We start from the raw sequence: 72,089 nt of genomic DNA, 5'->3' as shown, positions 1-72,089 counted from the left end.
AGTTTTTTTCCAGTCCTACTTTTACAATTTTAAATTGCTGCTGTATTGTGATACCTGCACGAAATTTCAAACCCTCTCCTGCTCATGCATCCTGGTCCAATATCCATCAGGGTCTTTTCATCAATGTCAGTCAAGATTGATAATTGTATATTCTCTGGGACAAGGACAATTTTATCTTTGTAAATGTCTGTGCAATGCAGCTTGCACCTAAACCACTTATAAATAATGAATGTTGATCATTATAGTCACCTACTTGTGTTTTCTTCACAGGCTAAAAAAAAAGCTTTATGAAGAAAGCTTTTTAACTGCAATAAAACACTACTTGTCATGCAGTATATCTTTTCTATATGTAAAGATGAACAATTGTTACTTTAAGCTGCTTTTACAAAGAAGATTTATTACTTACTTCCCAAGTGATGTGACAATTATTGAAATCTTAATAGTGGAATTCCCAGTTTGTAATTATCAAGCCTTCTGTTAGAGCAGACAATAGTAGTAAGGCTTAAATCTCTTTTTGCAATGTAATTCCTGGAGGAAAAATATGATCTCAGGTGAGAACAATAATTTCTGAAGAGCAATTAGTCTAGATGCATAAATAATAAAATTAAATATCATAACCTAGTGTATAACTGTATGTGTGTAAATATATATATACCTGACTGCATTGCCTTTTATATATATGTGCATACATAAAGCATATATACTTAAAGAATGATTACATATATTCTAAATATATTTAGAGAGAAAGAGATAGAGAATATCCAAAATTTTATTAACTAAATATTAAAGTTGCAGAGACCTCAAAGACTCAAAAGCCAGGGAAAACTTGATTTAGTTTATTTTCCTTGTGTGCATACATTATTACACCATGCTTTCTTATGTAATCACATGCTATTTTACCTTGGTTTTGTATGGAAACAAAGGTTATAAAATCACTGTACCAGGGCATGGTATACTCTCCTAAAAACTTCCAAATCCAGTCGGCAGTTTCAACCAATTTTCAGGAATAGAGGTTTCAAAAGCTGTTCTGTTCTGCTGGATTTCCTAAAGAATGGGTGGTAGAGGATAGGAAAGACTGGATTATAAACACTCGTAACATTGTCCTGGATGAGTTTTCATTCCCTTGGCTGTCACTGCTCAGATACATTCAGGAAGTGGTAAATAATGCAAGGGAAATAGATTATTTTAGCCTAATACTTCAGATGTTTGACTAGACAAAAGTGAGTCTCCTTTGTTGCCATCCAGATGTTTTGCTGGAGGATGGTTGGAAAGGGAAGAGAAGGGAAAATAGGTTACTTCAGCTTCATAATCCAGTTTTATACATACGGAAATAAAAGCAAATGTTGCTATAATTCAGTTAAAAGTCAAATGAGACAAAGGCAGAAGAAACCAGGCTTCATCAATTTTGGTGCTTGGAAGAAGATTTGTTTCCAGGGGAAATCCTACAGTAGAAAATCCCTTATTCAGTGACTGGGCTTAATACTAATTAATTTTCTTTTTCAGTGTGTGGCCTAGTGAAATACTTTGAGCTCTTATCTTCCTTCCTCCAATGTAAGCAGAATTATTTATGCCTTTGGGGCATTTTTATGATGGCCTCATTCTAGTAACTTAGGTCTTTACATTCATTCACGGACATAGCTTTTTAACATCTCAGCAAGTTGATTTATTTTTATTATGCATATCTTGCACATCTGGAACTGAGGTGGAGAGATTAAGCCCATCAGTCATTAATTCAAGGCAGGGCTGAAATGAGCCTCCCTGGCATTTAGAGCATGTTTTTCTCCTTGGAGCTTTTCTCCATCTGCTCTTTACAACCTCCCCAGGCAGCCTGAAGTCCCCACCTCAGCTCGGCAGCAGCCCTTGCTGTCACCAGGGAAATATTTAAAGGCTGAGGCAAGGGAGGAACTGTTCGAGGGCAGCCAAGGGGCACAGTGAGGAGTGGAGGAAGGAATGGGGAGCAGGCAAGAGCATCTCTTTAGCCCTGTACACTCTGCATTCCCTTTGCAGCTCTCTCAGGTCATGGCTGCTGCTACTGAACGGTTCTCAACCTATTGCCTGTGCAATAGCAGTGATGAAGCAAGCAAGGCTCTTCCCAAATATGCTAGACTGCCACTCATTAGGAGCATTCTTACTGCTTGCCTCCAGTTTCCAAATCCTAATTTCCTGGTATGAACATTTTAAAAATGTCCCCTAAAATTTGGAAGAGCTGAAAAAGGAGGAGGATAATTTATTCATTGTTTTGGAGCCTTGCGTGTACTTTCTGCCAAAGCCTTTCTCATTCTCTCTTTCTAAATGTTGCCCCAAAAAATTTTGTTGTAATATCAGATTAAGAGAAATGTCTGATTCTTTGAGGAAATGATATTTGCTTAAGTAGGTGAAACAGCCTCTACCGACACTGCAGTGTTTATCACTTTTTCATTTCCCACAGGAAAAGAAAATGTCACAAGCCATTTTGTAACAGAATTGATTTCCCATTTGTTTAATGTTGACTCTCTGCCCCTTACAAAAAAATAAACTTCACTGCTTTCCTGCCTTCCACTGTGACATACTCTTATTCCCTCCAAACTTGACCTGTACTAAGTACACACAGAAATCAGTCTATGAATATATCTGAAAAAAGTGTTGAAATAGCTAACTTTGGACCTTTACCTTGACATATAGTCCTAGTGGCAACAAGGCTTTGGTTGTTTTTGCCTAAGTGCTGCAAATGAGATAAGCTTTGTAGTCTGAAATCTGAAGTTTACTCTAATTAGCTACACTTAATTAAAAGAGGATCTTTTCTCTATGAAGAGTTTATACCAGAGCACCTGTTTAATGCATTCACCACATCTCAGTCCCAAATTCTACAAGGGCCCTTAAACATATACCACATGAGCTAATACCTCAGTTACAGTCCTGACCATGGACGCTTCTCATCCCTTGTTAATGCTGTATTTTCCCACAATACCATTCCTTTCCACAGAACCCTGGGCCTTGCTAAGATCAAGAATGGAAATAATTTGTTGAAGTGGACATAGAGCAAACAGTGCTTTTTCATTGTTTTTATTTAATTTTAAATACAATTTTACTCCAGAACAGCCTTTTTATTATACTTATTAAACAGCTCTCCCCTTTAGATAGGGTTTACAAATGTCAAGGTTGCTCAGCCACATGAAAGAGAGCTCCAGCCTTCAGGGCTCTTCCTGCAGGCTGGCCTTACCCTCGCATAGCCCTCAGCTTATCATCTACATCCTGGAGAGTAAACCCAAAAGCTAGTCAAACACACTGTGTTATATGCAGCTTTTCATTTAGTTTTGTTGACTACTTAGAAAACAGGGCTAAGAGGAGACAAATCCTCAGTGGCAGCTTTTGGTACGGTTGCTCTGTGAGGACAGGGCCTCCTTGGCTCACCTGAGCATCCTGTGGGATGAGGCCTCCAAGCCAGGGAGCCAGCCCATCTGAAGGCTGGAGAGCTTTGTTCTTGCTTTCAGGAGTTAAACCACTCTTCTGTTTCTGTGTGGGCAAGATTTGGAAGAAGGAAAAGCAATACAGCAGAGAGTTGAAAAAAAGATCTATATTGGGAAGAACCTGTGCAAAGAGGCAGGCATTTTGTTACTCTGACCTATGTGAGAGGCTCCTCACTTCAGACACCTTTTCTAGGTCGATATGAGATGTTTCTAACAGATACATAAGTACAAGTTCTACCCTTGTATTATTGAGGAACACTATAGTATTATGTTCCCATACTTGGGGCTTTTTCACAGAAAAAACTTGAATTAAAACTAGCCATAATAGAGCACTGGCTTACAATGCAAGCCGGGTCTCTGTATATGTCAAAAGATATGGGACAATTTCAAAGGCTTTTAGATGCCTCCTTCCCATCCCCTGATTGTTAGATGGGGAAATTCCTTTAAAAATCTTCATCTTGTTTGCACAAGTCTACAGTCTTCTGCAAACTGTAGTTACCAGGTGGCACACGCAATGAGAAGAAATAACTGATTATCAAATCATATTGCTACTTCCTGGAGAACACATATAGTAATACTCAGTTTTAAGAAGCTGAATACAAAACTCAAGAGAGCACTTGTATATCCTTTTTTCTCATTTTGCCAAAAATTAGAAAAGCTTCCAGTGTTTTTAGTTGCTTTGCTCTTTTTCTAAATGCCTTTATGCTCATAAATATCTTTACAGAGGAAAACTTGGACTAAACTGTAGATTGACAGGACTTTTTTGTTTTTTTATCTTCTATATCTAGTGGGTATACTGAACTGATTTTCTTCTTTGTTTGTTGTTGAAATGTATTTAAAAGCTCTCAGTTTTGCTGACATTTCAATTTGAACCTCCTCTCTTTCCCAGTTATACACTCCAGTAATGTTGCAATTTTTTGTTTTGATACTTTCAGAATATTTGGGGCTTTTGCTCCAAAAACCCCCACAAAACCCAGTTTTATGTAGATGCTCTGCATAAAAGGCTTAACATTAGGATAGAACCTGGTTTATGTTATTAGGATAGTTCCTGTTTTATGAAATCATAATATTTTGATCCATGTCCATTTTTCTTCCCTTCTCTATTGCTCTCCAGCTTATGTTTACTTCACAGCACAGCTGCTTCATTTGCAGTTTTCCCTGCTGTTTAAAAAAAATATATATATTAGCTTTATATATATATAGCCACTCAATTATCCCTTTTATCCCTGCTACTTGCCCTCCTCTTTACTCTGTTCTTAGTCACTTAACCTTTTTAATGTCAGTTCCCAGAGACTACACCCTCAAATATAATGAATGTTTCTCATGAGTTACACCCATGCTGAAATTGAGGTTAGAACTGTAATGTTCTTCAGTCACAGTTTTTTTGAGGAATAAATATAGCCCTTGCTTTAACAAAATATTCAGACCACAGGAGATACCTGGAGAGTAAAAATTTTAAAAGCGTATATTTTACTGACTCAATGAACAACAGTAGAAAACATATCATACCTCTTACAGACAGTACAATTAATTGAAGCCCAGCTATGAATGGAATTGGCAAGATTCTGATATCAGACACAGATAACAATCAAAAGTAAACATGGCTCCAATGCAATTTCTTCAAAATTATATTCTGTATTTGAGAGTGGGATTTACTTTACAATATTTAAAGGTCCTTTTTCCAAATGTCCAGCAGCAAATGTGCCCAACATCCACAAACCAATTACATTCTCTTTTAACTTGTTAAACAGGGTTCTATGTTCTTTGTAGTTCGCCAGTTGCAGATAATATTTTGTGTTTATTTGAATTCTGGACTGCTCAACAAAATTATTTATCCTGAGAGCTAACCACAGTCAGTGAGAGTATTTTTGTGGGTCTGGATCAAGTCAGAGAAGTTCCAGCTGACCATGGTAGTATACACGTGGGTATTGCTGATCCCCATTTTAATAACAGGCTCAGATTCTGTGCTTATGCTGGTCAATTTTGCCACAAAGTTAGCAAACTCTATACTACATTTTTTACTCTATTGCCAGCTGTTTGCTGTCTGTTGTATAATGCTGCAGAATGTACTGATGCTTAAAATAAAATACCCCTTCTCAGCACTTCATGCCATTTCTAATTTTTCAGCCATGTAGGAATAGATAAAATATTTATAGCAAGCATCTTTTATTTTTTGTTTTAGTTCATGGAATAATTAGAAAATTTAATTACTTTTTTTCAGTAAGATGAGACTTTTTGCTGTCAGAGTGATCATGAATATGGATATGTATACACACATACTAACACACACACAAAAGCATATTAGAGATGGACACCATATGCCATTCAGTCATGAGTTCTTATCAAAGAGCTGCCCCAGAACAGGATTCAAAATGCCAGACTGGATGGAGAGCTCCATGAGCTAAGGAAAACTACCATTCTCAGTGTTTTTGGTTAAGTCCTACTTATCAGGTGTTTAAGGAGCTTTTCTGGTATTCAGGAGTGCCCAATCTCCTTAGAAAATGAAGCACAACCAGAAACAGGTTTTTGCCTGATAATTCAGCACACCAAGCATTAACTTAGGATGTGGGAAGGTTAGTTTCAGATCTCTCCTTTCAAAATTCTGGGAGGGTTTGGATCAATATTAGCCTGTTTTTTGAGTAGATACTCGTATTATCAAAGTTCCAGTATGTGTTGCAATGTAGAAAAACTTTCACTTTCTATGGAAGTCCTAAATCATCTTCAGGGTTTTGAAAAACAAGATGGGACAACTGAATGGAAGAAGCAGAATGGTCTAGTGTTTCTGAAACATGGGTTTCAGTCCTTGATATAACAACACTCCATTTAATTAGCTAAATACTGGAGAATGGACCAAAACCAAGGCAATACCTGGCAAGTTCCCTAACTACACATATAGTTCTTCAGTGGGTTTTTTGTTTTTGTTTTTGCTTTTTCAAATTAAATCTGAATCAATTCAATTCATGATGTTTGCCTTTCTGACCATTAGAATATTAACATGTAGCTGAGTAAAGTCTCTGTTTTCACAGGGTAGCTTCATACAAATCTCTTGTAGCTACACTTGAAGCTCCCTTAATAGGCTACAGGGTTCATGGGCTTGCTTCCCACCAAAACATGCTCAAATATTCTCCTGTTTGAAACATTTCCAACAGGAGGGATGAAGGACCCACCTGAAATCAGCTGACAGCTCGAAACATGTGGACTATTCACCTGAGCTGCCATATCAGACCTTCTCTAGGAGCAAAAGAGGAAGTCCCACACATCCCAATGAAGGGGGAGGTGAGGCTATGGAATAGAAGGGAGGAGAGCACACCTCTTCTTCCCATCTGTTGTCTGTGTGTTGTGTGGGCTCATCAAGTAAATAGTCTCTGGGGATAGCTATGAATCTGGGCATGTTACAACTTCAAAGACCGAGGGAGAAGCAATAAGCATGTATGATACAAAAAGCTGTTCCAATAACCTAGGAATTTTGCTGGAATTTTTAGATGCCTCCTGACTTAGGTGGCAGCTGAAGGGGCATTTTAAGGATCTGCATTTTGGACAGCAGTCCTAACAGAAGCAATAAAGCCAGGTTCAGATGCTTACATCCTTTTGGATATAAAACAAAATGGCTTGCTCAGAGTCCATCGATACAATAGGGACAAAAAAAAACCCCAAACAAAAAAAACAAAACAAACACCCACCCTAGCTCTCCTGAATATCAGATGAATCATTTAATCATTACATCAGTCTCTTGACCTGTGCAAAAGGCACTAGGCAGTGAAATCCTGTGTGTTTACAGACTGAATGATAAAAAACGTAGAAGAGTAAAATAACTAAAGAATCCATACTTCCAGAGTACTGATAACAAGTATTTCTGAAGAGGTTTTTTTTTTTTTTTTTTTGCATCATTAGGATCCATGCTTTCAAGCTTTTCTAAAGACAAATGACTGGCTCTTGTGAGTTTTGCTGAAAATAATGGTAGCTTTTGTTTAAAACAAAAGCCCAGACCTTCATATAATCACAAGAATCTTGAAGAGGAACATTTCAGGAAGTTTTAAAACTTGAAGATTTTACTGTAGTTCAGATCCAAAACAAAGGCAGTTTACACAAGCTGCTGTGCTTGGCAGGCAATCTGGAAAATCCAAAAGGCTTCTGGGAACACTGTTTGCCGTACATTTCATCTTTGTCTTTGGCAGCAAGCTCCAGTAAGCTTGAGTGACAGAACCAAATAAAGTAACTTTGGAATGCCAGAAACCACACAGAAGATGCATACATGTCTCCTAATTTGCCTTAGAACTTGTGACTGTCACAGAAGTAGAAAATATGAGAAAAATCGCAATAAAAGGAGAAAGGTCTACTCTCATGTCTGATTCTTTAAGCCATATAGAGCTCAGTTCAGTCAGCAGGACTTCTCAGGGGAACAAGCACCTTAAGCAGGTAAAAGAGCTTGAAGGCTTGCAGTTGAAAAGAGGATGTGGCACACAGACATAGCCTCAATAAAATCATTGCTTAGTCTGATATAAGACAGTAAAAGCAGAGATGAAATTGTTCTGAAAAATGCTCTTCGTATTGAGTGATTATGGGATTTCATTTTAAGAGGAGGTGAGGTGTTCTGAATGATTTTTTTCCCTTTCTGTAACTCATGACAGATATTAAGCTGGTCTGGCTGATCGTTCCTCCAAAGATTCAGCAAGGAGATGAGTAGCACTCTGCTCCATGACTTGCAAGCAGCATTACCACATTATTAATGTGTTTTTGTTGTCCATCCCCTCCCTCCCATGGAAGTAGTATCTGCAGAGCTTGTCTTCCTATCCAGTATTCCACCCTGAAGACAAGACAAAAAGGACTTTCAGACAGACTTGATCTGATCAGAGCATGATCTGGTCAGATTTAGCATTTTGAATGTCTTTGTCTTCACAAAACATATGACACAGAAGTGTAAGTCAGCTGATTTTTGTGGAGTTTCTAGGCTGTTAAGTAGAATAAGATGGAGGCTCTCTATTTATTTATTATTTTTATTATTCTGATGTGGAGGGTCATGACAGGGTTAAACTGGTGGAAAGTTGCAAGTATCAAGCAACAGGAGCCTCAGACAAATGTACCCAAGGACACTGGTGCAGCTGGGAATGATACATCCTGAGAAAGTACAGATAAACTAGCAGAAGCCAGTGGGAACCAAGGTTAAAGGCAAGACAGCTTTTCTAAACAAGTAGCAAGGTACAAGGCATGATCACTGCATGCGTGATCGGTGCAATGATTGGCTCCCTGTGACATAATCTGCATGRTGATTGGCTTAGCAAAGTGTGTCTGTGAAACCACTGAAGCAGCTAACTTAAAATATGCTCAGAAATAAACAATAAAGGTCTCAGGACGCAAACCCTCCTGAGTCCGTGCCATTCATCCGCCACATTCTGAGACTAACACCCACCCCAAAAAAGCAACCCACACTGCTTGATAAGAAAACCCAATAGAAAGTATACAATTGAAGAAAAAAGTGATCTTCACTTTCATATATTTTTACTCTTGTAGTTTAAACACAACATTCTGTACTGTAAAGTAATTCTCTGCACTGTGCTTTCAAAAGTCCTTGTCCCTCCTTTGTTTTTGCAATTTCATAGTTACATTGAGCCCCAGGTGCTATATTCAATGAAAATTAAGGCACCTCATCATGAAGACTTTCTAATAATCTAAATCCACTGTAACTGGTGATTTCAATTAAAATATCATCACATTTCAGGTGAAGTTGGAAAATAGAGAAAGAAGAGATTAAAGGTAATGGGAATGAAAAATAGTGGACAAACATTAAAAAGCATGAAATCTTAAAGCTGAGATTGGAAACAGCCTTTCCAGTATAAGCCTCCATATAAGGTGGAGGAAGTGTAAATACTAAGGTTTGGATGTGGTGTACTGGCTATACCCTAGCAGCCAGCTCAAGCTAATGCAGGATTAGATCCTGAAAAACAGAATAGCTGTAAGACACCTACATCTGCTGGTGACTGCAATGGAATCCAGATGTGCTTGGCATCTCCTGGGGACTCGTCCACACTACAGCAAACAAGATTAAGCAATGTTGATGTTATTTCCCACACAAACCATTCCTGTAACAGCACATTACTGTCTGGTAGTATGATACCTAGGCTGAACTGTGAGAAATTTGAGTAGGAGAATGGAGTTTAGGTAAGGTTAGAAATAATAAAAAAAGACAAAATTATTTTGGTGACAGGAGCTGATATTTTGGAGAATGCTAGAGGTTTTTTTTTTCTTTTTCTTTGGGGGAGGGGGCGCAAGGGGCAAAGTGTTCCAACAATATGGGCTGAGTCTGGAAACTGAAAGCAAATTTGAAATATGGACTACTCTTACAGGGAGAAATACTTGTAATATACCTAGCAGTGAAATAATGCGAGCTCATGAAAGAATAAGCCTGGCAGCTGCATAGAAGAAATAAATCACCTTGTGTGTGTGTGTGGGGGGGGGGGGGCCCAAAGTCCAGAGCACTTCTAAAGGAAGAGCATAAAATAAGGAATTTTTTTAAAAAAATAAGAAAACATGAGCTGGATAGTATAGCCTGGCATGGCCCTGGATGCTGTGACACTTCTGCCTCTGCAGAAACTGTTGCATATGCATGCAAAGTGAGCTGACTGATTGCATCACCTGTTGCTTCCCATTTGGTCTTCACTGCCTTCTGAGCTATGTGAACAAATATTCTGACAAGAACTTAACTATCTCTGATCACAGTCTATGTTAATGGTCAACATCAGTGTGATGAAAAAAGTACTTTCTACTACAAATACAAAACTAATTGTATCAGATAGCTGCCCCAGGCTGATAGAATGGTAGAAATGCAGAGAGTTAGTGGCAGTAAGAAAGTGGGGAAGGATGGTGCAGACATCCTACAACTGGTCAGTGAGGACTTTGATCACTGACTGTGATCATTGCAGAGAAAGGCCAGGAGGTATACATAGCTCATTCTCAAAGAGACTGTAAGATGAGGCTACATGTCATATTCACTGCCAAGACCCAGAGTTCCCTAGAATTGTGCTTGAAGTTAAGTTCATTATCATTGGAGAGTTTACATTCTTTTATATCTTAAGTGGGTATTTTTTTAAACACTCTCAGTTTAAAAAGAACTGGGGATATGCACTGAAAAAAGCAGTGTATTATAAGGGCCAGTGAAACCAAGCAGCAAATTTGGGAGGAGCTCCTTGTAAGCATCTCCAGATATGTCTCTTCTCTTCACTGAAATGCCCCTAGCCTCAGGAAGACTTGAGGAATGTTTGGCTGCTGACATGCCTTCCCTTTTGATCATCATTGATATGTATTTCCTCATATCTTGTTATGCATCCATGTTTGTCATCATGATTGTTTCTATCTTGTTTTAAATGGATATCCCCAGGGCCTGGAGCAAATATATGTTGTTTGAATAACTGATTTTGCACAGTGGTCTAGGTCCTTCATTACTGCTGTATGTTACGTGAACTTCTGTAAGCTCCTGTATGCTACATGAACAGTAATTCATGAGTTGATTATGGTCTGCTGACTTAGCACAGCCAAATGGAAGGAAAAAAACTGCTTGTTCCAAGACAGTTCTGTATCACTTGTGACATGCTCCAGATCATCATGAAGCACACAGATTTTTGATCAGCTCAGTTAAGAATGCTGCATGGAAGTGTGGGCTGGAAGATTGTTCTTCATTTTCAATGTGTCCCTTTCTTAAGCTTTAAATATAGAAGAAAGAAAATCCACATTAGTTTGATTTCTTTCCATGCACCATAGATCAGTTCAGACAATCTATATTGAAAGATTGTTTTGATTGCAAGGTAGTTCTAGAAAGACAACAACAGCTAAAACAAAAATAAACAGTGATAAGATTTTAGTCTGACTGTGCTTGCTGCACAGGCTTTCCTTGGGATCTTGGAACTATTAAACAGCTTTCAAAAGTGAAGCTGTACTTCAGTTTCTATTAAACATTTTTTCTTTCTAGGGTTCTTCAAATTCAAGACCCAGAATCTGCAAATAGTTAAGCACCTACTTGTCTCATGTGAGTAGTCCTTTTGATATCATTTGAAATATATACATGCGTGCAATGGAGCAAAGACACATCTGTAAGATGATGTCTCAGGAACACAGAGGAACAGTTTATCTGGTTAAGTTAGCCAGCTGACCTACCTAGGCTGCCCAAAATTGCCTCAGGCTCTGAATTACCCTTTGACAGATGTTACTATTTGCCATTAGCTATAGAATAGGCATATAAAATATCATGTATACTAAGCCAGCCAAATAATGTGTCTAAACTTAAGCAATGCAAACACCTTTAGCTGCAGGACTGTCTGAAATATACTCAGATATAATACGGCAAATTGTTGCTTTTGGACTTTTTCCTCTCTGGCAGAAACTCTTGTTGGTTAAAAATTATTGTACATGTAAGTATTAATTTAGAGGAGAGAGCAAAACTGCTTAGAGACTAGCTGAACTGTATTAGGTCCTCTGTAAGTACATTGGAATTCTGCTATATTTAAATAAGCCTACTTGGAGAATTACTGCATTACCTGAAAATTCCTTGAAAAAAAATATCCATTCAACTTCATCCTCTTTGGGACACCCTATTAACTATGTTCAGCCTGTGGAAGAATATGCTAAACTTTAAAATACCAATAGCAAAAATATTTCATCAAGTGAGAGACATTCCTCATGGATGCTTAACTGGGGATTTAAAAATCTGCATTTATATTGAGATTCGAAAATATATAACCCAAGAGGTTATGGGTACCTTTTTCAGACATACTGTATAGGAAGAGCTTGATGCTTTTATTTAACTTTTATTTGTCATAACTTGCTAGTTATCAGGCAGCTGAGTTGGAGATTTAGCTAAAAGGAGAAAAATGAGGTTTGGAAAAATAACTGAAAAGTGATTAGGAATTTGATTTCTTGCCAGCTTGAACGACTGAAGAATTCGAAAGTTAACTTTAAAGGCAGTGATTAGATTCACCATTACTCTGCACCTTTTGTCATCTTTTGCACTGAACAAGAGCAGATATAACCCTTTACCATTCCAAGATTTTACACTCATCTCTCTTGGGATAAATAAGTACAGAGTGCAACACAATAGTGAACTGAACCATAGAAATGTAACTATCTTATCTGATGAATACCACAAATTGACACTGTCCTCATGCCCCAATAGCACAAGCAGAAGATCTGGCTCGCTGGGAATTTCTTTTGCATTTTCCTGAATTGTCATCAATAGCACTGATTTTATTGCAGTAAATTGTCTTCCTTGCAATGAAAAAACAACTATGTACTTGGACCTCCAAAGCAAATCACATTCCCAAGTGCTTCCTACCATCACAGATGCAATAAAAATAACAGTTTAATTAAGGAGGAAAGCCAGACTTCCCTGTTCTGCTAAAGCTTTCACCTGTATAGTGAAGAGGAGTCAAAAAATTACCAGTGATAGCCTTAATCTATGACATGTCAGATATTTTTTCCAGCTAGTGGCTTGAGCTATCTTATATAAAGCTCTCAAATCACAAAGGTGGGAGTCAACCCAGAGAGCCAGGTAATCATTTATGACTGGTTCAACTGGAGATGACCCTTCAATGACTCCACAGCAACATAAAAAAATTCAATAGCTCAATTCTTAGTAAAACTTCAGTGTTTCCACTCCATGACATAAAAAGTGTGCACCTATATGAATAAACAAGGTTATAAAAAAAGAAGGGGTAGCTCTTACTTCTGGAAGACAGCTTTTTAGGGCACACTGCAGGTTTTCAGAATTGGCAGCAGTAGTTTTTGCCCCCTTCTTTCCTCAGCTTCTGCAATAGCTGTGCAAAGTGACAGCCATAGTTGGCTCAATCCTTACAAAGTACTAACATACATCTTAGCTCCCACAAACATAGGCAGCCCCTTCTTCCCCAGACACTTAAATCTTTCTATAACAGCTTCCAGGTTTCTCCCACTTTTTGACTCAGACCGCTAACATATACTCTTTATCTTAAAGTGAGAGAAGATTAGGAAAGAGAGGGAAGAGTTGGGCAGGCTTAGAAAGTCTGAGAACATTATGCAGTTGGCAAAATATCTGGCAAAGTCAGAATAACTCCAACCCTCTAGAAGAGGTATCTAGGAAAGGTAGTATTGGTTGACATCTCCAAAGATGTCAGGAAGCAACAGTTCTTAGAAGACCCAGAAAAAGAATCAAGATGACTTGGGTCTTGATAATCATGGATTTATTAGACCTGTTTAGATAAACAGGCAAATAAGTCACAATCCTTTGAGCTTATTCATTCACATGCTTTCCTTTAAAATTTTAAAAGGATGAAGTGATAGTTAGCTCTAGAATCCAGAGGCTTCTACTGTTTTAACTGGACACTGGAGTAAGAGAAAAGCAGAAGTAAAGGCATTGGTTTCCCTTGTGAGGATTTGGTTGCTTGAGCTACAATATTTATCACATCAGATAAGGTACCTGTGAGTGGATGCTTGCAAAAAGGGATTCTGAACTGTTCTGCTTCTCCACCTGTGCTGCATCCCATTGCTCTGTAGCTAACACAGAGTTGCCTTCCTATGTTCTGGGAGAGCCTGATGATAGAAAACTTTTACTTGAAATGGAGGGAGGCACATTTTTATTCACATCAGATGCAAGTGGCAAGTACATTATAAATCACTATGATCTGTATTTGTAATTTTAGAGCACTTTTGGCAATCCATTATTACTAATCCTTGGCAATTAGAATGTACTTTCAAAGCCATCTAGGGAGATTTACAGAGAAGTCAATATACAGGGTTTATTTTGAAACATGGAAGAGTGATACTATACATTTATATTACACAGGTGTCATCATGTTCCTGCCAACCATAGAAAGTATAAAAATAAGAAAAGCGGATGTTAGGAAATTCTGTCATCTAAGTTAAGGAACTATGGTGATAAACCCCTCCCTTCTTGTTGCCTTGAAATAGTATTATAACTAGGTAGGTTGTCTAGAGGTTCAGCAATACATCTGAGGGACATCTCATTGGGGTAAGAAGCTTGTGCAAGGCTTGCACCAGATTCATTTTTTCTGTAGGGGGAGAAAACACTCTGCTGTAGCCCAGTTTACCACTTAGCCCCACACTTATAAAATGAAAAGAAGACACAGCTTCCCCTCTGAGAATTTCACCAGATAAATCACACAAGCAGAACAAGTAATATGATCTTCAGGATCTAGACTTTCACTTTAGTCAGTAAAGGGATCCTTACCTGAGTACTCTGAAGTATATTCTAGAAGATCCTAGCTCTCCCCATCCACTATGGGGGGCAGGGGGCAAAACTGTGCCCTAATTTAAACAATTAAACTTAAGTGCCTAAAGAGAGACATCTGTGAACCTCTCCTTAAATATATTGTGTCTATCACACCAGCAGCTTATTATTTGTTTATTAGAAGAGGATGATTCAAGTCATAAATAGGAGCAAAAAGAAAGTAGCCTAAAAATCAAGGACAGAGAATGCAGAAAGGAAAATGGTATAAATGGTGGTGAAGAAGAAGGAATGTTCATAGCCCAAGCAGAAAAAACAATATTGGCATGTCTTGGGTTTTTAAGCCTATTAGAGAATACTTCATTGTTCTCAGACTATTGCTATGGGCAAAAGCAGATCATCCTGTCCCTGTAATGTACACTGTGGCTAAACTGGAGTGAGGCACTAAGAGTCATGTAACTGCAGCAGTGTGGATCAATAGCCCAACTATTTGCCTTCCTGTTCAGACAGCTTTTGCAATTCAGCCTGAGCTCCCTCCTGCTGTGGTTCATTTCTTCTTGGTATGTATTAGACCTGGGTATGTCTCTGAGAATTATGTTTTGCCTTTAACTGCAGCATTGGCAGAATAATCATGTTCAGTTAATGACTGTCCTCACCCTTGCCTGGAAAAGCTTGAAAAAGAAAAGACTTTTGAAGTGCTTTCTCTTGGACCAAATTTTAAAAATACATCACTCTGGTTAACCCAAATATTTTACTTCTAAGTCTTGTTTTCCCTTCCTATTTATCTAATTTATCTCATTTTGAAGAAGCCTTTACTATTTCAAAATGAAAAGAGTTTTCTTTAGGAAAAGAAATATCTTCATAATAAACAGATTCCCTTCCCTTTTTTTGAGCAGAACTATTTGCTGCCTTCAGCACAGATTTTCATATGATTTACTTCCCCTTATTCTATTTTCATACTTCTTCCGAATCATTTGACTCCAGTAAGTGTAAATATACTTCTCGTTAGCTGTGTCTTGTCCCTGGATGAATGAAAGCCCCCATTTCTGTGGGTCTTCAAGCAGAATTTAGGTCTTAATCTGTTTTCTTTTGGTAACAGGATCTTGAAGACTGCTGAGCAGGACATGTTTGTTTCCAAGAGGCTGGAGTGGGTGAGTAAGCCAGATGATTGCATATAAATCTGAATCTGTGCAGTGATCTGAAAAAATGTTAACACTATTTTTTACAAGTAATGTATAAACTTTGCAGTACCCCATCATTTAAAAAAAAAAAAAATCAGCTTTTCCTGTGATTGCAGAAAGAGTATACTGAACAGCAAGGAACTCTTCTGGGCCCTGTTATGGAGAGGAAAAACAAAACAAAACACAGAAGCTCTTCCCCTGTTCTCCACAAAAGAAGATGAAAAACATTGAAAAATAATTCCTTCCCAGATGTATATGAAATGTAACAAATCCCAGAGCCTGAACATATTTTGACTTGCTGTGTATGTATGGCAATTTAATATTGTGTAGTTAAGTAAAGGTTCAAATCCATTTGATGTTTAATTTAAACATATGCTGCCTTCAGAGGAACAATTTCACACATTTTACGAGTATTATCATCTCTTTATGGTTTGTACTACAACAGAAAAAAGAAGAAAGGCAAAGATAGGGAGCATTTAAAATGGGTAATTTAATTTAGGAATCAAGTATACTGGTGGTTAATATCTTAAGACATCTTTATATTTTAAAAAGGAGATTGAAGCTATCATGTGTTCCGTTTACTTTAAAGGCAGTGGTAAAAGGGGCAACTGGGCTTGGTAATCTCAGAAATATATCACAACATTAAGTAACCAAGAAAGGGAAGACTTAGAAAGAAAACCCAGTCTGTAGATCTGAAATAAGATTCCACAAGGAAAACACAATGAAGAGATTCATCAGATAGTAAGGGATGGACACTGTTTTCAGTGTCTCTGTTTCAAAGCTAATTTTGTCAGAATGAAACTTCAAAGACAGGACCTTAAATTTAGTTGAAAAAGCAGGATGTTACACTTAACTAAAATATACGTCACGGCAAGTTTTCCCAAAGCATTCGTCTTTGGCCTGATGGTCCCGCTGACATCATTGAACTATGTATGACGATTTCAATACAGAAAATTAAAAGTCACTGTCGAAAGATCACATTTTTCAAAAGCTTATCTGATGATTTGTGGTATATGACACATCCTCTGAGAAAAGGGATGTTCAGAGGATGGCCCGTTGATGACTTTGGTTCAACTGGGAGACTAGCCAGATTTTGACAAATATTCATCTCCAAATATACTTTTGAAATTTTAGCTTAGCTCCTTTGATTGTAGCTCAAAAGACAGTTATTTCCAGCATTTCCTGTTTGTTCTCATGCTCTTCCATGTATGTAGCTGTACGTGTGTGTGTGTGTTACAGCACAATATTTAAGAAGAATTGGGAAGGAAAAAGAAAGGTGATAAACTGCTGAAGTATCTTTCCTGTGAATCTTATGAGTCAGAGAAAATACAGTTCACGCCACCAGCACATTATCAGCAGGAGATGAGAAGGTCTTTCCTCCTAAGATCATCTGCAATATAAACAACAACAAAGCACTGGGAACGGTTATGTTGTTAACATGTCCAGGCATTAGATAGTGAGCAGAATTTTTAAACCTTCTGAATCTCTATTTTCAACCCTAAAAAAAAAAAAAATTGTCTAAGGTAGGTTCCTGCCACTGTGGCTCACAGCTCTACAGCTGTGGCCTACTCTACTGACCTCTGCAACCAAGTCTATCAGTCTCAACTAATTACTTAGAAATGAAGTTCAGCCACCTCCTCTGATCAATTCCCTGCAGCAGCCACACTCCATTCAAATTACTGCATGTGCAAGGAGAAGAAAAATGTAACAATTTTATACCAAAAAACAGAGGCTGGAAAATTGCTTTGGAATGCTGAAAATGATTTCTCAGAGATTGTGTTTGCAGTAAACATCATTCATATTTAGTAATGTAGTAACATTAGGACCTAAGGAGGTTGGAAGTGTAACTCAGGAAGTTTTCTTGAATCTAGTTTATGTATTTTTGAATAACTCCCACTTTCACCCCCATCACTGATTAACATTTTAAAGCCAGAGTAATGACATTGCATGCTCCCTACGCATGTGCAGTTTGGTATAATTTGTCAGTTTGAACCAAGACTTCTCAGATATATTATATTGGACTCAATTTAAACAGCAGAGACTTTTTCAGCAGCACATATCAATAAAAAAAATACAGAATCATTAAAGTCAGTAAGATGGCTTGCAAGTCATCTCACCCTGGGCTGAAAATCTATCAAATCTTGTGGGTTAGACAGCCATGGGCTGCACTGTTGCTTGGATAGGAGCCTCCAAGGAGTGTCTGTCACTCACTCAATAACTTGAACCTTTCAGTAGTCACTGAATCAATATCCCACTCCAGTGTGAGGGATTCTGAGGTGCACGAGACACTGTTTTCAGCTAACAAAACAAACTGTGGTCCTGCTTGTCTGCAGCTGGAGGATCTGTGAAGCTTTCATAAAAGCTACTCTGGAAAAATTCTCAAAGATATAAGTTCATGAATAAATTTTCCACTTTCATCCTCCAAAGTATGCTACTCCTCCTTAGCTTTCAAAGCTAGGCACTGTTTAATTTCTGCTTTTTTCTTTGAACCTGTCGTCTTTCCCTCACCTTTTATTCCACCTCATATAATCTATAATCAAGCAGCCCTTGCTGTCTTTCATATTCTCTCAGATCTATGCATTCCACCACATCTTGGGATACACCTTCTCCCCTTCCCTCCTCCTCCCCTCCCTCCCCGCCCCCCCTGTTCATTTAAATAAAAGAAATGAAAAACTGGGTTTTTCAAAGGAAAATGGCAGGCTTACACAAACAATTTGGACAAAGATAAAGGCTTGGTGAATGAGTTCAGAGAGGCCCTTTACATGCCATGGAGAAGGACGTTAAAGGGAGAAAGGGAAAAACTATACACAAGGACTGGCCTCAACAGAATAGATTGTCTGTTGCCCATTTAGTTTGCACAGACAGTGCTGATAGTTGGTCATGTGGATACTCCCACTGTCTTCAACTGGACTGTTTGTACAAGAAATAGCCCATTGCCTAAGTAAGGATGTTCTAGAGAGGCTCTGAGACTGTGCAGCTATCCAGCTCAGGTGTTAGTTAACCTTGTAATAATTCTGTCTTGCACTACATTTTTTAAAAGACATTTCATTCTGTACCGAATGTTACTTTTTGTGTTACTGGCTATTATGCTGCCTGCAGAATGCCTCTTCTTTCCCTGCTCTAACACTATTCAATAGTGCTGATGTGCTTTAATAAACTACTGCTTTGTTCTCTACTGGCTACACTTTGGTAATGTATGAGATGATCTCCTTCATTGTAAAACATTTTGTGAGGAAAGCTACTCTACGTTTATAGTCTTGTTGACACTCACGCTATCCACAAAGCTCTCCACAAAGAAGATACTTTGTGCCTAGTTTTACGGCATGTTTGTTCATGTGTCTTTCAGTCCCCCCAACAGTTTCTGAAGCTATTGGGTTCCAGTTATGATTCAGATATCTCAAAGATTAAATTTCTAGAAGCTGTGTGAGCATTGGTCGCAAGTTAGGAGAGAAATAGCACAGCTAGGAGATAGAACAGCTGGCCAGTCACTATGCACATCTTGATTTGCCAAGCATTAAACACAAAGCTCCTACACAGGCGGGGATTAGTACTGACTATAGAAGAAAGGTAGGCTTGGGAACGTGGGAGTGTTGTAAAAGGTGTGGGTTGGTGGAGATAAGACATACATTTACAGTTTTATCAGTCCCGCTGCTCATGAAATGCTGTCCATTCATGCTTAATATTTGAATGTATTTCAGCTGGTGTAATAAAGATTAGTGCTTTTCATGTATAGATGTATAGAAAAGGTGGTATTCTTAGCTCCATTTCAATGAAAGAAAACACTGATATAGCTAAGTCAACTGATTTGTCAAGAGCCCACAGGAATGCTGATTCCTACTGTTGTGATTTATCTATAGGGTCACCCCTGCAGTTAAAATTTCAGGGATCTTCCCTTTCTGAGGCATAATCCTGGGGGAAAAAAATGAACAAAACTGTGGAGAGAAGTGGCAATACTCTTTTTCTCACCAACATCACAGAGCAGCATTGGAACAACAGAAAAAGGCCCATCTCATTATGTATGTCCCTTTTGATATTCACAAGCAATACTGATTTTATCACATGAATGTGATTCATGTAGAAATGTGTCTTATTAATGTTTATACTTGACAAGCTTTGACACATTAGTAGACAGTGTTGATCATCATTTCTGTATTGCTCGGCTGGCTGCTCTGAAACAGCCAGCTAACATACATCTTGATACGCATGCCCCATATTGGTAGACAAATGAACACTTGCTACAGTCAAGTGTAAACAAAATCTCTTTACTATGTTTTAGATAAACATAGTAAAAACACTGAGCCATTTACATTTATCATCACAAACTTGTCATCTGTGGATGATGAGAGAGGGAACTGTATGCAGAAGCAGGTTCACTGTATACAGACCTCCTTATTTTTATGGAGCTACAAATACATTAACATTTCCTGATGGCTTAAAAAAGCAAAGCAAAATATAGTCCCACTTTTGCTGGTGCAGGTCCAGTTAGCCAATGCGTTGGGAAAAGTGAGTTCTTCCTATCTACTTCAGGTTAAAGGGAAGAATAAAGGTATAATGCCCCCTGATTTCTAAGAGGCCATCCCCAAAGTCTGAGTTGGAAATGCAGATTTGTAAAGAGGGGTATAAAACTTTCTTAAACCTCTGCCATTCCCTTTTATTTTTGCTTTCTGGAAATATTTCAGAAAAAGCATTTTCTGGCTAGCAGCTTCATGAAAACAATTAATGTTAAGCACACAAGATCTAGGCTATGTAGAATAAGGATTCTGAAGCAGAATTGAACAAGGATTCCTCCCAGAACCCTGGAACTAAAAATCGGACTCAAGTCTTGAGGACATGCAAAGGAAAAAATGTAGTTCTGACCTTTATATGGATCGACATATTTCATACTGTGAATGCTAAATAGTCATAACAGAGGGCTGATGAACAACATAGGCATAGAGAGTCATCTGCAGAAATTGTTCAGTTTGACATTCAAATAGGAAACACATTTGAGCAAATTGAATGTAGCACAAACAAAAAGAATGGCTGAATTCATGCTGGACTATGACATTGTTTTCAACAGGGAGTATTTATTCACTTGAAAATCTTGAATAGATAATTCGGTGGGAATATTTGTGATAGGTTGTGAGGGAAGGGTATGTAGCTAGCCTGAAATTGCTGCTTACCTTTTATGCATGTTGAGGTGCTAAGATTTTTTTTTTTTTTATCATTTGAGATTTTTTTGTAAATTCCCATATTGCTCTTTGTCTCCTGACCACATATCCTGGGTTGTGGAATCAGCAGCTGAATGGTCAAGAGTGAAAAATTATCCAATCCCACATAAACCAAAGCATGTGATGAGCTAGGTGCTTCTTGCATTTTTTGTTTGTGAGGTAGCAGGAAGATGAGGGGAATTGAACTACAGATGTTTCACTCTAGCTCAGCGGAACGCTCGGAGTGGTCTTTTGGTGTCCTGGCATTGCAGATCACACTACAAATTATAATGGAAACTGTTAAGAGAAGGCCAGGTATAAACCTGCAGAATGACTCAGTAGATTAATGGTGAGGTGTCACAGATATCTGACTCCTGCGGATGTTAGTTCAGTTCTGGACACTGATGGTCAGGAAAACATCTCTATTTTGTTAGTGTCAAAAAAAAAAAGTCACTGTTCTAGGGAGAACAGATAAAATTTTCTTTAAAAGTTCCTTTTAGCTCGGTAGTATTTGCAGAAGGCTTGGAGAATATTTGCTTGCTAAGTCCTGTGGCAATGAATTCTTTTCCTTTCTGTTATGTTCCTGAACTTCTGGTGCAAGCAATTTCCTATTGATAGGAAGAGCAGTTTCAGTGAAGAGCAAAGATACCAGGTGGCTAACTGGAGGTTTCTCAATAAAGAAATAGAGACCTATTATGGAAACAATTGAACCATTTATTTAAACTCTTTATACATAAAACCAAGATGTCAGGTAATTTCCAAAGGCTGTATCCATCACTGAGGATTTAATGTTAGGCATCAGCCTTGTCTGTGCAGTTAAATATTTTGAATATGATGATTTGCAAATTTTATAGGAGTTTTGGATCCAGTTTTCTCATTCATATATGTCCTTGATAAAAACATAAAGTCATGTCTGCTTTTTTAATATACTTTCTCCTTTCTGTGGTTATTCTACTGGTTTCTTAGTTCACAGAGATAACCCTTTTGAAGGAGATGTTCTATCAGAAAGAAAATATCCAAAGTTTAGGCACAGTCTTAGGTTTCATTAGGTTTTTGATTAATATTAATAAATGTGAATGCTGATATTTCTTCTCTCCCACCTTTTATCTATCTTGTCCCTTTGTTTCTAAATTCTTCAAGGCAATGACTTAATATATATGTTTGGATAATAACTAGAAAAGTCAGGCTATGATCTCAGCTGGTTCTACCTTAACTCCTTTATTAAATATTGATGCCAATTTTTGATATTGCTCACAGAAAACAACTGTCCTGTCATTAAAAGGAGCTCGATTTGGGCAGTAGCTATTCATACTGTGCTGGAGATTTAGCCCTCTGGATTCAGGTCACAAGCCTGAAACATGATAGTCATGGAGCTCCTTTGTGGTTGGTGGAACTGACATGGACAAATTCCACATAAATCCGATAGATCATTACTGTACAGCCTATATCCTTGACTTCTGAAAATATATGTTCGCCCAGGCAACTCAGTTTTCAGTGAGGTCAGACCACATCACATCCAGTACTATGCTATACCCAGGGACTCAGATTAAGGTCTACCTGCAGATGCACTTTCAGGATTGGGATCTTTACATGGAAATAAAAGTAATAAAACAATAATTAATAATTGATTTTTTGGATTGTATTTTAATGAGGCTTTGTGATATTAAAAATGTATGCCTCTTGCTCTATTTAAAGACCTATGGTTAATGATTGTTTATTAAAAAAAAAAAAGTTAATACTGACATGCTAAAGGAATTATACTTGTCATGTAAGGGCCTGACTACAAAACCTTGAAATATAGCCAGGTAATACTGTTTTTAAGGTACATCTAAGCCAGGTTTCTGACTTTATTCTTTATCTTCCCATTTCCTCCTGTTTCACATGTTTTCCAAAACCTCTTAAGCCTTTAGTGTCAGATGTTTTAAGAGTGGGCTGGGCTGGATTTTCAAAGAAACAGAGCTGCAATTCCCTCCATTGAGTTTCTAGCTCTTATTACCTGTTTTCAGCTTTCCATCCCACATAATGAACAAGAGGAGCTAAAAGGTTTCATTCTGTGTCTCCTAGCCAGATCTGAAACAGAGAGTGATTTCCCTGACAACTTTGCAAGAGATCTAGTGGAGGTGACCATCTGTGTGAGTGAGAAGGGACTCCAGGAGCTTCCTGTAAAATTGTTGCCATTTGACCAGAGAAGATAGATTGCATGATTTCTTTTCCCACATCAAGTCACTGTCTCTACTGCTAAGTTTTCTCTGCCAAGGATGATTGATACTATGAGTTTCTAAAAGTATTGTATGGGACTGTAGTATCAAGTGTTGGCTATGAGTGCTTTCCACATCTCTCAAAGCCTGGTCTGTATCCCAAGGCTTTAGAGAAGCAAACCTTTAAGGCTGTCCAGGATTAAGTTCTGTAGCCTTTAGGGGAACTCCATTAGTGGACACCTGTTCACATTTCTTTCCAGAGCTTCTAGGAAATAAAAGGTACAAATGCAGTAATTACTTTCTTGACCTATTTACCAGCAAGCTGTTCAGTAAAAATGAAACCAACGTATGGTGTTCTCAGTTACAGAATATAAAGCATGCATCTACAGGCAAAGGCCTTTTCTGGCATGCATTTGCATGCTGTGTATCATGTGACAAGGTCCAAGGATGTTTCACATTATCAGCACATACAAATGATTCATGAAGTAACTGTAGATTCTCAGCAAAGGCATGGAAAGTACGTCAGGAACATGAAGAAATCAACTTCTGGTGGTATTCAGAGAAAGGTTCCTTTCTTTTCAGGCTATTCTTAGACTAACTAGAAGTCTGTTGTGCCTTGGTAAGAAGCCCTTTGCCTGAAAAATGTCCAACACTTTGTTTCTGTTTCTACCTTATTCAGAAAACTTTAGAAAGTGCAGTTCATACTGCAGTGGCAATAGCAGCTGCTTTGTATTCCCATAACGTGAAAAAATGATGCGTGTACACAATGGCAGAAGGTTGTTGATAATCTGTATTTCAATAAGCAGGCTGCAGTGCACTGATTTAAATCCAGGGAAGAATGGACTGAGATGCTCAGTGATAACTTTTCAATTAATTCATGCTTTCTCATCAAAGAACAATAATCTTATGAAAATGACCTCTGTGGAGTACACCCGGTAAACAAACTTACCCCAGATATGAAGAAATAAGAAACCTTAACTGGATGAAGAGGAGGTAGGAGGGATCTTGCATGGAAATTGGTTGCCATGTATCTGTAAGGACAAGTATTACACCTGTCTTTTCTGTTCCCAAACTCTATCCAGAAGAATTCCTGTGTTAGCCTTGTCCTGTTTAGAGCCCTTTCTGCCATGGCCTTCCAATGCAGCAGTCATCCTGTAGATCAGGGGTTGTGCCCTTCTTAGCTGGTTAGTTTGATTTCTAAACTGGCCAGGTGGGTTTCTGGTAAGGACTGTAAGAAAGTCATACTGAGCACTGTGGGATCACACCATTCTCGACCCCAGTTTATTTGGAATTGAGAGATCACAGTGACAAAAGAAATCCAGACTTTTAAATAATACTGTAGGATGTTGACAGGTGCCACACAGGCAAACGTGGGACTCAGGAAGGTGCAGCCCATAGATAAGGGGCTTGTTCTGGGGTGCTCCCCAGGAGTTAACAAACTCTGGGTGCACCACAGCCAGAGTCACCACACTGTGGAGTTGCTGAAGCTTAGGAGCACACCCTCCAAAGACCGCATGATTGACAAGTCCAGACAAAGGAGACTGGACCAAAGAGTCCAGACTCACACCATAAACAATCTTGGTGCTGTGGAATTCCCCACAAAATGACCTGTTAATGAGTGTATTGTTATTAACTGAGCACTGTTGTGGGCTGAGCACTAGGTTATCTGTTGATATGTATACTGTTATTGACTGGAGCTGTACAGCTTTTGTATAACTGTTGGCTGGCATTGAGTAAGCCACATACCTTGGTGCGGACTTGACCAACCACCAACCCTGAGCTGGCCTGTGGCCCCACCCCTGATGTCAATGGCATGGTGAGGAGAGGAGAATCCAGGGAAAACTATACTGGAAAGGTGGCCCATAAAGGGTGAGAACCTTTGTTGTACTGTGCACATGCTGTTTGAGAATCCAGAGAAAACTATAACAGAGGGTGGCCCATAAAGGGCAGGAGTGGCCACTATATCATGCACCTGTGATTTAACTGTAGAGCTCTGATATGTATATATATTTTCAGTCCTGTTATATTTCTAGCTTTACTATACTTTTAGCTTTGTTATAACCTCTTATCTCCAATAAATTCTCGTACTTGACAAGTGATGATCTCTCAAGTTCAGGGCAGCTAACTCTGGAATCCAAAAGAATCGCGGACACCCCTCTATTGGCAAGTCACAGATGTATACATAGGGTTAAATGCTGCAGTGATGAGAGTGAGCCACAGACATAGATGCATGACTTTTATTCCTATGAGTGAGTTGCTTTGCCGTACATTTAGGATAACGGATTTAATTATAAAACATGAGCTATAAGCCTGACTCAGCCCAGGAGGTATATATCTAAACAACTTATACAGTCCTTTTAAAATATTGATGTTGTGGCATTTATAAAGTAAAAGTTCCTTCCCTCTCCCCTCTCCCCTTTTCCCTTCCCTTCCCTGAGTCATCTTCCACTGCAGTCACTGCAAAGACACTGGTTGTCATCAATGGATTATGGATCAGCCCTTGCTCTAACACTTTACTTCCAGAATTAAAAGGTCTGTATGTCACTCCAGGCTATATGGCACCTCTAAGTCACAGGTAAGTAAGTGCCCCCTAACCACAGAGTCCCCCAAGACACCTCTGCAGATGTTCCAGTCAAGTCCCCTGCGGCCAGCTCCAAGAGTGTTTTAGCTATATGGAAAGTCAAGGACTTTGGCCTTAAGCCTGTTCTTAAAATACAGTGGAGTTGCTGTTCTGCTCACCAAAATTAAAGAGCTATGAGGAGAGAGAAGAATGAAGTGCCAAAAACAATAGTCTAGCTTTTAATTTTAGTAACTGGAAGTGACTGTAAAATACAGGGTGGGAAGTTACAAAGTTTCCTTTCTTTTCCCTTAACATTAGTTATTCTGATTTTAAACAGGCACCTTTCTGATGATGTGTTTTCTAATCAACAGCTGAAAGATGTTGAACAAATTAAGCAAAAAATTTTCTATAATTTTTTTTCTAATATAGAAATAAAATTAATTTGAATTTTGACAAATTGCTATGGTAGTGGATATACAAATGTCTAGTGGGGTATTGATATTGTGATCAAGGTTAGTGGGCAAAGAAAAACACTGCTCAGATATTAAGAGAATTGCCCACCTCAGCTGGGCAACTTTGCTTTACAGTATGGAGAGGAAGGCCTGACTCATCTCAGCAGCTAAAGCACATGAAAAGGCCTGTAAACATGTATTATAAAGATTGCTGTCTTCTTCCCCTCACTTTACTCTCAGAGGTTATTCTCACACAGTTGTTTCACTGGAGTCCAGATTCTTGGTTCTCTTTAGCAATTAGTACATCTATGGTAGATCATGGGAAGACAAAATCACTGGTAGAACTCCCTACTGAATCCAGTAGCAAAGCTGTTGGACAGCTGCCACTCAGTGGGCAAGCAGGGTCCAGGGAGGGCCAAAATCTCTTCCAGGGTGTGGGGTAGTAACTAATTTCACATACTGTCATACACACAGAGCTAGCTAGTCACACACACCAGTACAGACACCAGGCTCAGGAGATGTTCACATTACATCCCTCCGTTCATCTTTCTCTCTTTTTGGGAGCCACCACAGCCTCACATGTGAATGAGAAGGTGGCTAGCAACTTGCCTCTTCTTTAGCATAACGGAGGAGCAAAGCTGTGGAGTGCTGTGACAAGAATCTGGCAGTGGCTGTGTCCACTCATTACTGCCGCATCCAATTAGCTTTCCCAAAACAAAGGCGGTGTAACCAAGCAGGCTGCTGTCAGTCCCTATCCTAGAGATGACTGAATTCACCTTCTTAGGCACGTGGGGCCAAGATCTCTGACTTTTCTGCATGCCACCTGTGATGAACAAACACACACTCAGACAAGTGTACGTGGCTCCTAGTATGAGCAACAACTCAACAGCATACTTTACTTTGCTGTATATCTTGTATCCCAGTGAAAACTTGCTGCATTGTCCAAGAAGGCTGGTCAAGAAAATCCTGGTGTTTTGTAGATGCCACCTACTGTTCCCCTCCTTCCTATTGTGGCTTAAAGGAATTAGCAGAATATTTTTTCTCACAGTGGGGAGCTCAGTTGATCAGTGATCTTTTTCCTTCCACTGATTTTTAGTTAAATGTCTTGTCATTTAAGAGCCCCCTGAAATTAACAAAACCTTTACATCCAGGAAAGCTGATATCTAGATTTAATACTTATTTTTAGATAAGCAATAAAGCTTGCTTTTACTTTTATTCTTATTTGCCTAGTTAAATGAGCTAAATATGTAGGTTTTTAAGTAGAAGAAAGCAGCACTAATGTAAAATGCATCTGGACACAGCTACTTTTATGACACACAATTTTAACATCCTTCTATTTCATTACTTATGTTATTTTAATTGGTTGTGAAACCACCACTGTCTGAGTTTATATCACCTGAAAAATAAAGTAGTTGTTTTACATTGTAAATGAAGGAGTTTAAAAATTTGGGAAGGCATTTGCATATGTAGATTTAGTCAGAGACCCAAATTCAAGTCCAAATCTTTCAGTTCCTTAAGGATGTCCTACCATGAAGAAAACCAAATGGGTCTGGCTCCAAGGTCCTGGCTCCTTTATTTTTTTATTACTGAGTAAAATACAGTCTCAGTCCACAGACCAAAGACAGCAGAAAACAAATACATAAACTGTAATGTTTCTAGCCCCCAAACTTTGGGTCTTTAAGCAAAACAAAGAATAAGGCTACTGTGTTAAAAAGAGATCATGTTTTATATAAGGCTGCCATGGGGTTTCCAGATGTGTTGAAGAGAAGATTGCAGCATACTTACTTTAAAGCTGAGTGCACTGTGCCGTAAATCATCTTACTGTCTGAAATAAGGACATGGGTGAAATGAAAATTGGTTTTACCTTGCCAGACCAGGATCAGGCAGTGATATTGTACTTCAGAGACAAAAATATGTCTGGGGAGCCCTTAACGTAATTAATTCATTTCGCACTCAGTGATTTAGTAGACTGAAGCTGAATGAGCTGCATTCTTCAACCCTTTGGATAAGTGGCTTGATTCCTTCATGCCTGAAATTTTGTTATTTTTATTTTTATTCTCCTCACTACTTTTTTGTACGTCTATATATTAGTATTACTAAAAGTTAATAAACTCACTAATAAAGATCCTTGCCACTGTTAGCACTCTAACAACCTTCTGAAGTGTTGTTTCTCCAGCAAGGGATCATAAAAGGGTTCGAGGATGGGTTGCAAAGTGTTCATAAGAGCTAAAGAATTACTTACACATAAAATATTCTGCCAAGAGTCTGGGCCTACTGGAGATCATACAGAGACAGACCAAATAAGCACATGCTTTCAGAAAGGTGGAGAAATATTATTCTAGCACTTTTCTTCATTGTTATTGTCTTTCCTTTCACCCCTCAGTTTCATTCCATCTTCTTATCTCCATTGTCTTTTTGTTCCCTCCATTAAGTTTATTGTTTTCTATCTTCTTTTTATTTCCTTTCTTCTTTATTTTCCCCTCTTTCTCTTATCAGCTCTGATTTTATAATAGTCACAGTTGATAAATGTCACATAACCAATATCTTCACACTATTCATCTGTATAACTTCTTTTGTATAGAAGCTATCCTTGGATATGTATTTGAGTACCAAACATACATAGTTATATAAAAGTAAAATAACATTTCAGTTGCAAAGATAATCAATAAAAGCTAGCCAGGCAATGATAGCATAATGCACAGGCAAAATTATATTTGGCCTTTTCTTATTTCTGACAGGTCTTAGGGTTCAGCTCCAGATTGTGCAGAGGTCAGTTCTCTAGTGGCTGTAAATTCCTCAGTTCCTGTGTCCATAGCCTGCCTCTCTCCCATTCTGCTCTCATCTATGTTTGCTCTGTGCTATCTCTCTTTCATCTCCTGTTCAGGGCTTTTTCCTGCGGTTCAACATCTCAAGTGTTCAGGTCTTGCTGTCTCCTCTTCTGCTCCCTTCCACCTATTATTTCTGTTTATATTCTCACCCTCTTCTCAGTTTCTCTGCATCTTCCCTCTGTTCTGCTCTTGCAAGCTCCTTTGCCACTGCCCTGTTTCTCTTGCACATGACCCAGGCAACACTAAGGGGAGCTTTCTGCTCTCTGATCTGTGTATCTGTCTGTTCTGATCTCTGATCAGTGTAAAGCCCTGCTAAAGGCTGGGCAGTTACTTGTCCTGTACTCAAGTGGCCTGGAGCCCCGGCACAGGGCTCAACTGCTGGTGTCCTTCTATATTCTTGGCCAACAAGGTGATAGTAAAGGGAGCATGGGTAGAAATGCAGTTTAATATTGCCCTGAGTCCCATGGGGGCTCTGTGAGGCTCTGCCATAGGGCTCCCTTCTCCCTTGTGAAAGAAAAAGGACACACTGAAGAGGAAGTGCTGCTCTGTCCCTGCAGACTCAGGTAGTAATATTTCATTGCAAACTCTATGAACTCTTAAAAAGTTTTGATTGTACCTGTGCATAAAGAGATTTTTTCAAAGCCTCTAACCAAATGTGGGAGAATTTTCCTGGGAGCTACAAAACGCGTGTTGCTGCCACATGCAGTAGAGAGCAAAGTGAGGGAGAGGGAAGGCGACCAGCTGCTCAGATGTCATCTTCAAAGGACCTCCCTATGGAATGGTTGTTAGGGCACATTTCAAATAGAAAAAACATGTATTTTCTTTTCCTTCTTGTTCTCTGAAGTAGCCAAGCTATTTCTTGTCACTATTTCCCAAAGGTCTTCAAGAGGGAAAATATCTGTTTCCATGATTAAAATGTATCAAACCAAGACATCGATCATCCCTGTGAGAAGGACATCCAGGATGGAGAGTTGCCATTTAAATCAGAAGTTGTCAAACTTCTTTTTTGAGTGGCAGGTTGTACTCATCAGACACTTAATCAAAAAGTGGCGCCCACCTGTTGTACAGCTCAAGCCCCATAAGGAGATGCCTTGGATATTTATGCAGTTTGCTTTTCACATTTCTTATGAACATTGCCCTCTAACAGCAACTTTCCAGAATTCTTAATAAAGTCCTCACCCTAATTCAACTTTAATTAAATACACGTGATCTATAAAAATAGTTATTTATCACCTCTCTGATTCTTTTTTCCCATACTTTCCTTCTTGGGGACATTACATCTCTCCTCTCCCTGCATATGAACAGTTACACCATTTTTCCTCCTGTAGCCCAACAGCCCATCCACTACTCTGCCCCATGTCACACCCTAAAGCTAACCTCCTCTGTGGGAGTGCAAAAAAGGGCTATAGCCTGCCCATCACAACCTCAGAGTTGATCATACCTTTGGCTTAGTGTAGAGCAAGCACCACTTTATTGCTGGACTGTGGTGGTACTGCATGTTAGTGAAGAGGCACTCTGCCAGCTTTTCCATTTGCCTGCACAATCCTGTAGATATCTTCAGATTTCTATTTTCTTCTCTGCTTCCTCAAATAAATTCTTCTTAGCGGGAGATGTGGAACACCCCACTGTACCTCTAGATGTGCTCCCTGTGCTTGCTGGTATATTGCTGAAGAAAGCCAAGAGCAGAAGGAGCAATACCTTCTCTGCCTACTTCTGTGGAGTTAGCTTAGATTCAGAACAAGGTGTGCCTGGGGATGGTGGGTTGTGTGACTACCACTGCGCCTCCAAGCTGCTTTATAAAGTCAAGTCAGCTAGCACTGATTTTTTTTCAGTGACTGTATGTAGATGAAACCCCACATGACTAAAAATGTCTTCCTACCTATTCAGCATAAAGGCAATGTAATCGGTTTCCTCTGGAGTGAAGCCAGGGAATTTCCTGAGTCCTCTTCACTCATCAAAAAGACCTCGGGACCATCCCAAGGCAGGGACTCTAAGATCCCTGCAAAACAAGATTGTTTAACCCTTAACCAAGAAAGTCTGGAAACTCATCCTACTTTCATCCTGCTAGAAAAATGGTGACTAATCATTAGGTGATCTGAGGCATTTCCTACCTACTGAATGATGAGGTTGCCTTCATGCAACTATGTTTAGAGTAGAATATTAAATTGCAAAATGCACAGAACACAAATAATTAAAATTTTCAGCTCTTTTAATAGCCTGCAAAGTACCAGGAAAGGTTTAAATGAACAGCTACCCCTCTAGAAGTGAAATAAGGAATAACACTCCACTCACCCCCTACATCCGTGCACAGCCTTTATTCCATCAGAATGATCATTTCTCCTCTAGGCAGGAGGGATAGAACTTACAGCCATGGGAGAATATAGAAAGCTAAATATTGCCAAGGAAGAAGGAAGATAAACTGAGTGCAAGTAGCTTCCATCTTTAAACAAACTATCTCCTCCCGTTAGGCAATGCAGAAGCTTCAGTACTAATCCCATTGCTGTGCGGCTGCTGGAATAATATGGAGAAGATTGAGGACAGAAATGATCATGTCATTTGCACTCAGTTTCCTCCCAGGAAAACTGCCTTTGAAAATGGAGCTATTAATGCTCATAAAGATATTTGAGATGTGGCAGAAATGAGAAAAATTGATTTTGTCTCAGTAAGTGTTTTTTGTCCATGGTTAGAAGATCTGTCTGTCTTAGTAAATAAAGTAGTGTAGTTTCATGAGAGTATTTTTGTGATCCTAATTTATCTTTCATCTAAGGAAGTGCAGTTAGAAACAGTTAGAAAAATGTTGGTCATACAAAATAATTTAGCTTTGTACAGAAAATGTGAGGATTGTAATAGCACAGAAAGTCAGTGTTACACAGCTATTACAGCAATATGCTTAGAAATGGCTTGAGGTCATGAGAAATGTATTGATTAGGTAAATTCAAAGTGTTTTGCTTTGATTTTGAAGCTTCACTTTTTATCATAAAGTAGTTTTTAAATGCAATTTTCAAATGTTTTCTTCCAGACAGATTCTAGCAATATATTTAAATATTTCATAAGCATCTATTTTTTTTCCTTTTTTGGTAACTTCTCTAATTAGTTTTGTTAGAACTGCATTTTGGTAAATACTTAACCAATTCCCCCAAAAATTAATAAGAAGTTTTTTTTTTCCTCTCACACCAGGAATACATTTGGTACATTAAACAATAACTAAATTATGAGGCATTTTAAGTAAAACATGAAAAAAAGTGTAGGTTAGTTATAATTTCATTTGTGCCACAGGCTCAAGGATACAGATTTATAGTGGGGAACTACATACAGACATCTTTGTCTCCTCAGCAGAAAGCTATTTTGAAAAATTGTTTTGGCCTCCAAAATTGTTGTATTTACACTGAATGGAAAAAATAACAATTCTGTAAATTTGAAGATGCTTTTACATGATTTGCCATAGGCAATTAAACCTATCCTGTTCTTTATCACCCTTTCCAGGGCTCAACTCTATCCCGAAGCTTTAGGAATGTGTTATGAGGAGACAGAACTATTTTCAGAAGCTGTTCTTAACAGACAGGCTCCTGCAAAGTGAGTTTATTCTCAGCGCTCCCCGCCAGGTATGGTGTTTCCCTGCCATCCCGTGTGCTCAGCGGGTCCTCCCGAAGGCGGGGCGCTGCCTGCTGTGTGTGCTGCGGGGCTCGGGGCCCGGGGCTGCCTGGGGCCCCAGGCACCTCTGCGCAGGGCAAGGTGCGGTGGTGCCAAAGGGGCGCCGTCTCCTGTCCCAGCAGCTCGTCGCTCTCTGCAGCCACTCTTAGGGCTTGTGGCTGGCCCCTTGCAGCCAGAAAACCATGCTTTTGCTTATTTTCCTTCTGCCAAAAGTGAGATCGGGGCTCTTATTTTGCCCTTTCAAAAATGGGACACTGTCTGTCAAGAAATAAAAAAAGACCTATGCCTAAGCTGGCTGCAGAGCACTATGATTTACAAAGCCATAGCTGGTTTACATAACAGCACAGGCAACAGGCCTCCGTGATCTCTCAGCATCCTTCTCTGTGATCACAGTTAGGCAGTAAACACAGACAAGGCTTAAAAATGGAGCACCCTAAGGCGGTGAAGGAGACACAAACAAGAGTTTGCAAATTTGGCCTTTGGTTGTAATTATTCTTAATAAAGAAAAACTAAGCTAGAGAGAGGACAGTCTTTGATGGCAACGTATTGCAGAAATAGAAAGTAGCAGGTTTTTCACTTCTTCCATTTTAACAGTCTTTTCATTTGTTTTATTCTTCTCATGACTGCCAGTCTCACTTGGAGCTGAGTTATTTTAATGAGGTTTTGAATGATTGTTTTCTACTGTTCTAATATCTCCGTTCAGGTCACTAAATTAGAGTAGCACATTCTAATAGATGTGAGTGGAAGTAAAAAAAAAAAAAGGGGGGGATAAAAGGATTACTAAGGAGAATTACTGCTAAATCACAACCACAAGAAAGATAATATTTTTAATGCTAGGTATGAGAAAGATCACACATATATTTAAGAGTTAATGAGAAAACTGAATCTTCAGGGGAGTCTGGCATAATTCTGAAATCTGTTTCTTACCAGTCCTGGGTAAGGTTGATTGACTGGTTCAGGACATAAACATGAGTATGTGTGGTAAATCGCAGGTTCAGAGCTGTGCTGTTCCCACAGGTGAGCAGGGAGGGAGGCATGGTGCCTCCTGGAGCAGTTTGTTCAGACAGCAGGGAGTTGCTCCTTCGGCAAAGCAGCTGTGCCTTAAACTGCAGCCTGAGAGATCTGCTGGGCAGTTGTTCGGGGACGGAGAACCTGGCTCTGCGTAATCCCTGTCCTGTGCTCCTGGTGAAATGGTCTAGGGGAGCATCTTGTTGAATTCCCTCAGCAACCGCAGTAGAAACAAGGAGAGGAATTGCTAACTGCCTGCACAAGCACAGCCCCAAGCATTTCTATATGAGACATATAAGACAAGTCAAAAACAGGACACAAATGCCTACTCAGTATCTGGTTCCTCAGAGAAAGGCATTGCCTCTCACATTTTATAGTAAGCAGTCAACTGTGCAAAGCCTTTTATGGTATGGAAAGAAGATAAATTACTTTCCAGTCCTTCTGACAACCCGTTTATGCCAGATACCTGAGACTGGGTTGCCTTTCTTACTCTGTAGAAGTAGATATGTTTTTCTGCAACATTTTTGTGCAGATTCTAAAAAATTTGCCTCCACTCTGACTTTCTGGCCTATGGCAGAAAATCCTCTGAGATGCAAATATGATATGTTGTGTGATCATAATAATGTAATAAATAGTTAAATGCATTTTTTTTAAATGGAAATGATGATTTGATAGTTCTTTACCACAAAGGGTAATTGTACTTCCATCCAGCTGATTCCCTCAATATTATACAAAGCCTAATTTGTCTAATACAATTAGTTTGACAGCTCCATTTAAACTAACTTTCTCTTGCAACCTTATAATTCTTCTGCAAACAAAATTTCCATAGAGGCCAGTAGTGGTTTTCTTGTTTTAGAGTAAAATTTTTTTGATTCAATTTCACATAAATAAATTATATATACAGCTGTATTTGAAAACTAATGCTCACCAGAAATACCTTCACAACCCCAGGCTGATGGCAATATAAAGAATAGATGAAATGGTCCAGATTCCATTTAATTCAGGGGTTAGAAATGTGCTTCTCAACCACAAAAACGTATGGAGCTGTCTGTCTTGATGTGTTTTGGATAAATATACTTTGGGGTTTTTTTTAGAACAACAGTACCATTTAGTTGGCAGTTAGATTTATGATAAAGAAGTATTATAGTGCGGTGCATTTATTTTACTCCATGTCTACTTTCTTATTAAGCCCCTCTATACACCAGAATTAGAATCAATCCACTGATTTTGTTTTATTTGCTGTTTTGCTTCCTTACGTGTAGTGTCCAAAAAATAGAGCAAGCATGAGTAATTGCTGGACTCTCCCATCCAGTGCTTAGACCTACTGCTGTGCACATTTCTCAGTCTGAAATTCTAATCCTCTTGGGCTTTCATGATTCATAGGCAGCAGCTTTGGCAGATAAATCCCCTACTGTGACCATTGCCCATGAACTGGTAGGAGCTGTGCTCAGCTTTTCATGAAAGGACTTCTATTCTTCTTTATGTATGGTATAGAACAGATCGAAAAGATAGATGTAAAACGTCATCTTTGCAGGCCCTCTGCCTCAGGCACTTTAGATGTTAATGCATCAGTGTGCTGTGGTTTGGAGTTAAGAGTCATCCAGATAAGTTTACTGACCCTTAAGATAACTGTATTTTCATTCTTTTGTGAAGAATATTGATTTGGTTATGTGTGAATTTCTACTGCCCCTCACTGAATTTGAATAAAAGAATATTCCCAAGCTCTGTGGTGCACCTTAGACTCCCGACTTTTCCAGGGAAAGAAAGTGAAACTTGCCAACTAATATCACACTACTTGTGGTACACACTGTGGTGAGAATCCCACAGTTACTGTGTTCAACCATAGAGCGTTATTTGATGGAATAAACACTTGCATTCAAAATGCAATGTGAAAAATTTTGGATGAGGAATTGCAGTAAAATGTAAGTGACAATTATTAAATATGCTTGCTACAATTTGCATAAATATTTGTTTACTGCAACACTCTCCATTTTAAGAGTCCATTTTAAGATATCTGGAAGAAAGTTTTGGTAGGCTGCAATGTAGTGATCTACAAAGCTTGAAAATGTCCCCTGCTGAGGCTACAAGTTTTACCTTATTCACGTTAGAGCATGAAAGCTTGATGCATGACTGGTGAGGTGCCAGGTGTGGTTTACAGATCAGGTTAAATATGCTTGTGATCCCATGGTAGGCTCAGATCCCAGCAGGTTTGCACAGAAACTCAATCCTTCCTTCTGCTCAGATAGAAAAATTCAGTTCTAGACTGTTGATTTTTCCAGTCTGCAGACAGAACAAAGATTTCCTAACTTTTATTACAACCGGAGGAATTCTCTTTCTCACATCACTTTCATGGAAGGGTTTGCCTTCCTTTCTCACAGGTATATGTAAGTGAGTTTTAAGTCACTTTGAGATTAAATGATAGTATGCCTATATTTTTAATTTACACACACACACATACACACAAACATATAAAATTACCAAAATAATGGTCATAGTGTTACTGTTTCTATTGCCATGGCAGCCAGACTACACTGCTAGTCTCACCCTCTCTCTCTCTCTTTCTGTAGATATGTATACACACACACAGGGAGCGACAGTCTGTTCTAATGGTGTAAAAAGAGACGGGGAGGCTGTGGGAGGTATGTGTCAGGAGGAGTGTAAACATCATCATCTCTGCTTTATAGAGTCTGAGACCCTGATTCAGGAAAATATACAATCAGGTTCTTAAGTCTACCTTAATATGTGAAGGCACTCACTTATCTTTTAAGGAGTTTAAGCCTCACTGTGCAAATTTGATTCATGCTTGCTTATTAAGTGCTTTTTGTAAGTCAGAACCTAAAAAGCTGGGTAAGGCCAACCGGGAATTCTGGAACTCAGGCTCCAAGCACAAGACATTGACTCCCAATGTTGAGTCTTTCTGAGTGAGTGATAGCATTGCTACCATGGTATCTGTGGTGAAATACATGTCTTGTTTCTCAGAGATGGGGAGGTCCCTCAATTCCCTTGTCTGTTGTAGATGGTTTAGGGACAGAGACTGAGCGCAGGAACCTGTGGTTGTATAGTCCTTTACAAGTGAAGGCCCACAGCTGTTTGGGATTAGCTGGCATTATTATATTCAAAATGGTCTTCATTCTTCTTTTAATGCCTTCATTAAAGCAAAGCTGTGAATAGAGATTTGCAGAACTGGGCTGCAAACTTCTTGTTACATCTGAAAGCAAACTCAGTTCCCTTGGCTTGGCCTCTTTTTCTCATCAGTGTCCGTGCTTGTCGATCAGCAAATACATTCTAGGAAGGGAAGTCTTAGAGGAATAAAGAGAGAAAGAAATGAGACTTATTAATCTCAGAAACTCAGGGCTGATCCTGTGAAGTGCTGAGTGACCCTGGAAAATGGTGTCCTTAGCTGTCAGTGGCTCCAGAAAGAATCACCAGTGATGGTTAATCATACTGCTTGAGGGGTACCAGTACCTGGTAGGATTGGGCTCCTGGGGAATAACCAGTTGTTTAGTGGATAGAACAGAACAAGGAGGTTATTATAGATGATGCAATACTTTACAAGAAGCAAAAAAATCTGTGAAATGCATCTGCAAATGTTCCTTGAAAACAAACTCTTCTAGTTAATGATACAATGCAGTTTTCCAGCTGTATATTTCTATTTTTCCTTTGGCTACTTACAAAGTCTGAAAATAGCAGTTGACTATTTCTAGAGCTATTTTGGGGAATTAGGCTCATAAATCCTGCACCGATGTACATTATTTTGGTAGGTGGGACCTTCATCTGCCAAATTGCTCCCTTTTTCCAAGTCATTTTATTCCTCTTTGGATTTTTTAAAACAGTACTTATGAAAGGAAGATTTCATAGCAGCAACTGAATCTGAGCTAAGTATAGGCAGACGCTAAGCAAGATTTCTACCCATCATCCTGCAGTTGTTACCAGGTTCCTTCACTCTCACTTGTGTCATTGCTGTGTTGGCCTTCTGCAGCCATTCACATAATGAGTGTTTCCTAAAAGATGCATATTAAGGCAGATGTGTCTAAATTAATAGGCAGACTGAACTTGTATGATTGACTGGTCCATACATGAATTTAAATGAAATGCTTCTCTCTTAATCTTGCCTTGTACAAAGGCTGGAGACAGCATCCTTTCCCTGTTCTGTAGACAGCACTGGGACCATCCCCTCTTGGGAGAATTTAGGCTGGGGAAGACTCATCTTTCACAAAACAAAAGCTTCTAGACTGTTTTTGTGCCAGGGGGGAGGCAACAGACATCAGATAGCTTTCGCAACCATTGCTTCTTAGTGGTAATAGGTAAAAAGAAATATCTTCTGTCAGATTTAAGATTAGAATTTCTGGAAGTAGTGAATCTGAAAGTAAATTTGGACTGGTTGGTTCAAATGTGACTTAGGTGATTGTCCAGGATCAAGGGAATGAAAAAGGCCTTTGTTATTAAAAATCAAATAAAAGTGCTTCTGCCCTCCTAGAAAGATACTAAATGGAACTGCAAACATACACTTCCTCTCTCTCCCAAGTACTTAATGTACTGTGTATTCCCAAGGCAATATGATCAGGGTATAAAGATATGTTTTCTAAAATAATATGAACAGGCATTTTAGTTTTTGGAGGCTAATATACAGCCCAGGAGGGGGAAGGAAATTACAGTACCTTATTTAAAAATTAAAGGTGAGCAGATCAACAGATATGAAACCTATCTATTTGCAGCTTTCATTATATTGTGTTAGCACTTAACAGAAGGAAACAGGAAGAGATAAGATAAATGCAGAGCATATTAGTGTTAGGGAAAATGTTGAGTGTGCTAGAGGAATGAAATTATTCAGTAAAAAATTACAATTTGCTATTTAATATTCACATGGAGATATGATCCATGTCAAAGCAATGCATAAGAAGATTCATTTGTTAGGAAATCTGAGATCTCAGGAAATTTAGATTTTCATCTAAAATCCAATGTAGAGAACAAGTCAGTGGATGAATTAGAGTACAGCAGAGGTGTCAGTTAATCATAGCCCAATGCAATACCAAATGAAGCCAGTCAGAGTTGCTCTACTGATTCCTATGGTCCTCACATTTGGTCCTCTGTACTTAATGATGATGACAAACTGTGTTTTCTTATCACCTGTAAAGCAGCCTTCTCTGGTTTGAATGACAAAGGAGGGGTCATTTAGTTTGTAGAGTCCTATTAACTATGTTTTCTTTTGCTTGTTATCGCCAATGCTGTGTACAGGTTGTATTTTCAAACCAGAATGTCTAACTTCAACTTCTGAATTCTTACTCAAACATGTATGTGAAGGCTTGTATTTAACTGCTTAAATATCAAGTTAGGAACCTGCTCATAAGCATTAAGGTTTAGAAATATTAGCCTGTCCTTACAAGCTGATGTTTGGATTTGTTTAACAAACAATGTACAATATTTGCTACTGTACTTCCATCAGTTTTGTGGTAGTGTAATTTTCCAGCAATTAAGGTGCTCTTAACATTCCCTCCTTTGTTTTACTGTGGATAACAACTGAAGCAGTTAGTAGCAGCAATACCATAGGATTAATGCTAAAAACAGTCTCCAGCTATGATGTATTTGGCACCATAAGGACAAGTTGTACTTCAGACAGGGCTAATCTGTGCTGGTGGGAATGCAGTAGCCCTACATGATGAAACTGCAACTATTGATAAATTGTCTGTCTGGATTCATTTCGTCCTTTGGCCTCAGTACTGTAGGGTGAATACATACTAAACTGGATGAAAGGACAGAATGCTTAGAACAAAAAACGAAGCACCTACCCAGAAAAGTTACCATATGCTCAAGCCGTCACATTTAGAATCTGGGGATAAATCAAAACAAACACTTAAAAAGATTAAAACCACAGGACAAACAGAAATGGAACTTTTTTAATGCTTGCCCAGTATTTTAGCTTTCAATGAGTTGTTTGCATGAAAGAACTCTGTCAAAGATGTGCGAGTACAGAACTGAGTGAGTGAGTGGTATATTTTTCTTTCAAAAGAAATAATCCAGTGTCTGACTGTGCAGCTGAAGTAGAGCGGGAGAAAGAACCCAGTAGTGAACTGTTTTGCTTGGCGTTTTTCAGCTATACAGATGACAGTATCAAGGAGAACAGAGGAAATACATAAGGAAAAGAATTGGGAGGGGGGAGCATAGAAATACTGTAGCAAGTTTTTAAAGGGAAGGCCATTAAAGTGTGATGTACAAAAAGAGCTATTCTGTCTGTAGAGAGAGATCGGCACTCATCAAAGAATTTTCTGAATCCCTGCTGTAACTCCTTACAGCTTCACATTTCTTTTGAGGAAATGTGAAGAAGGTGACTCCATCACACAGCTGCTAGCAGAGCTAAGACGGGTGGCAGGGCATTGCCAGTGTGTACACTTTTTAGATGAACTTTGCAGGGCAGATTTCTCAGTGTGCTGCAGAAGAAATGCAAGGAAAGCTACAAGCCCAAGAAGCAGTACTCTGAGAAAGGCTGTGGACTTAGTTGCCTGTCAGGAGATTGCAAAAATGGGCAAAGTCAAGTTCATGAGATCATCATTTAGGAACTCCAATACCTTCGGGTAGGTGAGACTTAAAGACAAGTACAAAGGCAAGGTTCCTTCCCTGACCAGCAGCTGAAGCAACAAGAAGCTTCTTGGAAGCAGACCCTCCAATAATACATAAATGTAGCACACACAGATGCCAGGGAGCTGGGCACGTGTTTTCTCAGAACAGGGTGTATATCTCATCAAAATTACTAAGTTACAGGGGCAGTCAGAAAAAAGACTATTAAGCTGCCCACCATGACTTGTAAATGGAGAGAGACAACTCAGAGTGCCTGCTCTGATAAAAAGGCACAGAGGCCTTGTATGTACTTCCAATAAAAACTGTTAAATGATCCCACCCTACGTCAGATATAACCTTTCCTGTCATTTTTGTACCCTGCCTGTGCTTGCAGCATTGCTGGCTTTTTCATGGTGCTGCATTTATCTCTTCTCCCACTTGCAAATGTGATGTGATAACTTTTAAGCTTATTTTGAATGGCAAACCTTTCTCGGGAGAACAGGCCCATGTTGCCAGTATACCCCAGCTCTGCATCAGACCAGAAGCTCATATTCTCTTTTTCTGATATAGCAATTCCACATCCGTATTTCTTCAGAGGGACTGGAGGAATGTTGTGTGATGGGGCTGAAAAAGATTGTGTAGTTACATTTTCCCTCTGAACTGTTCCTTCTTTCAAGTTGCTTCTTTTCCACTAGGTGCCACTGAAGGCTAGGGGAGCAAATAAGCCTCAGCAAGAGCATCTGCCTTGCCTGAAATTCAGAGCTCCTGGATTTCCCTGTAACTTGGGGGTGGGATTTCAAAGTGCTCTAAAACTTTTGGAAATTGGGCTCCTAATTATACTCCGTACTGCTGAAAATTCTACCTTTTTGTTGGAATCCCTGGATGATGCAGTGTTTGGAAGCACGTAGTAAATACATTGAAAACCCATATAGGAATTTAACAATAGCATCATTGTGGACAACCCTTTGTATGATTGTGGGGACTGCCTCTGGCCCTGGCCAGCTAGACATGGCTCGCAATTGCCTGGAGAGGACTTAGAGTAGTTTAGGGTTATGGAGCACTAGGAGATATAAAGCTACTTTTGCCTCTTACTTTTCCTGATCTGGTACTGGATACCAGAACCATGCTTGGGATATTTTAAAGTATCTGCAGTTCCTTTGCACTGCAGAACAGAAGGCTGTTCATGAAAAAGGCTGCTAATAACTTTAATCTCAATGCGTAATTTTTTAAAACATCACTGTTGTTGAACAGGAAAGTTTATGGAGTTCTACAGGCAGAGGGAGTTTAAAGTGTTAAAAGAAATTTATCTTTAAATTATACCAATATAAAAATATTGGCATTGATTCAGATTTTGTTTAAAGGTGGCTCTTTTTTCAAGTCCAACAGCTACAAAAAGGTTCAGCAAATTTTACACTTTGAAATTCCCTCATTCTTCTTAAAGAAAATTCTACTACAATCAGAGTAGTTACAAGCAATTTTTATTTGAATCTGAATCTGAAGTCACACAGCAGGAGGGTATAGATATGTAAACTCAGTATACAATTTAAAGCTCATGGTAACAGAATTATTAAGCAATTCCTTCCAGAAAAGACCACTTTATACTCTGCTCTTAAATGTGAGAAGCATAAAATTACCGTTACAAAAAATTTGCCCAGCTGCCCAGTTTATGTCAGAGGACTCACCTGATTGCTTCTGCCCATGGTGCTGCAAGAACATGTGTGTGGTGTTCTGTGGATCTGTAGTAGCACATCATTAGATAACAGACGGGCAGAGCTAATGAAATAACTGGTTTTAGCAGCATCATTCCCTACCTTACCTGTAGGCAATTAGCCATGAAGTAACCAGTCCAGCTCAGTCACATCTTTCAAATCCTCTTTAGAAATGGAGTCTGGGTACAGAGACATTCATAACAGTCTCTGTCTAAAGTGGCTCTGTCCACTCTGCTTAAGATCAAACTCCCTTAGGAAAGCCTGACAGTGGAAATTCAATTACTCTGCCAAGTACTTAAGGCCTCCTATGTGATCAGCTTTGGTAGATGTGTTATTGCCTATAAAGAGAGGTTATGCAACATTCATAGAGATGTTTCTGGGAGTATAACTTCACTGACAATGCTGGAATTTTACAGAAAGGTTAAAGGGGAGAACGAAAAGCAGCACAGTCCCCGGACCATGAGTGGATATCGTGATGGAGAAGGGCTTATGGCACTTGTTTTCCATTCTCGCCCTATTGAATGACCTTGACAAATCACTACACCTTCCTGTTCCTCAGTTTCTCTCTATATATGACGCAATGTTCATAATCTTTTTCTACCTTCACGCAGCGTTTTATGATACACAGGTGAAAAATGATATCTGACAACTATGACATTGTCCCAGCTGTGATAATCTAAGGGGAAGTCTGGGATTTATTTAAGGATTTGTGTATCTAACAGCTTGCTCTTTTTTCTAGCTGTTGACCTGGTAAAAAATCCCACAACTACCTGCAAATCTTTCCTTTCTCATGGTAATTTTGTGAAAAAACAAAATGCAGTGCAAGACTTTCAACACTAGCATTTTTTCTACCTTCACCTTGCATCATGACGTAATATTTTTCCCTTTCATCTCACTACATTCCTCAGTGGTCCCAAGTGCATGGAGCAATAACCATTCCTTACAACTGCTTTCATTTCCCCATGTCCCTTTAATATGTTCAGTGAACAGTGTGCCAAATGCTATAGCCTACCATCTTGCTGAACACTATCTCTGTTGACAGCTGGGTTCTCAGTGGTATAAAAATTACAGTGGGACAAACAGGAGCCAACATTTCTCAGATATGGTAGCTCAGCTCTCTGCATATGTATAACAGCACTGCCTACATGCTCTTTTAATGTGTTGTTACTTCATATTCAAAGATGAAAGAATCAGCACAAGAAGAGGTGATGGACTGTATCATTTGCAACAGAGCCACGTCTGAGTAAAACAAGGATATATAGATTTATTTTGTCTGACACCATACCCAACAGCTTATCCCCACAGTCTATGTGAGCTGTCAGCCCTTCTCATCCATCAGCCTAAACAGCATTCTACTTCAGCAATGTTATTATCTGTCTTATCTTCCTTTCTGTTGCACCTGGTGGGGAAATGATGCTTTTTGATGGATTTTCACTCAGGTCTATTGTTTTCTTTCCCTTCCCTTTTAAATAAATATCCTGTGGAGTGCAAAATTGGAAGGATTTCAGAGCAAATTTTACTAGCAAGGATAAACAGAATTCTTTTAGCATTTATTCTTTTCAAACCTTACTGGGTCTGTGCTTCACAGCCTCCATGGGTCTATGTGTTGATGCAGTATATTTGTGAACAAATACACAGTGTGGAACAAATTTGGAGTTTCTTGGTTAGTCCATATTGAGCTTTTTGCAGACAATATCCTACTGGAGTCAAAAGGAGCTGTACAGACTAAGCTTCAGATACTCCGTATAATCATACAGAGCCCAGTTGATACGTGGTAAAGTCAAGTCCACGTCTATGTCATCAGTACCAAAATGGACCTGCTTTCTATTCTAGTAGTGATGGGATCCTCTCTCTGTGTCAGTACCCCTGAGCAGGACAACGAGGTCAGAGAGTGGGCTCTGAATGCAGCATGAGAGACTTTCCATAGGTGGGAACTGAAGATGACAAACTTGGGCTCCTTTTGGCAGACCTCCTTGTAACCCAGGTAAGCAGGCAGTGTGCAGATGCTGGGCTACCAAGAGGGACATGTCAAAGGAGATGGTGCTGTGGGAAATTTACACACTTCTGGAGGGCTGAGAGGGGCTGCCCGATTACAGACATGCCCGCGAGGGGTCTCTGCTGGACACTGAAGGGAGGACACACAGTGTGGCACTGACATCTTTGTGCTATGTTTCTTCTCATCCTACCCCAAGGCACACAGTGCTAACTGGGAAATTTATAGATCATGGATACTACTGCTCCTCAAGGGGGCTGGGGACACTTGAATGCACTTGCTGCAGCCCAGGGTAGTCTCTCATCATATGTCTCTCTTATCCATTGTTGGTTGGGTTTGTGACCAGGAAGAAAAGAGAACTTTTGCTTTCTGTGGGATAGGTTGTGAGAAGTAGTGTTTCCCCTAGAGATCCCTAATTTTTAATCTCAGCTTCCTTTCTGGTAAGAAAATGGTGTCTATCATCTGTTTTCTCCATAAACACAACCTGGAGCACTTCTACGATAACTCAGTTTTTGGGGGGATTTATGGATTGTTTTTTCCCCTTTCATTGCTGTCCAAACAGACTACCCAGACAGAACCAGGATGCAGCAACCAGCCTCAGTATTTGGTTAGGCCACTTCACACTGCTTGGCCTGTTGCTTCCAGAGGGTTACAAAGGTCTCCCTGCAGTAATCCAGTGGCTTCCAAGGCAAGAGTGGAAATAGGACTATTTTCCCTTTTTACCTATTCAGGTCACTAGAGACACCAAGAGCTACCACACATCCCTTTAATGTATAATAAATGATCTCTACTGCTTTGTGATACATAAAGCAAAAAAGCAAATAGTGGGATTGATTAGCTGAAGCATTCAGTTGAAATTAGAAGCAGTCCACTGAGGAGACATGCAAAGCAATAAAGCTGATTGATTGCCAGAAAACCAAACGCATTGTCTTTTTTTTTGCTGATAATTTCAAATTAATGCTTTTATCAGTATGTAGATTTTCTAATCGCTTATTGGTGTGTGGCAAGAAGATGGCTAGAATAGATATATTTAGAGATAAGGTTAAATACCAATTGCTGACGTGACTTGGGAAGTTGCCTGAGCCAGATTCTCGGTAGATTGCTGCTGATGCCATAGAGGTTCTCCTTAAATTCCCAACAAAATGTGCAATAATAAGATCATTAGCTATTACTGGATGAGTTGGTCTTCATATTTACGGAGGTCTGAGTCATGATGTCCATGCTGGGAAGCTGGAGGGGAAAAAGATTTTTCTGTGAACTTCCTTCATCCTGATCACAGGCAATGGGACAGCTTCATCTTTTTTGCAAACCCTCAGCACTCTTCATCACCATCCCTATGAAAGCTACACCTTGGAAACAGCCAAAGCAACCAACTTCATGCCTGAATGAATGTAATCAGCACCAAACTGTAGGGATGTCTACATCATTATGTTCAGGGTAGATGGGAAGTCAGAAACTGAATTTTATCATCAGATTTTATTGGAGTCCTTCATCTGACATCATAGGGCAGCACAGTCATGTTCTATTTATTACTCAAAGCTTGTGGTAATTTCACATTCAAGCTCTGAAGTGGTAATATTAAAAGACCAATAATTCTTTTTTTTCTCTCTAGTTCACAGGTTGAAAGATAACAGAATCTGAAGAAATGAATCAACATGGACATGCAATCAAAAAAGTTAATAGCATTAATCAGAAAGACAACAAATTCAGTAATAATTCTCACAAAAACCTGTTGTTAAATCCCAGCAGCTAATTGTACGTTGTTAGCACGAACTGCTTGCCAAATTCTAGTTATGACTAATTCTGAGAGGCTCATTTTTATTACAACTGTGTTCAAACTATTTTGTTTATTTAATAGTTTAAATGCTACAGTTAGAGAAACTTAATTTCAACTGAAAGTATTTTAACCTACTGCTTTCCCATCTCTGACTGTCATAATTAAAAGGAAAGCCAGTGTAGAACAACTATAAGGAAGCCAGTTAGACTGAAAATTGCCTGTGGTACAATAACGACTTGGAAGTGGCAGGCGATAAAAATGCATGATGCATTCAGAACAGTTTATAGTGACAATTATGAACTTCTTGAGGTATCTAATCCATGATGGATTGCTTTATCACCAGCATTGCCTATATGTAGTCAAGGAAGGACAGCAAATGAAAACCACTGGCATGCAAAAAGTTGATAATGGAGTGTATCTGCAAAATCGGAGCTGTTTCAGCGTGCTGGCTGTGCATCAAACACTGACAACAAAACAGTATTTGCTAAATATAAGAGGAAACAGTCAAGTCAGAAGTGACAGTTAATTTGTGGAGCCTTTTAATTTTCTGAGTAAAGGGAAAGTAAGTCATCTGCAGGCAAGTCAATGATCTATAAAAAATAAATGTGATACCATAGCCCAACACCAAAATAAGGCTGGGCAAGTCTTCAGTGGCTGAACATCTTCCTTTCTTGGATAGTGTAATACTTAGCCATGCTGACATTTAAATTGCCCTCCTCATGCCTCTGAGGCCAAGTTTCCAAAAACTCATTAGTGATCTGGGGCCCTTATTTTTCTGATTGTTGAACAAAAAGGAGTTTTGAAGGGCAGAATTAAAATGAAGTGCCTCTAAAGTATTTCTGTTTGGGTCACTCACAGTTCAATTACCCCACACCACTGTCCAGTTTTGACAATTTGGCACAATGGTAAATGCCACCTCTCTCAAAATTCACTGTTTCAGATTGCCTACTGATTCAGAAAGACGCTGTCCTGCCAGTTACATGCAGTTCATACTCTGAAGTTTATCTCCTCCCCTGCCAATGGCAAAGTTTGTCTGTCCTTGTGTTTCATATTTGTTCGAAAGGAATGTGAAGTTTTAGACCTCAAGTTGAAACCTGCATGTTAAAAAAAAAAAAGTACCAGCCAGTTTTGATGCCAGGAGGCACACGTTTCAGCACCGCGGCATGTATATGTAAATACTTACTATTAGCTAACTTCATGCTTGTTTGTTTTCCTACAGACTTAAAATGGATTTGCAAAACCTACATTATCTGTATTTTCTATTTGATATGTGTTCTCTAATGCAGTGGCTAATTCTCGTCTTTAGTGATTCCTCTGTTTTTGGTTCACGTGTATGTTACAATCAGTTACAGTGTGCATTGTTATGAATATCTCTATACCCAGACATATAGCTATTTAAATTGCTGAAGTGTCCCAGTGTCCTTAACAGAGAAATGAAATATCATGGCAAATGAGCTACCCTTCTTTCCCAGGTGGTGGCATGTCATAGTTAAGATCATAGTTCAGACATGTTGGGATTTGTCACTAAAGGGATTTGAGCTTTTGTCTTTAAACAAGTTCTTTCTATCAGTGCACACACACACACACACACACACAAAGATTCATGGCTTATTTATAAGGAATTTTCTCCTGGCATCACTGAGCCTTGTGTCCAGCCTAGAACTCAGAGAATGCAAAACCCAAGAAATATACATACGCACATGCTGGCACAGACCTGCACCCATTGGCGCTTCCATAAATTGCCATGGTATAAGAATGATCTGCAATGCCTGTTTATTCTTATTACTCACATATCTGAAGGGAAGATATTGGTTTAGAATGCCTGCAGGATTAGCAAACAGCACATTATCTGTAAGTTTCATGAAGTTAACAAAAAATCACTAAGAGGCCTGCCTTAGGGTAATAGGTCTAGTGAACCCACTCACTCATGGTATAACACAAATTCAAAAGGACAGAGCTTTGGGAAAAATACAACTGCAGGAGTGAAAACAGGTAACATGGTATTTCATCTTGTTATTTTTTTCTTTTGGTAACAACTTTCTTGATTGCCTTTTCTTCATGCCGATTATTTACTGAGTATGAAAAAGCAATAAAAAGACTGATTTTTTTCTCTTTGTTCAAACTTAGTTTGATACTTCCCCACTATTAAATGCTGAAGATGGCATCAATATGAGGAAAACTTTTGTGAATAATTGAAGATAGGGGGCAAAGAGGGGTGGAGAAACAACCTCCTTTTTTTTTTGCTTGTTTCTCTTTTATGATTCTTATTTTTAACTCTGAGTCTTCTTATTTCAGTGCACATTTTTGATAAACTTGGTGACATGGATTTACAAGTGATTATTTTTCAGCTTGTATCTAACATCAAAGGATGTTCTGAGAAATCACATTACAGTTTTCAGCTTAAGATTTGTTTATCACATACACATATATAAATACAGTTTGGAACCCAAATCAGTGGCAGCATAACATTTATTTGTGATTAATCTCTGCTAATAATCCCTTCCCTCCTTCCTTCTTCTTCCACTGAAAATTGCTTTTGAATCTATTTGCATGATATGACTTGTCACTACTGCTGCTGTTTCTTCCCTGGTCACCAGAACACAAAATATTGCAATTTCAGTTCTAGGACAAAGCTCTTTCTACCTTAATTTTTGTCCACTTGACTGTCAGGGGTGCAGATTTCTGGATTCTCCTTGCAGGCACAGGACTCGGATGACAGTAGAAAGGAAACAGAAGATCCTTTAGCAGCTTCCCAGTTCGGGAACCTAGTCCAGCTTCCTGTCTGTGTGCTGTCTGGCTACAGCCCTAAATAACCAGGGAAGCTTTCTGTAATAGTGTGTAATAGTGACCTGGTCTTTCCCCCCAGTGCTGGTCTGACAGGCTGGAGAGGTAGTGAAAAGCAAAGAAGTAGTTACGAAAGTAATTCTTACTTGGTCCCATCTAGGACAAAGAGATCTCAGCTAGACAGATCCATCAATTTCATGTCCTTTTGTTCCCCTGAAGCACAGGACAAGCTGTATTAAAGACAGAAAGAGTGCCCATATGCTTTACAGGGACAAATGTTTCATAACTTGGGCAAGCTTTGCAGTGAACTCTGACTGGTTGGATTCTTGTGCTTCTTTGAAATACATTACTTGTCCCTTTCAGTTCCAGTGATCTGGACCTTGAACATGATCTTTGGACATGCTTCTTGGAATCACTCACAGGGCTGCTTTGATTTTCAGATACTATGTTTAGACAAAATGGAAAAGTGTGCCCGGAAAAGAGTTATGGACTACAGTGCTTTTCCCCTTTCAAGTCAGGTTATTTGGACTCCTTGAAGAAGAAGAAGATGAGATTGTACAGAGTTTATAACAGTTGCATGCCACAAAAAAAGGAAAGTATATATTAGTAAGATGTTAATATATGTATTACCATTGCAGTACTAGAATATATATAGATATGCCAATACAGATATGTACATGTGTATTTTGAGAATACTTAGACTATTCTTTCTAGCCATGTCCTCAGTGACAGATTACCACCAGTTTAACTGGATTAAGATAAAGCCCTTATGACAAATGTGTATTGTGATCTAAAGCCACCACCTGATGCAACACACAAAAACATGTTACATGAATACTGAAAATTTGGTTTCATACTGTATCTTTAAAATACTTTTAGAAACTGTGTGAACAAAACATATATTTTTTCCAGGATCCAGACTTTAAGATCAGGTCTAAGTGGTAAAGGATTTCTATAAGGCTAACTTTTGGATTAGGTGTATAAAAATAAATACTGTCTGTATAATAGTATTTGTTTGCAATACATGCTATACTTTTTCTTTGGACTTGTTTTCAGCCATGTAAAATAGAGTGATACCTACAAACTTTTTTTTATTGTTTGTTTGTATTGGGTTTTTTTGACCCAAATACATTAAATGTTGACACCTAACCAATAGGAAGATGTCTGTTATATATATATTAAAGAACAACAATGATATTTCTAATCAGTCAGGATTTTACCATAAACTGGCTTTTTATTGGTAGATATTTTTTCTTTTTTCTTTTTTTCTTTTTTTATTCTTATTTCAAGAAGGTCAAACCTACATTCTTATTGAACTTTAATTCTATTATAGGTTATTCTCTGTGATTTGCCTGTCTAAGTGGATGGTCAGAAAATTTTATTGCATTACCAAAATTTGAAAAGTATCAACTGAAAATGACACATACTCCGGTTTTCCAGTGTAGCATCAGTAGAGAAGGTAAAGAGGAAAAAAGGAAAGGAAATGGCTATGCCTTGAGTGGACTGTTTGGTGTATTAAATAATACATAATTAATATGTAACTGATATGTAATAATTAATACACAATTAATAATTATTTAATACACCTATTAGAAATTTTTATCTCCATTACTTCTAAAGAGGCTAAATAAATAGATAAAGAAAGGGGATTTCCAAACCACTCTTCATCCTGAGACCATCAGTAGCGGCCAAAGATGTGATATCATCACTGAAAATACCATTTATAAGGTTGGACTGATTAAAGTGATGGAACTGAAGACTACAGAGGTCGCCAGCTTAAAAACAGTGTGAGGCAAATGAAATATGTGGTCTGCCTATGAACCTTAAATGGTTCAATAGGTTTGGAAGTCCAGTGGAGGCTGATATGGTTTGACTGATTATATTTCAAAAACTCCTGGGACCAGAAGCTAGAAGTTAGGCTTGTTATGTCTTAGCCCTCTAGGACGAACTTAGAATGTTTTTTTGTTGTTGTTGTTCAATTGCAGCTTTTCATTTAAATTGGAAAATAAATTAGGAGCTATGAAGTCAGTCAGCCTCACCTTAGTCCCTGGAGAAATCATGGAGCACATTCTCTTGACATCCATTTCCAAACATGAATAGCAAGAAGGTAATCAAGAGCAGTCAACACAGATTTACCAAGAGCAAATCCTCCTTGAGCAAATAGGATGTAATGACCCAGTTCTCTGATGGGCATTTGCCTATCGCTATGGATCTAGATGGGACCTTATTGTTGCCTGCCACTGTGACCCTTCCATGAGATCTGAACTCTCTTTCTGAGAAATGAGTGGCTAAGCAGTTCACTCATCCTCCTCCAAAATCTCCAGAGGCTTTCTGTAAACTTCTGAGATTGCTGAAAACCAGCAATAACTGTGCCACATACAGCACAAATGCACTCATTAGAAAACACAGGTGGTGTTGGCTTCCTGCGGTGTTTAAATACAACCACAGCAAGTTCTAGTTAGAATGCAGCGCACATACAGCATCACTGGAAAATCCAGATGATTCTAGTTTCCAAAGCAAATCATCTGAGTCTGCAGATTGTGTTGCTGGTTAAGCCTTACTGGAATTTTTTTTTCTGGATACTTTCCATGGTATTTCTCCTGCTTTTTGAACATACATTTGCTTCTTTCTTTCTGGCCACTTTAAGCAGACATCAGCTAAAACAAATTAACCGGATTTGGCTGGTAAATCTGTTCTAAGCAGCTTGCATTGAATGCTAATGCACAATTCACAGTGTTTATTACTCCTTGAATTAAGTTACTGTATTTGGCCTTACTTTGAAATTCTAATGGGAATGTTGGAGCCTACCTCAACTCTGACGGAGATTAAAGAAGCACAGGGTCTAGTCTCTGACCACACACAACCATGCAGACTGCCTGGGTCTACTTCAGTTCGAAACTTTGTGTTTTTTACCAGAAGCTTTAGGCACCTTGCATCTCGTTAGTGATTAAACAGCAAACTGGCTATGCCAGCCCTGAGGAGATCTGCATGGGAGGATTTTAAGAGGGATCCCTTAGGCAGCATTTATCTTCCTAAAAATATCAGTGACATTTCTGCAGTCCTCTATGAAGCTATTTAATAATTTTGAAAACTCTCTCAGGGACAAACAGAAAGTGTTACACAGATTTCAGCAACCAACACTTGTGCATTCTGACTACCAATACAGAGATTCAAAAAGAGCTTGATTTAGGGAAGCACAATGATCAAAGTCAGATTCCATGCTCCTCAAAGGCAATGGAAAGAGTCCCATCAACTTCAGTGGGATTTGGAGCAGGCCAGGATAAACACTGAATAAAAAAGTTTTCTCCAGCCCCTCCATTCTAATAGCTGAAATTCATAGGAAGGACAAGAACTTTTTATTCTTTTAAATCAAAGAATTTGAATTTTATTCAATCAAATCAAAGAATCTGCTCTTCTTAAGATAAAGATTCCATAAATTTTTTACCCAATCTTTCTTTTTTATTCCTACATCAGGTGGATTTTGTGTGCATTTGCGTTTGTGAATATATCTCAAGTCTGTCAACTCAGATTGCCTAACAAGGAACAGTTTCAGAGGCTGGGAATTAAATCCCAGTTCTTTTTATTTTTTCTTCTCTCATAAAATATAATGTCTGTTCAATCCATATGTTGGCCATCAGTGCTACAGATCTCACAACGCTAGCATACACAGCAAAAGGCACCTACCATGCTGCTTGGCAGATATTTGGGACTCAGGTGTGCTGTACAAGAAGGGAGCTCCATATGTGCTTGTTGAATTGACTTGGTAGTTACAAGTATAACAGTGCTTTTCTAGACTTAGGCTATAGGGAAATAAGCTTCTCCTTCTGTTCCTGTGGGCGGCTATAGAAGGATAATGCAAAAAACTAATCATGTCAGTTCTCTGGCTGGTTGTTTGGCAAGGCCTAGTGGTGAAGCTGCTGTTCCTTCTGTGCCATGGGTTCAAGACTCTCTCTACCTTGTCACAGGCTCTTACAATGAGCTCTGCATGCATGTGGACCACCTCCTGCTAGTCTCAGCACAGAGTCTATGTCTCATTGGAAGCAATCAACTATCATCAGGAACTCTGGTTTTGTCTAGTGTGCCAGTCTGAGCTGCTGCTAAGGTGTCTCTACCTGGATTGAAGGCAATAAAGTGCATATCTGACTGTGCTACTCCTCGAAATACTAGGCAAGCAAAGTGGCAGTGTGGCTAAGAACTTGCCTCCTTGCAGTCATGCAATTATATTTTACTGAGGAACTGGCCAGATACTTTGTTCCTTAAGCCAGTAAGGCTGATAGTATGATAAAGGATGATGCCTCTTTGGGCAGAAGATAGCACAAGTGAACAGAGGACTTTTAAATGGCAGGACTAGGAAAACATGGATACAGGGACTGTTAGAAAAAAAGGAGAAATTGTCTTCCCCTGATACCTTCTGTAGGAAGAAAAAACTGTGCATTTTATCTTAATACCTGGGAAAGAAGCACTGGGAATTGTGTCTTCCCCAAGGCAATGACTGCATTCTTGTTGTTTGCAACTGAGCACACAGGAAAAGGTTTGACTTTTTGTGCTCTTCAACAGGCCATATTTTTATGTCTCCATGTTTCTTTTAGCACTTTACCACTTTGATGACAATCCTTAACAGCTAATAAACTCACAGACTCTGAAGGAGGAAAGCATTAGCAGCATTTCACAGATGGAAACTGGAAGCACAGGTTAGAATAGGACCTTTCCACAGTGTCATAGATTAATGCTGTTTCTAAGGTCCAGGTATTCTTTGGTTTAGGTTACTGTCTTATACCCTGAATCAGCTTTCCTATCCAGTAGACTATCCAGCTTATGCTGACAACTGTTAATATGGATAATGGCCGCAGTCTCTGTTCGGCTTATTACATAAAGCTATAAGATGGACCTAAACTACAAAAAATTGTCTGAATTTTGAGTACTATAACACTGATGGGGTTTTGCTTCAGCAGTGTAGTCCAAACCCCAATGAAGGTTAAAGCAGCCACAAAACAGGTTTGGAGTAAGAAGTTTCTACCCAGTACAAAGTTTAAATTTAGCAATTTGGCTGAGATATATCTCTTCTCAGAGCACCAGATAACAGCTATGTCTAGATTACTCAGCAATTGTACGACAGCATGTCCTGGTCCTCTGGTCAGAAATGTGGCTGGAGGACATTGTGCTTCCTTTCTGATGCCTCCTGTGGAAATCAAGGTATGAGGTGCAAGGGAGAAATGGCTTATGCACAGCAAAATGTTTCCCCAGTGTGGGGTCAGGATGGAGTCAGGGTATGGACCCAAATCTGGGAATGTGCGATTACTTCTGAGTCCCCCACATCAGAAGCTGTCAGTATCACTATAGTGTCCTCTTAGGGCTAAAGGAGTGGGACATAATTTCTAGGACTCAAGAAGAGTCAGAGCCTTTGTTCAGTTATCAGAAATAGTTGCTGCTCTCACTACTATTAGTTTAAACTGTAGATGTGCAATCCCACTTTAAGAACCAGCTGGGAAAGGGTAGAGCCATTCCTGCTTACACCTGTCTCCATACGGAGTTGATCAATCACCACAGGTTCAGGCCTCAATCACTGAAGCCTGGGGCAGGTGTCATTAACTAAATAATTACTCCACATGATAGGAAAGTGAAAGGGCAGAAGTTCCTGCCTGCTAGCTTTTTCTTTCAAGATGCTTTATACAGCAGGATTTTTGGAAGGAAAGGAAGTGGATGAGCAACTCTAATTCCTATTTAAAAGGAAATGTTTTTCTCTGTAACAGAAGACTGAAAAGGTCAGGACAAAGTGCTGAGCACTCGGCAGATTTATTCAGCAGTCAGACTTTGTCATTTGTAGAGGATGCTGTCTAGGTTATTTCTTTCTGGTAATCCAAAAATCTTAAAAGCCAATGTAAGAACCTAATTCTGGGTGGAGCCTAATCATTCTAAAGGCAAACTAGCCATGCTTTAGAGGAAATTCACAGAGTAGTTGTCTGCTAGAAATGAATTAATAGTACCCAGAGTTGGGACTGGTAAGAAGAGGAAAGGTTTTCTGGGAATAAAGGACAGAGAAGCATCTTAAACAAAGAATAGATGCATTTCGTTACAGGAACAGAAATTGTCCCATGTTGTGAGAATTATGAAAAAGGTGTCCTGGAATGTTCTAGGAGCTCTTCAGTGTGAAAGTGTAGTTAGAGCTTCCACGTCTATAGCTAGAGCTCCCTTTGAAAATTCCTATCTTTGCATCCATAATACCCTAATAAATTACTAGTTTTCAAATTTATTTTGGGGAGCAGCCCAAACTTATTTTTGGAGGGCAATTCTGATTTTTATAAGATATTTATTTCTTGTTTTGTGCTAAAACTGGTCAATAGCATTGTCTACCTCTCTGGCAAGAGATCTCTCAAGAAAAGAAAATAGTCACTTGTGTCTGACACAGCATTGTGATGCTTGCAGCTAGGCCTCTGCCCCCTCTTCCCCCTTTTAGGTTACTGTTGCCTTTATCTAATGCTCTCATGTTGCTGATTGATAACTCATTTCCATGTTTTCTTTTGACCTGTGGTCCTTCAATTTCAGTGTCTTCATTCATCAAGCATCAGATTATTGAACTTCAACTCTCATCACTCTATCATGAGTTTTAAAGGGTCTAGTAAAAGCAAGCATACAAACCCAAAGTTATCTGAGAATTTTTTTTTTTCCCTGAACTAGTTGACCTGGATATGAAAACCTTTGACTTAAAGGAATATGTTTCTTGGATGCCCCTAAGTCTTTATCATGTTTCAACGAAGAACGCTTTCATAAACGTTTTATCATTTGGGGCAATAAAATTCTCACGTTACCTTCACGACAGCATAGCCTACTGTCAGGGTCACTTGATGTACCTTCAGCTCAGTTATAAGGTGATACTGCTGTCAGAGTAGTCCACGAAGAGTCAGTATAATGCCCTAACAACTGTTAAAGAGGTACAAACAGTGATGTAATCCTAGAATATTAATATGTTTTATAGTTTTAAGATAAGTTATTTCTTTCCATGCCATGTGTTTGAGGGGCAGAAGGGGAATCCTAAGTGATGTTAATAAGGGGCTTGAAAAATCCTACCTATTTTGTGACGCGATCAATGGCTGAGATGAAAGCATTCTCTTGCTGATCACAGTCTCTTTGATTAAAATGAAAAGGGAAGTATATCACAGTGCTAAAATAAAAGGAAATAACTGAGAAGATGTTTCAGGCTGTGCTACTTTTGCCACATCTGCCCAGAGGATGAGCAGCTGTTAAACAGTGCAACGTGCTGTTATGTTTGCTCATCTGTACCTCAAATAAGTCTCTAGGTTGCAACTGGCTGTGCAGTACATACCAACATCAAATCTCCTGCTATGGGTTCATTAAGAAACAAAAGGTTTTAATCCTCCTCACTGGAATGATGAATCCCTGCTTCTTTTTTAATGCTTTTCTTCCTATTTATTTTTCTAAGTTTGGGAGCAGTAGAAATGAAAACCTGCTCCAGTCCTTTATACACATTCTTTCTCAACAGTCTGAGTCCTGAGTATGGAGTGTGTCTCTAAATGGATATCCTTGATAACCGTCTTTGCCCTGGTAGCTATCTATGGTTATAGAGTGCCGTATCTGTACCCTGGATCTGTGCTGTTGGTCGATTTGTGTCTTAAGTTCTGTATCTTTTGTAGGTTCTCTGTTGGCCTGTGTCTGCTTCCTTCTTAAATGACATTATCTATCTGATGGGTGACTGCTTATCTTGTATGCGCCATTATTTGATCTCTCTCAAGTACATGTATTTCCTGGACAGCTGTATCTATAATACTTTCCTATCAAGTAGGGCATTTTTCTTCCAAAATTCTTTCCAGCAGTTTGCTAATATGAACAGGCCCTTCCTCTACAAGAGTCACGTGCCATTTCTCTGATGACTCTTTCAGCTTCTGGGGAACTGACTCTTTAAATGTTAGTAGGTCACATTCTTACTTTGTGTAAGTTCTTAGAGGAAGCTTCCAATCACAAAATGAAATCCAGTGAGAATCAGCTTGGGAAGTTGTGCTATCCTTGAAATCAAAGTAAAGAACAAGGATTCATAAGTTTACTGAGATCATATTCTATTTAACAAAAAAGTATAAATGCAGTACACATAAGGAAGCAGGGACACCACTTCAATTTTCAGTTAGAAATCAGGAATATTTGAGCACTGGGAAGAATTTCTTGTACATGAAGAGACGAATAGAGGTGTTCATAGAAGGCTGAGTTTCATCCTCACCAAAGAAATCAGGCATATGAAGTAAAAAAGGATGCACATAACCTTTGGCAGTGTCCTTTGAATGAATGAAACAAACTGCATAGCATCTGTAAGAAATCGTGTCTACAATCTTATCCATGAAGGAAGCAATAAAGGAGCTCCATACCACCTTGTCCTCTACCGGGCTATCAGTACCTATTTCACTTTTAGTACAGTGGACGTAGCCTTTGGACTCTGTAAATCACATTAAGAGTCTTAATGGAATTAGATCTTAGTGAAGCATGTATAGTAATAGACAAATTCCAGTCATTCGTGTCTGATCTGCTCTTACTGATCTTACCTGAAACTAATGCCACTGTAACAAGTATTCAAGATGTGCAGGTGGTGATGAGGCTACAATGACAGGGAAGAAATCCTTGAAAAATCGCTGTTACAAAAACCCTTATCAATATGTCTCTGAACGAATTTGATGCTAAACAGAAAATGGTAATTCTAGTGTCAGGAAAGACTTCCCAAGAAGACTCCCCAGAGAAGCAAAGGGGTGCCTAACTCTGCTATTAGGAAAACAGGATTGCATATCAGGCAGGAAAAGTAAAGGAAGAATGCTGTTTGGTAAAAATATAGCTGTATGCTTTAAGAAAAAAAAAAAAAAAGAGAGACTTCTGTTACTTAAAACACAGCCAGATGTGGCATTAACTTTAAATGCAGCTTTCTATGATACTGTAGCATTTCAAGTCAATATTCCCAGCAGAATAAAAATGCATAGAGGTTATAAAGCACAACAAAAACTGACAGTGTCATAGATAACAATTCCCTCTGGCACACCTGGAAAATATTTACAGGAAATAGGGGAGAGAAAAGATGTAGTAATTCAGGATGGAAAAGTCTGGGCATCATTTTGACTTGGAAATCTGACCCAAGAATAAAGCAGTATAATCAGAGAACCAATTACACTTGAAAGCACCATTAAAAACTGTTTGTCCTCCTGGATATCAAAATGGAGATCTTAATAAATCACATGGCCTAGAAAATGATGTAGCAAAGGCAGTACTTAAACACTGCATTAATTGTGGTCAGAATGATATCTCTCTTTTCTGTTTCATCTGTTCTCCCCAGATACTTAACATGACCTTCCCATTTGGTCATTAATCAGGCTAAATGATCCATTTATTCAAATGGGAAATGTTGGAGTTACAGGTGTACTACTCTGTAGTATTCATGATCAAATGTATATCCCCTCCCCTGGATAACAATTATAAACATAGGATACGATGGGAATCACAGTAAGCTGTGAAAGTTGTCTCTCTGAGAAATGAACTATGCTGATCACCCCTTCAAAGTCCTACAAAGGGGAATGCTGGAAACTGCATGGCCTCACTAATCTTTGCTACCAAAAGAAGAACAAAAATGCATGATGCAAATAGATGACTTAGAAAAAGAAAGGAGATGAAAACGGAGTTGGTGCCTCCATCCTGACTCTCATTAGCCTTTATGTGAGTGGTCTTTTAGTCATACAAGAACAAAAGAACAATGAATGTCTTGGAAGACAAAATATCTGCTGTGAATTGATGCTACAGTCCTCCTACAATCTGAACTAGGCCATCTTTAGAGAAACTTATACTATCTCAAAACTGGCTATTTTGTAATAAACAAATGATATTTTGCAGTCCTAAAACAGACAACACAGAGCAAAATTTTAATGTTACCTAAGGTTGAGCACACCCTCTGTTTCATAAGCCTCCCAGTAAATGTGTCAGTGAACTTCAAAGTAACTATCAAAATATTGTAAGAGGAAAAATATACCATTCTGCACACTGGTTCCAGCCCCAAGGAAATAACTCTCTAATATGCACTTCTCCAACAAAACTGCTTCTCTGACCTTTCAAAAGTGTTGTCTTAGCCCCTCTGACCAGATAAAAAAATCTAGGCAAATAATTCATAGAATCATAGAACCATTCAGGATGAAAAGGGCCTTGAGTTCAATCTCCTGCTCAAAGCAGGGTCAACACTGAAATCAGACCAGATTGCTTATGGGTTTGTCCAGTCAAGTCTTGTAAACCTCCAGGGACAGAGATTCCACAATCAGTTTGGGCTTGATTATCCTCACAGGAATATTTTCTTCTTTCTATCTAGACATGCCTACCCCTGCACAAATTTATGACCATTATCTCTCATTCTTCTCCATGCATCTCAGTAAAGAACCTGGCTCCATCTGTTTTGGGGACCTCCTTGTATGTACTAGCAGATTGTTACTAAGTCCTCCCCAAACCTTCTCTTTTCCAGCTAAGTAAGCTCAAGTCCCTTAGCGTCTCCTTACAGGGCATGTGCTCCAATGATAGTAGACACTCAACGGGAACCATATGATGGCAAGTATCTGTAGTAATTCTGCAGTAGTAACATCTGCAAAACATAGCCCATGCGGCTCTCTATGAAATGAACACTCAGCTTTTGGTGCCATCTCAGCCAAAAGTAGCAAACATTTCCATTTCCCCTGATTCCCAAAGCAGTAGAATGTCAAAATAAAGTCTGAAGGGAAACACACTTCACTCTCAAGACTGGGATGTCATCTGATATCTGTACCAGTAAATAGTCTCATATGATGTTGAAAGGGGTGCAGAAAATGTGATCAGTAACAAAAGCACAAATTTCTTCCGTTTTTAAGTTGATCATTCCAATAAGCTAGGGTCTGTTCTAGCCGCTGGTTTGCAACATATACGGCCAACTCCAGTGGATCCAGAATTCAGCATTACAATTTACAGGTGGCTAATGGAAGATGGATCTAATCATCACTGCCCTACGGGTTTCCTGTAGAATAAAATGTCAAGTTCAGGTTTGTTTTTTTTTGTTTTGTAAAAGCTTTTCAGTTGCTGCAGGCAAGGATACCAAAGCTGTCCTTTAAATCTCTCAGGTGAGGACCATGCCTTGACAAATAAATATCCTTAGAGAAATGGAGCTTTCTGCAGGAATTTTGAAAGCTTGTTTATGAAGGAGCAACAAGATTATTTTAGTCCTAAAATACACATTTTATTCATAAACCAGATTCATATGAATATTTTCTCTTGCAGACAAGAGATTAATGAGCTGCTTCCATCCGTTGATAGCCATCCTCTCCCTTTCAGCCCTTGGGTGTTGTGGAACTTTTTCAGTTTCAAGTGCCCAAACTGTGCCTGGGGACCCTAGTTTTCAGGTTGCATGACTTGCTGGAGCAGGAATATGACTCCTTTTTTTCCAGTTGCACTACTGATGCATTTAGTTAGGTTTGGACTCCAATCTTTCCTTTTATGACAGACCAGTGAGGATATAAAGATACTTTAACAATGATTTACAGCTGTCTTTTAAAGCTGTAATAACCAAGCTCAGATACCACCTTTTGTCAATATGCTCAATACTCTTGTTAAAACATTTCTTGTAACTATTTCTTTTTTCCTAAGAAAGATGAATTGGGAAGAAGTTCTCTGGACCTTTTCTCACAGGAGTCTTATGTTATTACATTTGTCAGTTTGATTAAATACAAGATGTTTTCTCAAGGTCGATTTGCCTTTACTGATCTGTTCACATGCATTTAGCATTTAGCTGGCCCGGCTCCATCAGGACTGATGACAGTGCCAAGTTATACTCCCATTTCTGCATCCACAGCAGTGATGTTCATGTGAAGTGGTGGGATCTGGGGAATAGGGCTTGACATATCTCCTGGTCCTTACTGTGGAGTTGCTTTCTGACTTTGTGTAGCAGCGTGCTGTTAGATAATCTGCTTGTTCCTTTGGAGAACATTAATAATAGCTTGTAAAAATATACCTCTCCTGTCCTGGCATACTTCAGGTTATGTTTAGTCTCTGTATTCCAGCTGGTGGCAAAGCATAGATCTATGTCTCATAACCTGTAGTAATGCAGCTTTCATGCCTTTACATGCCTTTTCTTCCAAACTGAGGCAATGAGGGTGTTTTGAGAGCAGCTTTATGCTACAACCTTGCCTGTTGCCTTTAATCTATCCAAAGAGAAAAGAGGCTTGACTGATCACCCAGTCAACCACTTCACAAAATGTTTGGAAGGAATTGTGAGACTGGAGTATTGTGGTCCTGGCTTTTTTGCTGTATATCTGAGTCTTCTGGTGTTACCTGCACTAATGTCATATACAGTGGAACCCTTGTTCAGAAGGTTTCTTACAGATTGCACAAAAGAAATGTGGAYTTGGGGCCCTGGCCTAGAAATTGTTACCTCATATCAGAGATATATCAGAGCAGAGTAATAACCTTTGGCCATCTGTCAGGGTGTGGGGAAAATGATCTCCTGAACATATTTCCTCACCAGTGCTAGGGAAGCATTATAGAAGTGACAATGCTGGTACTGCAAATTGCATGATAAATCTAGCTTGGGATCTAGTGATTGGGAGGTGATGGTTGGAGCAGGAACAGGGACCAAGTATACGGAAGAGAGCACAGCCCACGGGGAAATATGAGAGATACTGGAGAACTGGCAGTATTTGAACGGTTTCACACTGGCATCCTCATTCCGGAATGAGCCTGTTAAAGGCATTCTCTACCATTAATCTCTACTTCTTCTCTCAAGCCATCCAGCTCAAATAAGAAGAAAAAAAGCATCATTGTTCTTAGCAAGAGGGTTTTTTAATTATTATTATTGTGTGAATTAAGGGTAGCATTTGAACAGCAGTGACAGGAATTCTGTGTTTTAGAGCTTTGATGTCCAAGTGTTTGTCCGCAGCAGCTGCTTTGAATAGAAAAGCTACCAATGAATAATGCTAATTGATTTTTCCCCCTCATTTTACCACTGTATGATGTGGATGTCTTATTTTTATATTGTCTTTGAGAAGTTCTTTGAGTTTGCCCAGACTTTGAATGATGATTTCATACTGCATGTCCATTTCACCATCTGATTGTTTCATTATGATCAGGAAAATGTAATGTACATTTGTACATTAATTTGTACTAGCAATGCCGTTAGAAACCTGGAAAGCTTCCTTAAAGGGGTGGGAATGAAAATCTGCCTGTATTAGTTTTGGTCTTATTTTTGTCCCGTTCCTTATCCATTACAGATTCTTAGTTTTTATTTTCTAATGACTCAATACGCTGAGGAAGAATTCACAAAGTCTTTAGGGTTATGGTAAGGGTAAAAGTAAACAGATGAACTCAACAGCAAATCAATTGGCTTGAAGGAAGCTTAGCCATCATCCTCTTGACACTTGGGCTGGGGTTCGCTGCCCTCAGCTGCCCTCTTATCACTTGGAGACAGAGTATCTGATTGGAAACTAGGAGCCCAGCCATGTAGCTTTAGTAAATCAAAGCCTCTCTTAACAAATTAAAGCATCAGCCTGTTTATTCCACAGAGGTGGTGAGTGATGTTATTTTAATGAGTAAAAGCAGGGACTTATGGTCTGCAACAGTTTTGCGTCAAAATGAAACAAGTATTTTAGGATGTAGCTGGAGCGAGAGTGCGTGATATTCACAGATTGAATCAATAACATGACTACTATATGAGCCTTAGCATTGTAAGACACACAAACACACATATAGCAAAGAAAGTTTAGCTGACAAATTTCTTTCCTTCTTTTTTTCACTTTTTTTAGCGTAATTTCTCTACCCTCCATGTTACCCTAGAAACCCTCTGTGTTTTGTACATCCTGGGATGATTACGGCACGTGTCAAAGAACACAAAATGCCTTTTGCAGGATTACTCCCTCCTTCCTTGATGGATAGGCTGCAAATATATCAGTGCAGTCATTTGAAGGTATTTTTCTCTCTTTTCACACTTACTGTAAGCATTTACTTAATAAGCTATCCTTTTTCATTGGATTGCTGAGTGTTATTTATGACAGAAATCAATGTATTCAAACAATCCTTTGATGCTGCTCTCTCCTAATGAAATCTGGGTATTCAAAATGTGATAAGCATAGTCCGCAGAGGTTAACACTGCGATGTCTATTTCCTACTAAGTGTATAAGTGATTATGGGCCTCATTTCTTCATTCAGAAGAGTAGGACTAACTCCAATGGTGAGAGGGACAGCATAACATACTGTTTTTATCTCTTTTTACTGCAGCACACGCAGATCCATCTGGATGGCTTGGGGTTCATTCTCTGTGCTCTTTGTGAATATTATCCTTGTTTAATATCAACCAAAGGGCACATTATCTTCTGATTTGTGTGCTTTATAGGGCTGTCTGATTTTGTGCTGGCTACTTTGTTATTAGTTCACCAAATTAGATGTGCAAAATGAATGGAACTTGGCAAATTAAGTTTTGGTAGAGTAAAAAAAAATGAACATTACATCTTTCTGCTTAGAGAAAGCAGATTTCTTTAAAGTATGATTTAAGGAAAGCATGATTTCCTTAAAGAAAACCATTTATTGGAATGGGGCTTTTCTTTTGCTTGTAAACCTAGTCACTTGGGCTTACTGACAGCCTGTCTGGCTCAGTCACAGATTCAGCCTGAGCCTAGATGGCTTTTCAGAAAATATGCTTCAGATAAACATATTTTGTTGGATTCAGTCCAACCACAAGGAGCTCTTTATTAATGATCTGGAGCTTGAATCGCAGCTGAGCTTGGATTTGGGGGTTTACAATTCAATGTTAAATCTGATACTAAATCTGAGTCCTTATTTTTTTCATATGACCTCTCCCTCTCTAGAGAATTAATCACAGACACTGAAATTTATAGTAACATATTCCTGATGACTGAGACATTTTGTTTGCTCTGTGCATTTTAACAATTATACAACTCACAAAAAAGATTAATTGCTACACAAAAGAACCCCCAAGCCTCATATATATTACCAATGTTGAAAATATTAATCATTATCTGACAGTTTGTAGACTAACTATATTGAAATTAAAATAGAAAAAAGCTAGTATGCTCCTGCCATCAGTAGGCAGAGAGGGGCAATAAAATAAGGGTATCTTTTTGCTTTGAAGAAATATGTGTGAAGTTTCCCATGGCAGGTTAGTTCCTTTTAGCAATGTCTGTGATTTTGTTTTTTATTCTTCTTTAAAAGGTCAGTGATAAATGCCTTTTGTAATTCTGTGTTAAGCTTCTCTCAGAAGTCCTTCTTCTATATTTTGTTCCTTTAAAATCAAGTTCCATAGCTCTGTCCCAGTACTTTAAACAGGCAATCCCAAAATAGATCCGTATTTCCATAACACTGAAACACAGAGATTCAGTATTGAGAAGACAGGTTATTGCAGTCCAACCTATATAGCAAGCTGGTCCTTGAGGTTCACTCCTGAGACAAAGTAGTTTATTTCACAAAAAAGGCTAATGCATGAGCCAAGACAGCATCTTGATTTTTCCTTTTCAAAAGCCATTTATAAAAGAGAGAAAGTGGTGTCTGTGGAATATTGGTGCATCTGACATTCCTTTCCAAAGCATCCAAAGGTACTGAGTCACAACTGGAAAGGTTACACCCATCAAGGGGAAAATCTGAAACAGAATCCAATTGAAGTCTCTGCTTAAATGTTTGAGTTTTGTCATTTTTCCAGCAGCTGAGGCAATGCACCAACTTGCTTATTTTAATTAACATCCTCAAAAGGAACATTTACTACATAAGGATCTAACAAGGACATCAGAGCACAGAAAACAGCAGACGGATCCCAAGACTTTTGATTCCCTTTGAAAAAAACAAGAAAACAAGCTAATAAAAATTATTTAATCCAAATCCATAGCGTGACCATGTTTTGTGAAGTCACTCTAGACCAAACTGACAATGCAATTCATTTTAGTGGAGTAACAGTCAGGCTGTATTTAGCTTAATAAAGTATTAAGGTCTTTAACAACAAATCAAACCAAACTATTATGACAATTAGATGAAGGAAAAATCATAATCAGTGTCCCTGCTTGACACACGCTGTGGGGCAAAGCAAAACATAACACTCCATTGGTCTGAGGCCCATGAATCCCAGTTTTCTTCCTGTCTGCTTTTGACCTCATACTTTTAAGAATTCAAGGTAAAACTATCATCCTTTTGATGGAGAAAAGCTGATTAGAAATCCCTTTGGATATGACAGGAACCATCTGTCATCCACTCATGGGAGTGGTTGCCTGTCATTTAATGAATGATGCAAGACACTGTCAGAGATTGAGATACTACCATCTCCAACTTCCAGCAGGCAGCAACTAGAAATTTTTAAACTGAGAACTTCTCCAACTATTGCACAGACAGGACTGGTCATAGGCCTCTGAAACAGTAGCAGGCTCTGCAATGTGCAACAAGTCACAGTGCAACCTAAGCATTTTCCTCAATGAGAGGCTATGTAACAGTCCTCATATCAGTGATGGTTTGGAGATCTTGTATGACCTCACATTCTCATATTCTGCCTTGTAATCAGTATTGGCCCAGATGTGATTTTACTTTCAGTCCTGTGATTTTCCAGGGCTTGGTCCTTTTATTTTGTATGCAGTTACTTGTCTTTCATATGAATCTTGCACCAGAGCCAGATTCTACCTTGCACCAGGTAGACATAAAAACACCATCTAGTAGATTTTTAGCCCATTGCTTACCAAAGGGAAATTCAAACCTCATTTGTAATTCAATATGTTCATCCATCATTCACAGAATATTCCTGACACCCTTTGACAAAGCATTTCAGTGAGGTTTGTGAAAAGCAGTTAGGAAAAATTAAAAACATCTGACCCACAAACTTGGTGACTGTGGTGTTTTCACAAGAGGCATGGTATAACAAACAAAAACTGGGAGCTGGGAGTGAATAATGCCACTGATGTGAACTCCAGCCTGCTAATTAAAACTCCACAGTAGCAAATGTTTTCTATCGTATGCTAGTAGCAGCAGTGCAGTGCTAAAATTAAACTATGGTGGATATGATGTGTCACCCCTTAGAACTAATTACCTCTATTCAACACTGCACTATATAAATAAATAGCTTTCCCCACCCTTGTCACTGGTAGTGCCTGATATATAGAGACACATCTTTCTGCTAACGCAGAATCTTGACTTATGGTGATGCAGTCACAGGGAGGTGATTCAAAGCAAATTCTCTTTTTAAGGGACATGGTGGGCTGAGCAGCCCAATATTAGCTTTAGCTGTGGGCTGGTATCATACTGTTTGTTTGTAGGATACCATTTATTTTTGGGTACCTCCTATTTTTGGTGGGTGGAGGAGGGTGACACACATCCCCCAGATGTAAAGGCCCCTTCCCTCTCTCCTCCCTTCCATGCCCTTTCACTGAATATTCTTCAAGTTCTTCTTTAATCTCTCTCTCTCCTTTTTTTTTCTTTTTTGATCTTATGAGAAGGTGAATAGGCTGATTTCAGCAAGGCTAAGTCAAATGAAAATATCTGAGAAACGTTAGAAGTAAATTGCCTTTGTATTTGTATTTGATGAATGCTTTAACACTGAGAAGACTCTCGGGATTTTCTCATCCCTTCTAGGAAACCAGTGGTACAGCCTGCTTCCCAGGCACTGATGTGGATGCAAGTAACGGACACAAAACCAAAAGGATGTGGGAGGGGGTAGGCTAAGGTGATTATCTGTGGGAATAATAAGATTTCTGTTTCTTCTGTTGTTGGTCATGCTGAGGTCCTTACTTCTCTGCACTTTCCTTAGACGAATGGCTGTGAACACCCATCATTTTGCAAAACAGAGGATGGCTAGTGGATAAAGGGGCTCTCTGATACCTGCACAGTTGTTTGATAACAAAAAAGATGTCCTGGATTCTTGGACTGTTATTTTTTAATTATTATTTCAAATGCCATTTACTATGGCTTTTTATAACAGAGCATGTCTCTGTGTGTTTTCTTATATATGTGTTTGTTTGTTTTTTCCTCATAAATATGTAAACTTTGGGGTTTTGGCTTTTTTTTCAGGGCTCTTACGACAATGTGAAGCAATGAGAGAACAAAGGTCTTTAAATAGAAATAAATACAGTATTCCAGAAAGGAAAATGACTTCAGATACTACAGAAGCAATTCAAAGGGCTTGGTTGTGCCTTTGTTTTGAAAAACAAATGCATATATATAAGAAGTAGTGATTTTTCAAAATGTGCTATCGTGGTTTCAATTTCATATAGAAGAGGAAACCTTGTCAAGCGAAGGTTATGTTCTATTTTTTGAAAAAAAAGGAAGGGTACTTTGAATGTATCCTACTAAAACCTCTGAAGGGGGTCTCCTGCACCACTGTCAGCCTTCTGTAAGGCACCTCAGTATCATTTCAGACTCCTTGTTTGGGGAGGTGGGAGGTGTCTCTGAGAGTCCCAGGTGGTTGTAGTGGCAGCCTGGAGGAGAAGATATTTGAAGAAGAGCTGTCCTGTCCCTTTGGGTCATGCTTTGTTGTTAGCCACGTGGTTGTTAGTTAATGAGCTGGGAGGAAACTGCAGGGAAGCCCAGCATAGGGCAAGTAGTTCGTAGCAGGGTTGGAAGGGTGCCAGAAGAGACACTGAGCATTTTAAATTCCCTGTTTCTGCTTGCTGTTTGAATTTGTGTTGAATCATGCTTTGAGTCTTCAGGGAAACTTTGGGGAAATTCACTTCCTCAGCTCTTTGAAATTATTCTGCAGGAAAGAATGATCCAGGCTAAGGCTGGCAGCATGAAAAAACAATATAAAAATACATAAAAAATTAATATACTACTTTTCAGTTTGCCAAAACTCATCCGATGAACTTATTGACACACAGTAGTACTAATACCAGGAGCTTAGCAGAATCCCAGAGGGGCTGAATAAGACCATGTAGTAGAGAAGACTATCCAAAATTGCTATAATAAATATTGTTAAAGCTTGGTGTTTCTAGAGAGCTGTAAAACATCATGTTTCTGAGTGTAAATCATCCACCTGGAATTAGAAGCTGGGAATATGCTGAGGAGTCCTGTTGTACCTTTCCCTGGGGCAATCGAAACATGGACACACTGAAAAATGGAGACTTCATGGACTCATGGAGACAGAATGATAGTTTAAACTGACAATCACCATGTTTGTAAGGGCTCACTTCCCTAAAACAAACAAAATAGATATCTGTGGGATTTCATCACTTGCATTATCACTGGGCAGCATGAAGAAAATGTGGAAACTCCCCCCACAAAATAAGTGATTTTTTTAAAGTCCTTTTCTTCAGTAAGGCATTTGATATTGTAGCAGTGCTGTTTGTTTTCATTCCTTGTCTTTTGTTTTATTTTGTCATTTTTAACAAGGCAGTGTTTTGTTTTGTTTTGTTTTGTTTTTTTCCCCTCAGGTTTATAATATAAATAAGGGGATCTGAGTTCTGAGACCAAGTAACTAACAAAAATATCAAGGCTGAAATTTGTAACAGTATGCTGGCATTGTACTGTTAATTATACAGATGTCTTATGCAGCTACAGATAACTACAGAAGCATTTTGTCTTTATACATTTTTAATGATAAGAAATTGATAATAGAGTTCAAGATAAAATCATACAAAAATTCAGTTTGGTATTGGACTGTAAATACCCCTAAATGTGTATTATAAATTGATTCAGTAACCAAAAACCTCGTTTAAGAGGAGTCTTTAAATTAAAGTTATTCTTCTTTCCATGATCTTGTCTACTTTCCTATAAACTTTCTGAGCACAAATTAATAGGAAGGTAGAAAAACATCATGACAACGTCAATGTGATTTCTACACTTTTTTGTTCTGTGCATGTTATCTTTCTTTCACAAGAAATATCAAAGCGCATTTAAAGAAAATGAGCGGTTACGAATGAATAGTTTAATGATATTTCAAGTATCATGACTCTGAGAAACCTCAAACAAGATTAGGGACCCAACATGCTAGATATTGCATAAAAATTACAGTGGGAGATGTTTCTTGCCCTCCCCTTGCAAGATTACTTGTTCAGAGACAAGACAGAGCCCTTATTTATAGATGAAGAATGGCACCACAGATTATAATACATCTATTTATTTTCAGAGTCTATGATATATTCTTCTTGAGAAAAAAGTAAACAAAATACACTCTGTTGCTTGGGCATCACATACTTTGAATTATGGAACAGCAACTTCTAAATTCCTATGATCTACATTTTGACCAATACACTTACTCTGAGAAATAAATACATCATCATGATGCAAATAAAACAGTGCAAGGAATTCGTAAATAAGGACAAAAAAGTAACAATATGAACCAGTAATACTAGAGCATCTTTGCATTATAATTCACAAAAATGCTTTTATTTCAGCAGAATTAGCAACAACCGAACTGATAAAAAATGACCACCAGCAATGACAACATTTGGAATTGCACAGGATCCAAATAAAACAAAGACGCTACTCTTGAATTGAATATAAGACCTAGCAAGATCCCAGATCTTCTGGCAACAAAGTACGTTCTTGGTTCAGTTTCAGGTCACAGTTGAAAGGCAAAAAGGAAGGTTGTTTTTGTTCTTTGTTCTGAAGAAAATTCTTCTCTCTTTGTTTAAAAATGTTCATTTAAATTTCCATGTCTATGTGTCTTATTTTAGGACTTAGAAGTAGTTCAGAATACTTCATAACATCCTTTGATGTAAGCACTTGCACCAATGTTATAATATTGTTTTTGACTTAGATTAATGTTCTAAACTATACAATAATTCCTTCACTGCTGCGGTGTTGGCTTCAGTTGAAGCTTAATTGGAAGAAAAAGACTTCAGGGAGGAAATGGAGAAACCAAGTGGATAAGCTTTAACAGTAAGGTGCTATTCAGTGGGGGATTTTGGGGATAGTGTTTAGATTTATTTTCCATATAGATGTGGAAAGCAATGGATAACAAAGTGAATGTTGGAAAAATAGATAAGCATGCAATTTAAGTTCTGGCAAATACAAACTGTAACGAAAACAAATTGTTTCAAGTTTGCAGTAGCTCTGTCTTCAGTTAATAGCAGCCAGCCACTGTCCCCTCCTCACTAAAAATCTTAGTTATTGTGAAGTGGTTTCCATGGTTAGACAAAAACACATGTGTCTGATTGCTTCTATCAGGTAAGACACCCACCTATGCAGCTGATGATTATATATGTGAAAGAGGCAGTTGATCAAATGTTTATCTCTAAGGATATATTTGTATGACCACACACACACTTTCTGCTCACTTCAGTCTTACCTTGACTTGAGGATAAACCATGTACCGAAACAAAAACATCAGGCTGTGTTGATGAAAGAACTAGTTCTAGGGACAGCTAGCAAATTCTGAGCAAAGAAAACAACTGTAAATAAAACGTGTGAGCACTTTGTCTGTTATCAGAAATGTGTAGAATAGATGCCTGATGAGCATGGTTAATAATTTACATATTTGAATTAGCATCTATAAGAACAGCAGAGAAGGACGTTAGGGGGTGGGAGGAAATACCTGACAAGGTCATCTCTGCCAGCTTGTGTGCTGCCCGTCTCCCTCTGGCTGTCCCCATGCTGTTTGAGAAAGCTCTTGAGAGGGACATTCATCTGGCAGCAAAAGGAAACAAGTAAGGCTTCGGTTCTTAGAGTGACCAGACAGCAAGGGTCTTGTTTTGGTTGGCTTGGCTTTAATGAACGTTGTTTCATCCAAAAAGACATTTGAATTCCTGTCTTTCTATTTATGCTGCTCATTTTGGGATAAAAAAAGCCCTCTCTTCATTTGTAGACATTTTATTTTTCTTGAAATGAGAGAAGTCTATTTTTTGTAAGAAAATATCCATTGCAAGTTTTTAGAAGAAAAAGGCATGTCTTAAGTAATAAAAAGTAATACATGGATTCTGAAAATCTGCTTGGAAAATAATTTTAAAATCTGAATTCTGCAATGTTTACCCCTACTTGCCTCTGGTAGTTTTTCCTTTATACGGATTCCCTTCGTCCACAGCTGTCAAAGGAAGATAATACATTTGAAAAAGATTTAGATAAGTGAAATTATTTGCCTGAAGATCTTTATTTAGGCCAGTAGTAGAAGCAGAACATAATCCCAATCTTTGCATGTATGTGCTGTTTGAAAAAAATTACATGACTGTCCAGTATTTCTCATTGTGTCATCCTCTTGCCTGAATTCAAGAGGAAAGAACTGTCCCCTGCTCTATCACCATCATTATTTCCCTGAAACATCCCCTGGAAATCTCTAAATGAAGTTCTGACTTGGCTTCTTTCACCTGTGTAGTGAGTGACTCAGCCCAGTAGGGTCTGGTGGTATGCTGGTCCTGAAAAGAAACTACTTGCTGCACTGGTTGAGAAAATGATTGGAACATATCAGATGCTCAAGTTAAGTTTGCACAAACAGCCCTGTGTTCAGAGCATCGTTATGCTGTGCAACCTAATTGAAAAAAAAAAACCCAAAAACTGAAACTCTCCCTGGAGACTAGCAAAATTCTCTGAGGATTTGAGAGTTGCTGACAGGTAGACAATAATTGAAAACAGGACCAGTGTGATGGGAGACTAGACACCCCATGGGACATACCTGCTCTGGTAAAAATAAGGCTGTGAGATAAAAGGTGTGATGTTGCCTGCTGTTGGCTTGGGCCCTGATGGCAGACCTGTTGGATCAGAGATTTAAGAGAAACCTGCAAAGCTTTGTCCTTTCAAAATGTGATTTCAAAATGAAGCCATCACCAGCTGTCACAAATGCATTGAAGACTCTGACAAAGTACCTTTTGCTGGGCTGATTTTTTTTCATGCTCCAGGGAACTAAACAATGAGTTTTTAAACCTGTCATCTGTTTGTCATCCTTTTGTCAGTCCATTTGTCAACAAGAGGTTTTACTGATAGGAGGAAGCAAACCTTTTGCAGAAGAGCCCCTTCACCTCTCTGTCTCTGTTGCACGAAAAGACACTTTCCTGATGGCCTTTGGGTTGGATAGGTGGAAGGCAAGGGGATCTGATAGCTAACTGAGTTTGTCCACATATTTTGATATGATTTCACACAACATTTTGTTTTAAGGCTAAATTCTCTTACTAATATCCCACAGGAAGGTTTTCTCATGATTAAAAATTGTTTTGTTCTCTAGAGAGCCAATATATGTGATGTGTCCTCATGGGGAATGCAAAAATGTTATAGCAGCTCTGTCATCAGAAGAGGGTCCTAGAGCAAGGATTTACCAATTTTGTCTTGAGTCATATAATTGGGTCTTCAGCCAATTGCTTTTGAATACTTTTCTTTTTCTCCTTGTTGCCTACTGCCTGTCAGAAAACAGCAGCCCACAGTTTTAAGGCTCCTCTTGTGGGGCCCAGTTGTCATTTGCATAAGCTATACAATTCTTCTAACCACTACATACATGCATACATAAACACACACACACACACACACACACACACACACACACACACACACACCCCTCTGTATCTCCTGGTCAAGCACCTTGAATTTCTATTTAACAAGCCACTTTCTCCAGCAACAGAAATGCATGCAGTGCAGACCCCACTGAATCTAGTCCTCTAATTCAGCAA

Source organism: Apteryx rowi, unplaced genomic scaffold (assembly GCF_003343035.1).
Source record: "Apteryx rowi isolate R43461 unplaced genomic scaffold, aptRow1 scaffold_62, whole genome shotgun sequence".
NCBI classification, from domain to species: Eukaryota; Metazoa; Chordata; class Aves; order Apterygiformes; family Apterygidae; genus Apteryx; species Apteryx rowi.
This window is presented reverse-complemented; position numbering follows the sequence as displayed.